General features: G+C 36.2%; 2 protein-coding genes and 1 pseudogene across 2 annotated transcripts; 2 read left to right on the top strand and 1 right to left on the bottom strand.

The window, feature by feature from the left end:
• The first annotated feature begins 19,886 nt into the window (after positions 1-19,886).
• Positions 19,887-25,677, top strand: LOC149241515 (putative amidase At4g34880). Its single transcript, XM_089373996.1, has 5 exons — positions 19,887-20,645; positions 20,874-21,088; positions 22,336-22,563; positions 22,681-22,873; positions 25,176-25,677. The coding sequence occupies exons 1-5, from the start codon at positions 20,073-20,075 to the stop codon at positions 25,527-25,529; spliced, it is 1,563 nt and encodes a 520-aa protein (XP_089230122.1). The 5' UTR covers positions 19,887-20,072; the 3' UTR covers positions 25,530-25,677.
• A 21,068-nt stretch (positions 25,678-46,745) lies between these two features.
• Positions 46,746-50,127, top strand: LOC149241516 (putative amidase At4g34880). The gene is made up of 4 exons (XM_089373997.1): positions 46,746-47,463; positions 47,678-47,892; positions 49,036-49,263; positions 49,381-50,127. Exons 1-4 carry the CDS (start codon positions 46,891-46,893, stop codon positions 49,577-49,579), a joined length of 1,215 nt encoding a protein of 404 aa, XP_089230123.1. The 5' UTR covers positions 46,746-46,890; the 3' UTR covers positions 49,580-50,127.
• An 8,982-nt stretch (positions 50,128-59,109) lies between these two features.
• LOC149241517 (mitochondrial carnitine/acylcarnitine carrier-like protein pseudogene) lies at positions 59,110-59,835 on the bottom strand (annotated as a pseudogene).
• Between the last annotated feature and the right edge of the window lie 9,051 nt (positions 59,836-68,886).

Consider the following 68,886-nt stretch of genomic DNA (forward strand, 5'->3'; position numbering starts at 1 on the left):
TCCACCTTTACCAGTAACACCTTTTTGTCTTCTATCATATCCCTCACAAAGTGATACTGAACATCAATGTGCTTTGTCTTTGAATGATATGCAAGGTTCTTTGCCAAGAAAATTGCACTTTGGTTGTCAGTCTATCCTTATAGCTTCCTGTACTAACCCCATACTTGAACACAATCTTTGCAACCAAACTGCTTCCTTGCTTGCATGAGTGGCTGCCATGTATTCTGCCTCTGTAGTTGATAGTGCTACTACAGATTGTTTCTTACTCATCCAACTGACTGCACCTCCAAATAGGTTAAACACATACCCACTTGTAGATCTTCTCTGATCTAGATCTCCAGCCCAGTCTGCATCAACAAAGCCATGAATATCCAACACTCTGTCCAATCCTAGTCTTCCTTGGTAGCACAAACCATTATCACTAGTGCCACACAAATACCTGAAAACCCGCTTCACTGTTGTCCAGTGCTCCTTCCCTAGTTTTGACATAAAATTGCTCAATACTCCCACTGCATGTGCAATGTCTGGTCTAGTACAGACCATTGCATACATCAGTCTACTGACTGCACTTGCATATGGAACACAGGACATGTCCTCTTCCTCTTCTTGGGTCTTGGGACACTGTTCAAAAGATAACCTCACACCTATAGGAATAGGAACCTTCACCGGTTAACTATCCTGCATATTAAACCTCTGTAGTATTGTCTCAACATACTTCCTCTGGTTTAACCAGAGCTTCCTCTTGTATGATCTCTTTTAATTTCCATGCCCAAAATATAGTTTGCAGTACCAAGGTCTTTCATGTCGAATTTGGAGGACAACTGGGTCTTCAAATCCTGGATAATTTCTTTGTCATTTCCAACTAGCAACATATCATCTACATAAAAGACCAAATAAATAAGATGGTCACCAATTAATTTAAAATACACACAATGATATGCTTTGCTTCTGGTGAAGCCAAGTCCCTGCATAAATGTATCAAATTTTTGATACGACATCCTTGGTGATTTTTTTAACCCATATAGTGACTTCTTTAACTTATATACCAGTTCTTTCTTACCCTTCACCGCAAAGCCTTCAGGTTGCTTCATGTAGATTTCCTCTTCCAAATCCCCATGAAGAAATGGTGTCTTCACATCCATCTATTCTACCTCAAAATCAAAAGCAGCAACAACAGATAAAAGTAATCTAATAGAAGTTACCTTGGCAATAAGAGAAAAAAATATCACCAAAATCAATTCCCGACACCTAGGAATAACCTTTTGCTATCAACTGAGCTTTATATTTCTCCACCTTTCCTTCTGCATTTGTCTTCTTCTTGAACACCCATTTGCTGCCAATGGGTTTCCTTCCAACTGGCAACTCCACCAGATCCCAAGCCACATTTTTGTGTAAAGATGCCATTTCATCAACCATGGCGTCTTTCCAGAGTTTTCCATCCTCTGAATCCACTGCTTCCTTCACAGTTCTGGGATCATCGTCAATAACAGATAAAGCAAAATTTGAACAGAAAGTAGATGGACTATACCTTTCTGGCTGCCTTATTTCTCGAACTGATCTTCTCACACCCGGATTTTGTGGCTCTTCATCTTCTGATTCCTCCTCTGTTGTAGAGTTTGATTCTTCCTCCTTAAGCTCAAACTCTATCTTCTCAGGTTCCTTTGGTTGGACTTCATGTTTAATAACATATTTTACCTCTCTGAACACCACATCTCAGTTGTACACAACCTTTCGTGTGACTGGGTTCCAAAGCTTATAACCCTTTAAACCATCCTTATACCCAATAAATATGCACTTTTTAGATTTACTATCCAACTTGGTTCGTTTCTCCTTTGGAACATGTACATATGCATCACATCCAAATACCCTCAGATGTGAAAGAGAGGGTTTCTTACCAGTCCATACCTCTTGTGGAGTCTTATCCTCCAACACTGATGAAGGTGACCTGTTGACCAGGTAACATGCAGTATCCATCGCCTATGCCCAGAATTCCTGTCCTAACCCGACACCACTAAGCATGCTTCTTGCCCTTTCCATCAATGTCTTATTCATTCTTTCTGCGACTCCATTTTGCTGAGGTGTATATGGAGTAGTCTTCTGTCGTGCTATACCACACTTCTTACAAAATTCTTCAAATTCCTTGTTGCAAAACTCTCCACCATTATATGTCCTCAGCACCTTTATCTTCTTCTTTTTCTGATTTTCCACGAGAGCCTTAAATTCTTTAAATCTGTCAAAGACTTCAGATTTCTTCTTAAGGAAATATCCATGTATTCCTTGAGAAATCATCTATAAATGATACATAGTACATAGACTTACCCAGTGATGGAACCTTCACAGGTCCAAACACATCACTATGCACAAGTTCTAATATCTGTTTCGCCCTCTTATTACCAGAGGGGAAACTCACCTGATTCTGCTTCCCATATACACAATTTTCACAGAAATCAAAATCCAAAGAGCTATTACTCATACCTTCTACCATACCTTTACCATGAAGTATTCGAAGGCCCTTCTCCCCACTATGTCCAAGCCTTTGATGCCACAACATGGTCTTCTCTCCAGAGACCACTAGATTTTCTGCTCCACTTTCAGGAACCACAAAATTGTTGCACCCATCAATAATAGTGCTACCTTGCAGCTTGTACAGAGCCTCATTTCGAATTCTCTGCATCAATACCAGTGCTCCCCGAACCATTTTGCAGGTATCCTTCTCCAACACTGTTTTTACACCTGCATCATCTAGCTTTCTTACAAAAATCAGATTTCTAGTCAATGCAGGAATATGCAGAACACCTGTAAGTGTTCTAACCCTTCCACCTTGTAGCTTCAACTTTACTTTTTTGTGACCAATGATTCTAGCCTTCCTATCATCCCCTAAGAAGACATGACCACCATCGTATTTCTCATACTTGTATAACCACTCTCTATGGGGAGTGAAGTGAAAGGATGCACCTGAGTCAATCAACCATGCCTCATGATCTACATGTGTACTTGAAGAAGCCAAGTACACATCCCCACCTTCATTTGAGGTGGTTTTCACCTCTGCAGAAGGAGCATCATTAGATCCCTTTCCTTTATCAGGAGCTTTAGATTTACAGTCCCTTTTGTAGTGCCCTTCCTTTCCACATTTCCAGCACACCACCTTTGTAGGTTTTCCTGGAGATTTAGATCTCCCTCTAGATTTAGATATCCCACTCGATGACTTATTTTTGTTTCTATTTTTGGACCGTCCTCATACAAACAAGGCATCACCATTTTGGCTCTCCATATTTTTCCGTCTCATCTCCTCCATCAGCAAGGATGAGACTATTTCATCAAACTGCAAGGCAGTTGCATTGCTACCTATTGTAATAACCAGACTATCCCACGAATCTGGCAGAGAACACAACAAACTGATGCACTTATCTTCATATGAAATTTTAATATCAACAGATGCTAACTGACTTACCACAGTATTAAATTCATTCAGATGCTCTGTCACCGAGTCTCCATCTTTCATCCTCAGGTTGTACAACTTTTTTCGCAGGAACAGTTTATTCTCCAGAGACTTAGATTGGTACAAAGTCCCTAACTTGTCCCACAAAGCCTTCACAGTAGTCTCCCTTAATACATTCAACAATACTGAATCTGAGACACACAATCGTATTGTGCTCTTTGCCTTCTGATCCAACTTCTTCCATTCTTCATCAAACACTCTCGTTGGTTTAGTACCCGGATCTACCGTGATCCACTGATCTTTATTCGCCAACAGATCCTCCATCTTGAGTTTCCACAACTCAAAACTCTGACCATTAAATTTCTTGATCTCTATATTTCCATTGCTCGCCATCTTCATTCACCACCAGAATCAATCTTGCAGATCTCCCACTGAATAGGGTCTACCACAGGCCCGAGCGAAACCCCTCAGCAACAAAGGCGTCCCCTTGAAGCCAAAACTTCTCTAATACCAACTGTAGGTTTTAACCCCATACAAAAATTACCTACATACGAATTCTAAAACACAGAAAATAAACAATGCGAGAGCATAACACATAAAACACATATACATAGAGATTTTCCCCTAGATCCCAAAACCGGGACTACTAGCTTGATTTTTCATTATTTTCCTTTCAATGTTACAATACATATTTATACATGCCCAAGCATCCAATACCATGGACTGAAAAGCCATCGCGTCCAAAACCATGGGCTGAAAATAATCGCGTCCAAAAAACATGTGTGAAAATCATGCACAAAACCATAGGTGGGTCCGCCCAACCTAACATAGGTTCCAAAACCAAAATTTTCCAAGGCGCTGCCCCAGACCCCATAAAGTGGGGTTACGAGTACACCTCAAACCCCCTGTGACCCCCCCCCCGCGCTACACAATCGGCGCAACGAAGGGGGGGTGGAGCCCCCCCTCTAACCCCTTGGTTAACTACGTGGGCTAGTCGTGGAAAGAATATAACACAACCCAACAAGCTCTACGTTGAATATTTACGCACACTCTATATGAAAAATGGCAGTCTATGCACTCAGAATCCTTGATCGTGTTATCTATCAATGAATGTGAGGTTGTAACGATTATGATCAATCCAAAATCAAATGGAATGTCTCACATAGTTGCACAAGAAATGTTAGCAAATTCACATAATAATTGGATAGAAAACGAATGTAATGAACTATCACACAATGATACACCTACGAACTAACAATGAAGCTTGTTCCTAGATTATGGTGGGCCCTACCAGAGTTGGGTAAGCTTTAAATGACTTGCAGTAAAAGAAAGATTTAAAACATTCAAATTAAGGACTCACAATAAACCATAACTCGAAACGTTTTGGCTCAAAGCATAGCCATGGTATTAACTGGAACAGAGTCTTCAATTACAAATAACGAAGTCTGAACATTAACTTGATAACTTAATAGCTTTCACCAATAACTAATTCTAATTCATTACAATATTGGCATTTATAGGCAATGATTCGCATTCAAAATGGCAATAAATCCATAGATGACAAACTCAACGAATTTACTAAATCAAGCTTGAGATCTGATTGCTTGAACGATTTCACTCTCCTTGGCATAATGGGTTCCATCAAATGCCAACATTAGCATAGTCTTGTTTCGATGAGGATCTGGAGAATCTTTGTTGTGGAAAACATTGAGCTCATGCTCAGTCAAAATCTTCAGTTGTGGTGTTCGAGCCTCTACAAGTACGAAGTCATGGAAAGAGTCTACTATGCCTCCATGATTTTGAGAACAGATCATAGACTGAGATGTTGAGTACAAAAATGACAAAGCAAGATTGTTGACAAGAATTCCCTCCATCTTTAGCTAACCTCTCCATATTGCTACAAATCTTCACACTTAACCCATAATGATTAGTCAGCTTATTAGGAATATAACTCAAACTTAACCAAAAATAGCAATATGGCACTAATGTAATGAATTTACTTCATGTCAGGATTTAGAATAATGATGGTGATGGAAAGGTAGGTGAAGGGGTACCTCCTTTGACAAAAGTGGGCAAAAATGGAGGTGATAAGTGATAAATTTGGGGACAAAAAGAGGCACCAACAATGAATAAGGTATATATGGCCTAATAGATGAAATTGCATCTAATGATATAAGGGAACAATGCTTCTTAATGATTCTCAGATAAGTATGAGACCCCTATGCTAAAATCTGTTATTTAAATCCGTAGATTACATATTTGTGACAGTTTTAACAAAATGCTTGTCATGACTAGTAGGGGTCTAGTCAAGTCCTTGTTCGAGTAGTTTCATTTGTATCATTTTTGTTGTTGTTATGTTTCATCTTAGAAGGTGTCCTTGAGTTTTAGGTAGTGACTCAGGCTTTAGGACTGAAAAAGTGGCTCAAGTCCTAGGGACGCAGGCACAACATTGGGTAGAAAATTCATTGGACATAGGCATAGCCATGTTGTGGGAGCATCCAAAGCTCATGGATGCATGCATGCCCATATCAAGGGAACTTCCAGGAGTTTAATTGTTCAAAAACTCAGTGGGACTCAGGGGCTGGTTACCTAAGAGGTTGAGATGGTTCCTGCGAGTCTTGTTGCTAATGTGGAAGGTATGTATGGTGTGTTTCTGTCAGTTCCACTTCCTTAAGGTGACTTAGGAGGGCGAATCATATCATAGTAACTTCTCATCACATGTTTATCCTGGTTGGCCGGTTACTTGGGTAGATGTGGGAGGAGGGTGTTACAGCTTATATAGGAATTTGTTAGATAAAAAGAGATAATGTAGAGGTTGCTCGAGCTTAAGAAAAGCATTTTAATATTCTCATATTTTATGACTAATTTAATAGATAATAGGGGGTTTTTAGTTGTGGCTTTCCCCAAGAAATCATTGTGTAATGTGTTGATTGAATTCTTTCTCTTGTATGCTTCATGATTTCTCAATCGATTAATTGTTTCCGCTGATGAGTAGAGTAGATTCAGTTCTTTCTTTTTAGTAAATTACATAAGAAGTTTGAATCTACAAGAAATTTCTACATGGTATTAGAGCATAAATCACACTAGAAGAGAAGAATATGAGTTTGTATTTGCAGGTGAAATAGAATTTTCAACATGATTCTTCAGAGCCAACAGGATGTTGTTCTATGGATTGAGACTTGAGTATGCTCTTGAGGGTAGCTCAAACTCGAGTATGCCCTTGAGGGTAACTCGAATTATATTGCTTGGAAGGAAAGGATGGAGGAAATGTTGGAAGACAACGGGCTGAATGAATTGATAAACAATGATATTCCTAAGCCTCCAACAATTGATGCTCAAGATCTAGTAGAGTGGAAGAAATGTGTGGAACCGGTGAGGAGGATCATACTAGAAGGAGTTCAAGATCATATTTTCTCGAATATCCATAGGAAGGATACACCATATGAAATATGACAAGCCTTGATAGGCTTGTTTCAGATCAATAGTGACCACAGGAAGTTTGTACTGAAGGAAAAGCTTTCGAAGCTCAAAATGGAGAAGGGCGACACAATACCACAATACTTGAGCAGGTTCACTCAATGTTGGGATGAGCTTGGGAGATTTGGTATTAAAGTTGCTGAAGATGATCTGTTTAGCCTAACACTTTTATGCCTTCCCAAGAGCTGACACAACTACCAGGATTCAATAAATGGGAGGGAGCATCTACCAAAGTGGGAGTAGTTGTGGTTCGACTTGGTGCAAGAAGAGATAAGGCTAAACACCAGAGATGGAACGTCATCCAAGCATGATGATGAGGAGAACTGTGCCTTGGATGGAAAGGAAAATAAAGGGAAAGGGAAGAAATACCTATCGAAAGGGGATTACAGTCAGGGCAGCAAGAAGAAGGACTTGTTGAAGATTAAATGTTTTCACTATCATGAGTTGGGATATTATGCCATGAAGTGTCCACACAAAAAGGCCGTCAAGAAGCCCTTGGGAGGAGCACTAGGTGAAGCTATAGCTTCACAATTCGAGTTGAATTTCACACTCAATGCATCCATGGTGACATCTATTATGGGTAATGTGTGGTATCTGGATAGAGGAGCCTCATTCCATATGACAGGCAACAAAGAATTTTTCAATGACTTGGAGGAGATGGACCTCAAGATGCACATCGAAATGGGAGATGATGGAAGGCCTAACACGAACGACATCGATACTATTACTTTTCAAAGGGAGTTTGGTTCTCCTCTCACATTAAAATATGTCATGATGTATGTTCTGGGTCTAAAGAAGAATTTAGTTTTAGTTGCTATGTTAGAAGACCATGGCTATGATGTGATATTTAGCAAAGGAAAGGCTTTCCTTCATCACATAGCCAGAGGACAAGTGAAGCGTATCGGGGTTTGGGTGAAGGACCTTTACAAATTAGATGTAGAATATTGTGCAACATTAAGCATGAAAGGAGAGAAGGTGCAGAGTTGAGATATTGGTGAATTATGGCACAGAAGATTGGGCCATTTTCACCATGGAGCTTTGAAGTTCATGCAACCAATTTCTATAGGACTTCCAAGGGTGTACTAGAGCAATGAGATACATGCAAAGGGTGTACATTTGGGAAGTACAACAAAGCCACCTTTCATGATAAGGACCGTCAAGCGCAAGATATCCTTGAAAGAGGTCACTCAAATGTGTGTGGATTGTTCTTGACAACATCCACGTCCAAGCACAAGTATTATGTGATATTTAAATCATTTTTTGAGAAAAGACACTATTAGGAAAGTGAAGGTTCTTAGGAGCGATAACATTGGAGAATATGTGTCGAATGAGTTCAATAAATTTTGTGCATCATAAGGCATTCAACGGGAATTAATAGCACCCCATAACCCATAACAAAATGGGGTTGTTGAAAGGAAGAACAAAAGTATTGTCGAAGTTGCACGAGTGATGTTGCATGATCATGACCTATCGTTGCACTTGTGGGATGAAGCATGTAACACAATGGTATATGTGTAGAACAGAAGTCCTCATCGGATTCTCGGGACGAGTACACCAGAAGAAGATTTTTCAGGGAAGAAACCAGATGTGTCATAATTCAAGATCTTTGGTTCATCAGTTTACTATCATATTACCAAGGATATAAGGAAAAATCTAGAGCCGACAACTGAGTTGGGCATATTTCTGGGGTATAGTGATACACCTCACAACTATTGGGTGTACCTGTCATCTCACAGGATTACAATTGTTCGTAGAGATGTGAAGTTCGATGAACAAAAGGCCATGAGATGTTTCCTTGAGAGGGAGCTTCAATTACATGCAGATGAAGATATTTTATCTCCAAAGGAAGAACTTTAGGATGATGTGGAGCAACCACAAGCAAAGGAGCAGAGAGTGGAAGCACCCGCTCATGCAGAGACATCCAGAGATGGAAGGAAGTGCACTAGAGAAGGTGACAGATTGATGCATGATGCTAGAGAGAATGTTGGAGCACCCACATCACAACGTAGGCAGAGGAGGTCACCAAGTCAGTACAATGGCTACATGGCTATGATGAGTGAGCGTGTTGAGACTAAGCCATCCTCATTTGAGGAAGCAATGCAACAACCAGTATGGGTTGATGCCATGGTAGAGCAATATGATTCCATTATTAGGAATAGTTCTTGGGAAGTTGTCCCAAGGCCAGAGGACAAGTCAGTAGCAGGTTCCAGGTGGATCTACAAGGTGAAGCATGTAGCATATGGGAGTGTCAAGAAACAGAAGGCCATATTTGTGGCCAAGGGATTCTCTCAGGTAGAGGGAATTAATTACAAGGATACCTTTTCTCTAGTAGCAAGGTACTCTTCAATCAAATCTATTCTAGCACTTTCAGTGCAGATGGGATGGAAGATACATCAGATGGGTGTGAAGAAAACCTTCCTGAATGGAATGATTGGGGAAGAGGTGTACATAGAGAAGCTGAAAGGTTTTGAGACCTTCAACATAGAGTCACATGTGTGCATACTCAAGCGAGCATTGTATGGATTGAAACAAGCACCACGTGCTTGGTACATTAAGATCGACAGTTATTTCACCAGGTTGGGCTTCACAAAAAGTGAAGTAGATGCAAACCTTTACCATATTGTGGTTGAAGGTAAATTATTTATTATAGTATTATATGTTGATGATTTAATTGTAACAGGTGATAAGAAGCTGGTCAAATCTTGCAAAGAGGATCTTGCAAGAGAATTCGAGATGAAGGACCTGGGACTCATGAATTATTACCTCAGTATGGAAGTATGGAAAGGAGATGGGGAGTTGTTTGTCTCTCAAGGAAAGTATGCCAACGAGATAATGAAGATGTTCCACATGCAAAGAAGAAAACCCATGGAGACTCCTATAGCAGGGAATTGGAAGAAGGAAGATGCTACTTCAAGTCAAGTAGTGGAGTCTACTATTTACAAGCAGTTTGTGGGTTCACTTATGTACTTGGTGAACACACAACTGTACATTTGTTTTGCAGTTAACCAGCTTAGTCAAGAAATAGCCATCCAACCAAACCTTATTGGAAGGAAGCTAAAAATGTGCTAAGATACCTTAGAGGCACCACTCATTTTGGTATTTGGTACAAACAAACAGAGGGAGTGAAACTTCAAGGCTTCACAAATGCAGATTGGGAGGGGAGTCCATTAGACATGAAGAGCACATCCAGGGGAATCTTTAGTATTGGGTCAACAACAGTTTCTTGGTATAACAGGAAGCAAAGATCAGTTGCACTCAGTTTAATAGAAGCAAAGTACATAGATACTAGTCAAGAAACTTATGAGGCTATCTAGATGAGGAAGATCCTTGTTAGGTTATTTGGTCAGCAGATGGATCCTACAATGATTTATTGTGAAAACCAAAGTTGTATGAAACTCTATGAGAATCCAGTATTCATGATCAGTCCAAGCATATCAATATCTGGTATCACCATCTACGAGATTGTGTGTAGAGAAGAATCATGTTGCTAGAGTACATTCCTATAGAGGAACATGAAGTAGATATCTTAACTAAGGAATTGTCAAGAGGTGAATTCGAGTTCCACAGAGGCAAGATTGGGGTGTCTGATAATCCATTTCTTGTTGAGAGGGAGTGTTGAAAATGCAACAAGAAAAATCCTGATTTAATTTTTCCTTGAATTAAATTAGGAGAAAAATTGTAATTCCACATCAGAAGACAACTTATATGAGTTAACTAATTTAATTTGACTTAATTGTTTAAGTTAATTTGAGTTGAGGGTCTAACTTGAGTCATGTAGGGTGGCTCCTACTTTATAGGATCCCTCGCTAAGTTTATTTTGAGTTGTAATTAATTAATTTAGTTTAACTGAGTTAAAGTTAGCTAAACTAGTTCCAATTGATGGAGGAACTAGTAGGAGGTCTAATAGTGGGTTGTTGCTTCATGTGTTCAACTAGCTAATTGATAATTATACCATAAATAACTCATGCATGTTAGATCTACGAGTTACCCAGTTGAGATTGGAGTTCAAGGGCAGTGTACTATCAGTTGTATAATCATCCAAATTGTACAGGTGGTGCATGCAGTCAGAGAAAGGCCTGTGATGGATTTAAAAATTCCAATTGAGGAATTTCCCTAATTAATAGGGACTAATTCCCAAGGAAATAGTGCAAGGAAATAGGGACTTGGGCAAGCAGAAAATTGGTTAAGTATTAGCCAAGGCTTGTCTAGGAAGATGTGAGATAGATAGAGATAATGCAGAGGTTTCTCGGGCTTGAGCAAAGCATTGTAATCTTCTCATATTTTCTAACTAATGCAATATATAGAAAGCATGGGTTTTTAGTTGTGTCTTTCCCCAAGAAATCATTGTGTACTATGTTGATTGAATTCTTTCTCTTGTATGCTTCATGATTTCTTGATTGATTAATTGTTTCCATTGATGAGTAGACAAGATTCAAGTATTTTGTCTTAGCAAGTTACATAAGCAGTTTGAATATACCAGGAATTTCTACAGAGACTGAAAAAAATATTGTACTCAGATCTATTATAGTTGCACAAACAAATATGCTCTCGTATACCACTCAAAAAAGATCAAAGCATCATATGTGCATGGAAAATGCTCATGAAATTGACAAAGTAAATCATTACACAAATAGAAAAGATAAAAAAAATCTACTTGAAATTGAAGATTTCCCTTCCAATATCAATAAGGATGATAACATAATGTTATAAAAAAATTGATGTACCCCATCATTTCTCATATTAAAAGAAAAACAACAATATCATAAATAATAATGTTGCTTCACATAGATAAATGAGTTGACCTATTTAAAATAATTCTCCAGTTTTTTGATTGAGTTTTTGGTGACCATTTCAAAACTACAATTAAATCCATCATTATTGAAATATCTATAATCAATAATTACTTTTTGGACTATTAATTTGGTGACCATTTCAAAACTACAACTGAATCCATCATTATTGAAATATCCATAATGAATAATTACTTTTTGGACTATTAACATATTTTGAATTCAACTAAGTGCTCCAATTTCCCATGTAAAGAATGCAAATATTAGATTTTACGATTTTATTAATTACCAAATTCCAACTAGAAAATATATTTGAATTGTGGGTTGATCTTAATTAGTAGGCCTCTTCAAACTCAAATATATATATATATATATATATAATAATAATAATAATAATAATAAATAAATAAATAAAATTATTGTACTCACATCTCTTACCTTTGCACAAACTGCACAAACAAATATGCTCTGGTAGACCACTCAGATGTCAAAGCATCATATGTGCTTGGAAAATGCTCATAGAATTGACAAAGTAAATCATTATACAAATAGAAAAGTTTAAAAAATCACTAAAATTGAAAATCACCCTTCCAATATCAATAAGGATGATAACATGTACAAAAATTGATGCCCCATAATATCCCATATTAAAAGAAAAAATAACAATATCATAAATAATAATGTTTTTTTTTTCTCCGTAAAACTGCACTAATTTATATTACAAAAAACAAAAATACATCCAAATTTACAAAAGGGCCGAAGCCTCGCATCTCTGAAGAGAATTTCTCATGATTGGCCATTCTAAGCACCAGGCAAAAAGGGACCAGTTTCTTTCCTCCGACATAACCAGCATGTAATCGACACAACAGGCTTTTGAGCCAACACAGCGAACATATGACTTGACACGATGGACCCATAACTTGACACAATTGACACGTAGACTAACATAGTTGACACGTAAACCTTCGCGGCGGACATTGACCCTATGACAAACAAACATACCAAGAAAACAGAAGGAGATGGACTGAGAGTAGCGTTCCTGGCCATGAGGACAGAGGCTTCTGAGCTAATCCTCATCAGTGAGGTAAGGCTCATCCGTCGCCAAGCCCTTGAGCTTCTTGTCATCCTCTGCATCTTGGCGCGACATTCTCAGAGCCGGCTCACTGGGTCCGGCCTCTTCTGCTTGCGTGGGTCGCCTCATATCCACTCTGGGAACCTGCATATCCACCCTTGGCACTGTCAGGTTGTCCCCATGCCTCCGGAGGTCGCTGCAATGCTCCACAGTGACTGAAACAATGAGCGTATTATTCTCCAGCGTGCAGGGGATGCGATATCTGACTGCAGGATGCTCCCTGTGACCGCAATCCAGGATTTCACCCCTATCTCGTTCAATGCTACGGCTGACTGTGCCGCTCAGGCTTCTGTTCTGCCCAGAAGGATTGTCCACAGAGGCGGAGGGTGAAGTAGCGGGCCTCTGAGTAGCAGGGCGACCCCTTGTTCCGCCGCGACGACTGCCCATCCTGAGTCTCTCAATTGGCATCCTGCAACTGCCTTCCTTAACCAAATTCCTCGAAGAAAGCTTACACCTTGCCAGAGTATGTTTTGTCGCTTCCAGAAGTTGCTGAAGCCGCTTGGAAGAATGCAGGAATACAGCATGGGTTCCGAACTTATGGATCGCCATTTCCCTTGTCCGAAGCTGCGCATTGAATGGCGCCTGAACCGGAATGGACATCCCAAGAAAAATCCCCTCCGCATTGAATGTCGCTTGAGCTGAACTGAGCCTCCCTATGGCTTCACCCGCCTTCGCAGTTAATACCTCGGCATGTTGATATATGGTGGCTTGTCCGGGCTGCCAGCTGCCCATGTGACAAGCCACCTGTCGTTCATGTGTTAAATACACCCGCATCCGGGGATCATAAATAATAATGTTATCTCACATAGATAAATGAATTAATCTATTAAAATAATTCTCCATTGTTTTGAACATCTCTTTATTGTTAGTTTGACAACGAATTAACAACTTTAGGTAAAATGTAAATAGACAGTTTTGTAACGAATAATTAGTTATGTAACGATAGTTGGTAATATAAAACTATCGAATGCCCATGAAATGTAACACGAAGAATCATTGTTGAATAACACATTCAGTTTCTAATTCAGTTTCTTATCTTGGTTATTCATCCTTGTGTTTCTTGTTTTCTTCATTATTTCACTTATTCGTCCTACAAGTGGTATCAGAGCTCCGAGGGCGTCTCCGAGGGTGTGAAAGGTTGTCTGTCTGTTGTGAATAAAGCAGCTGTCTGTATGTTGTGAATAAAGCGGATGTACCACCTGCGTGAAGGAGTTCTGTCTGTTGTGAATAAAGCGGCTATCTGTCTGTTGTGAATAAAGCGGTTGTACCACCTGCATGAAGGAGTTCTTTCAGTGCTGCGTGAGTGACATATTGCTGCTTACCTGCGTGAGGAATTTAACCACCTGGTGGCTGTCAAGCCCTGCGTGAAGGAGTTTTTTCAGTGCTGGATGAGTGACATATTGCTGTTTTCAGTGCTGCGTGACCTGCGTGAGGAGCTTTTTCAGTGCTGCGTGTTAATCTGGTGGCTGTAAAGTTTCTCCTGCGTCTGAAGACCAGAGTGTGGGCTGCTTTGCGTGCAAAGAAAACCCCTGAGTCTGCGTGAGGTATACGCTGACCTGTATTTGCCAGACTTTCGCTGACTACTCTGCGTGCTGTCAGGATTTCGATCAGCAAAAGAAATCCGGGTATTTTTTTTTTTTAAAAGGAATTTTTTTTTGTTTCAGAAATTGTTTTGAATACAGTGGTGAATGTGAGATAATGAAGAAAAGAAGACAATTTTTTTTAAAGGAAAGGAGAAAAGAAGTTTTTTTTTTTAAACGGTTTTTTCTTTGAATTGACAAAAACAAAGGTTTTTTCCCTGAAAAATATTCAGTTTTAAAAAAAAAATTGAAGTAGGGAGAGTTACAAAAATTGGGAAATCCTTGTTACAACAATTGGGAAATCCTTGGTTGGCATTTGAATTTTCTTTTTTTTTGGAAGAAGAAAATTGAATTTTTTTTTTTTAAACCCTAGACTGAAGATTGAAAGTCTTAGAAAATGGCCAAGATGTCGAATGCAAGATTCGAGGTGGAGAAATTCACCGGAAAGAGCAATTTTGCTCTTTGGAAACTGAAGGTTAAGGATCTGCTTTTGCAACAAGGGTTGCACAAGGCATTGGATGGGGTAACTAAGAAACCTGCAACCATGACTACTTCAGACTGAGAGGACTTGGATGCCCGAGCTCTCAATACCATCCGCTTATGCCTAGCGGATGAAGTTCTCTTCAACATTGTTGAAGAGACTACGACGTCAGGATTGTGGGAAAAACTTGAAAAACTCTATATGACAAAATCATTAACCAACATAATTTATCTGAAACGACAGTTATACAGTCTTTGAATGAAAGAAGGTTCAAATGTTGCAGAACATTTGAATGTTTTTAATACACTAATTTGTCAATTAACATATATGGAAGTCAAGATACAGGAAGAAGATAAAGCCATAACCTTGCTGTGTTCTCTGCCTGAATCATGGGATCACTTCGTAACTTCTATCAGCTTCAGCTCTGCTGATTCTTTGAAGTTTGAATCAGACGTGGGAGCTCTTCTGTCTGAAGAAGTACGAAGGAAATCCAGCACTGAAACAGCTGCATCAGAAGCCATGGTCGCTAGAGGACGCTCAAAGGAAAGAGGAGAAAAACCAAGGGGGTCTTCCAGGTCGAAATCAAAGGGCAAGAAGTGTAAGGCAAAATGTTGGAACTGCAGTAAAGTTGGACACTTGAAGAAGGACTGTTGGAAACGGAAGGAATCCGAAAACCCGAAGAACGAAGCGAATCAGGTCGATTCAAGTATGGTAGACGAAGTTTTATCTGCTGAAGAATTGTGTATGATAGATGAAACTTCACCTGAATGTAATGTCTCTCAGAGTTTTGATAGCTGGCTGTTAGACTCTGGTGCTTCACATCACATGTGCCCACATAGAAATTGGTTTACTTCGTATGAAAATGTAAATGGTAGTTCTGTGTTTATGGGTAACAATATGTCATGTCAGACTGTTGGGATGGGAGATATCAGAATTAAGATGTATGATAACACAGTTAGGACATTAACTAGTGTTAGACATGTACCTAATTTGAAGAAAAATTTAATCTCTTTGGGAGTGTTGGATTCAGATGGTTATAAGTTTACAGGTCAAGATGGCGTCTTGAAAGTCTTCAAAGGAGCCCTTATGGTTATGAAGGAAGAAAAGGTCGGAAATCTTTACAGGTTAAAAGGAAGTACTCAGGTCAGTGAAGCAGCAGTTGCGTCAGAAAAGGAAGAAGCAGGTACTAGTTTGTGGCATCAGCGTTTGGGTCATATGAGCGAGAAAGGTCTTCATATACTGATGAAACGTAAATCTCTTCCCGGTCTGAAATCCTTGAATTTAGATTTCTGTAAACATTGTGTGTATGGAAAATAGTGTAAATAAAGATTTAAAGTTGGAAATCATAATAGTAAAGATGTTTTAGACTACATTCATTCTGATCTGTGGGGGTCTTCCCCTGTTATGACATATGGAAGTGCATTGTATTTTTTAACGTTCATTGATGATTACTCTCGTAAAGTTTGGATCTATATGATAAAAAGGAAAGCTGATGTATTAAATGTCTTTAAACAATTTAAAGTAATGGTAGAGAAAAGAACAGGAAAATATATTAAATGTCTAAGAACTGACAATGGTGGTGAGTTCACTTCTGTTGAATTTGAACAATACTGTAAGGATGAGGGCATTGTTAGACACAAAACTGCTGTTTATACTCCTCAGCAAAATGGTGTTGCTGAGCGTATGAATCAGACTCTTATGGAAAGAGCCAGAAGCATGATCTCCAATGTTAGCTTGCAAAAGGAGTTGTGGGCAGAAGCAGTATCTACTGCTTGTTATTTAGTTAACAGATCACCTTCAGTAGCAATTGATTGTAAAATTCCTGAAGAAGTTTGGACAGGTCAGTCTTGTGACTATTCTCATTTGAGGATATTTGGTTGTGATGCTTATTCTCTTATTCCGAAAAATCAGCGTTCAAAATTAGATCCAAAGTCGAAATGTTATGTCTTTGTTGGGTATGACTATGCAGTGAAAGGATATAGGTTGTGGGATCCTACATTGCGGAAGATAGTCATTAGTAGAGATGTAACATTTGATGAATCTTCTTTGTTAAAATCAAATGTTGAAAGAATTGAACAGGAACAGGTATCGCCGAGTCAACGAGTTCAGTTGGAGGCTAGATCTTTCGGTGACAGTCGAAAGGAAGGATAGACTTCTAGAGACAAAGGTGTTGAAGACACAAAGGAAGCCGTTGATGCTTCTGAACCAGTTCAGCAACCAGTCACTCTAAGAAGGTCTACAAGGGAAAGGAAAACTCCCAAAAGGTATGAAGATTCTGCTTCATCTGTTGCTTTGGTTACTGAAGATGGGGAACCTTCTTGTTATCACGAAGCAGTAGATGATACAAATAGCAAGAAATGGAAAATGGCTATGGAAGAAGAAATGGACTCCTTAGCCAAGAACAATACCTGGGATCTTGTAGAGCTTCCTGAAGGGAGAAGTGTTGTTGGATGTAAATGGGTCTTCAAGCTGAAACGGAAAGTTGATGGTAGTATTGAAAGGTATAAGGCGCGGCTGGTAGCGAAAGGGTATTCTCAGGTTGAAGGTATAGACTTTCATGAGATTTTTTCTCCAGTTGGAAAACTTGTTTATATACATACTGTGTTGGCACTAACTGCGTTGCTTAATCTTGAGTTAGAACAATTAGATGTTAAAACAACTTTTCTACATGGTGATTTGAACGAAGATATATATATGGAACAACCAGAAGGTTTTGTACAAGGTCGCAGCAGAAGATTAGTTTGCAAGCTCAGGAAATCATTGTATGGTCTGAGGCAGTCTCCCAGACAATGGTACAAGAAGTTTGATTCCTTCATGGTGAGCCAGAACTTTATAAGAAGTGAGTATGATCATTGTGTGTACTTCAAAAGTTTCAATGGCATATTCATTATCTTAGCTTTGTATGTTGACGATATGCTTATTGCAAGCAAAAGCATGGAAGAGATCAACAGGTTAAAGGCTCAACTCTCTAAGACGTTTAGGATCTTGGAGCAGCAAAACATATCTTGGGCATGGAGATACACAGAGACAGGAAAAATGGTAAGCTTTGGTTGTCACAGCAGAAGTATGTGGAGAAGGTACTTGAAAAGTTCTCTATGAATAATGTGAAACCTGTTAATGTTCCTTTAGCTTCCCATTTTAAGCTTTCTTCGGTTTTGAGTCCTAGAGCTGATGAAGAAAAGCAGTATATGTCTCATGTACCATATGCAAACGCTGTAGGCAACTTAATGTATGCAATGGTATCTACAAGACCTGACATTTCACATGCAGTTGGAGTTGTCAGCAGGTTCATGGCAAATCCAGGTAAAGAACATTGGCAAGCAGTGAAATGGGTGCTTCGATATCTAAGAGGCACAAGTGACCATTGCATTGTCTTTAACGGTAGTGAAGGATTAGTCTGCGGATATGTAGATGTTGACTATGCAGGTGATTTGGACAAGAGAAGATCTACTACAGGTTATGTCTTTACTCTTGCAGGTGGAGCAATTAGTTGGATGTCAAAGCTTCAAGAAACAGTTGCATTGTCCACTACCGAAGCCGAATATATTGCTTCTTCAGATGCTAGTAAAGAAGCAATTTGGTTAAAGGGTCTGCTCGATGAAATTGGAAGAACGCAGGAGAAAGTGAATGTACTTTGTGACAGTCAAAGTGCTATTCACTTGGCTACAAACCCTGCCTATCACAGCAGAACCAAGCACATTGATGTAAGGTATCATTTTCTGAGACATGTGATCGATGGTAGAAAAGTAGCTCTTAAAAAGGTCCATACACGAGAAAATTGTGCAGACATATTCACAAAGCCAGTTACAGTAGAGAAGTTGCGGTGGTGTTTAGCTTCTCTTGGCTTGCAGGAAAGATGATGAATGGGAAAATTGTTGTCAAGGTGGAGTTTGTTAGTTTGACAACGAATTAACAACTTTAGGTAAAATGTAAATAGACAGTTTTGTAACGAATAATTAGTTATGTAACGATAGTTGGTAATATAAAACTATCGAATGCCCATGAAATGTAACACGGAGAATCATTGTTGAATATCACATTCAGTTTCTAATTAAGTTTCTTATCTTGGTTATTCATCCTTGTGTTTCTTGTTTTCTTCATTATTTCACTTATTCGTCCTACATTTATTTCATTGAGTTTTTGGTGACCATTTCAAAACTACAATTGGATCCATTATTATTTCATTTCATTGAATTTTTGGTGACCATTTGAAAACTACAATTGCATCCATTATTATTTCATTTCATTGAGTTTTCGAGGACCATTTAAAAACTACAATTGCATCCATTATTATTGAAATATCTACGATAAATAATTACTTTATGAGCTATTAAAGTATTTTAAATTGACCTATGTGCTCCAATTTGCAATCTAAAGAATGTCAACATTGTATTTTACCATTTTATTAATTACCAAATTTCAATAAAAAAAATATTTGAATTGTTTCTTAATCTTAATTAATATGTATTTTTAATTGAGACTGAAAATTTACATTACTCATATCTCTTACAGTTGCACAAACATATATGCATCATATGTGCTTGGAAAATGCTCATAAAATTGACAAAGTAAATCATTACACAAATAGAACATTTAAAAAGCCACCTATCAAATATAAAATTTCCATTAAAAAAAATAACGTTATTTATTTATTTATTAAATTTTTTAAAATTTAATTAAAAAAGTTATAATTTTAAAATATTAATTTTATATTTAAGCCCAGGAAATAGTTAAATTGATTAAGTTACAGTGGCCAATTAAAAAGCTACAGGATCAAGTCTCCTTAACCTTAATAAGTAAGAATAATAAGTCTCCTTAATACCTTAAGGAGTAAGCCTAATAAGTTTTCCATGTGGTGTGGGTGGATCATCTACCTTCATTCCTCGATTCCCCATAACATGTGGATGGTAGATTCCTCATAACATGTGGATGTTATTCGGGGAGGTAGGTAGTGCCAGATTGGTCCAGTCAACCAAAAAGAAATCATCAAAGTGTTTGAAAAAAGTAAAGAGAATCCTGTTGCGCATGTTCACAAAAGCTTCACGACCAAAGAGTTGACCCGACAAGAGATAAACAGATCACAAGTCCCTCTGCACATTCTTGGTCGCTAAGGTTGGATATCATTTTATGTTCTACTAAGCCAACTGGCTAGTGCAGTAATCAAAAGACCAGAATGAAATCTCACTACTCAGGATACTCATGGGCTGCCATGGCCATCCTAGCACCATGCTTTTCCTTAATAATATTTGCACACGAAACCCCATTTCATACCGTTCTTCATAACTCCTCTATGGAAGGGTTCAGCATAGAAGAAGCAACAATTCCAGAAATTCAGCAGGCATTCAAGGCAGGCAAGCTCACCTCAAGAGGACTCGTAGAGTTCTATCTCGATCGGATTAAGAAACTCAATCCACGACTTCATGCAGTTATCGAAGTCAATCCAGATGCACTTCTACTTGCAGACATGGCAGATACCCAGAGGCTGAAAACAGGTGGAACCATTGAATCAGCTCTCCATGGAATACCCGTGCTAATCAAGGACAATATTGCCTCCAAAGATGAGCTCAATACAACTGCTGGGTCATTTGCTCTATTGGGTTCCAAAGTTGCAAGGGATGCAGGTGTGGTGAACAAACTGAGGAAGTCTGGTGCAATAATTTTGGGTAAAGCAAGCTTGAGTGAGTGGGCAAACTTCAGGTCTTCCAATGCACCCAATGGTTGGAGTGCCAGAGGAGGCCAGGTCAAGGTCCGTGTGCTTCACTTTGTTCAATATCAATATTTTGAATTTCTCATGAGCCTTGTGCAATTATAGTCGTGTAAATTCTTTGAAAAACTAATGACAGTGAGTATCTTGAGGAATTCTCCAGTTTAGTTTTTCGGTTAAGACATTTTGTGTTTCAATTTGACTGTGCTATCATATCATATCGCTTACAGTGTGTAGAATTGGGTCTGATGATGGGTTTGAATTGTGCAGAATCCATATGTATTGACAGCTGATCCAAGCGGATCCAGTACAGGTTCGGCGGTGGCTGTGGCAGCGAATATGGCAGCTGTGACGCTAGGCACAGAGACTGATGGCTCAATTCTCTCTCCATCCAGTGTTAATGGAGTTGTTGGAATAAAACCCACAGTTGGACTCACCAGCAGGGCTGGAGTCATTCCCATCTCACACCACCAAGACACTGTGGGGTAACTGCAATTTTCTTGAACTACTCCTGCTCTTTAAAATTATCCTGAGCTTTTGGTTAGTTAGAACCCCCAAATTTTATTGGCTAGATTAGGAACTTACTCGGCGGACTTTTCAGGACTTGCTCTTTTAACCAGCTCAGGTAAAACCAAGACCAACTCAGTAAGAGATATATCTTGTTGAGGTTAACTATGGGAATCAGTAACTAGTTTGAGTGCTTAGAGTGATCTAGGCAATGCCCCGGCAGTAAGAGTCCTTAAGAGTGTTCTAGGCTAGGACCCAGCAGCAAGAATTATCTTAGGAAATTACTTCATTGGTAAGGAATGACCTTTTATGGTAAGAACTTTCAAGACCTTAGCTGACTGAGAAGGGTCTTGAGTTTTTAAAAAGGATTCGTCCTGATCTTACCAGAGCCTTGAATGCAGAGACAAGGCTGTCCTTCAACTGACTACAACCGAGATAAGGTTGAGTGCAGATATGTTTTTGGCTACTTTGTTTCTAGTTTTACTTTTATCAATATAATTGAACTTCAATTTTTTTTATACATAACACTTCATTTTCAGAATCTCAAATCTTTGAGTACACAACACTTCATTTTCATTTTCAGAGCAATTGCTAATTAAACTACTGCTTACTGTGAATGAATATGTATTGCCTCTTGATTCATAACAAACCTTACTGGCTTGGCGTTTCAGGACCAACTCTTTAGTTCAGGTAACACTAGGACCAACACAGTAAGAAATAGAACTGCCATGTTACCTGATAGAGAACAGTTGATATTTCGATCTGGACCAAGTTTGCAAGAGCTTTTAGGACATCACCTGACTGAGAAGGGTTCATCACTTATTTGAGTTATCACGAAAGGAAGGTCTTGATAAGTCATACCTTCCATGGTTTTGGTCTTTGCCTGGTCTCCGAATGCTGAAGCGACGTTATCCCTCATCTGAGGGTAGTTGGATAACCTCTAACAGTTTTTTCTCGGACATATAAATGAATGTGTTTTGAAGAACTGTCTAATATTTAACATTTTTTTCTTACCTTCCATGGTTTTGGTCTTTGCCTGGTCTCCGAATGCTGAAGTGACGTTATCCCTCATCTGAGGGTAGTTCGATAACTTTTAACAGTGTTTTCTCGGACATATAAATGAATGTGTTTTGAAGAACTGTCTAACCTTTAACACTTTTTCCTTTGTTTTCTCTTGGATTTGGAGATGAATGTGTGTTGACCCCAATGCGCTGTTACATAACAGACCCATTTGCAGAACTGTAACGGACGCAGTTTACCTGCTAGATGAAATTGTTGGTTATGATCCACGAGACCACAGAGCCTCGAACAGTGCAGCTCCGTTTATCCCAAAGGGAGGCTATAAGCAGTTTCTCAAGCCTGATGGGTTGCGTGGCAAAAGACTCGGCATTATTCGAGGCAATATTGGATCCAGTGAAGCGGTATCCTTTGAGAAGCATCTAGCCACGTTAAGGTCATATCAGAATGAACTGTAATCTTTTCAGTTTACCAAAGATAAATAGACAGTAGCACTACATCTGATTTATGAAAAAATATATGTTGTAACAGACTGCTGTTTTCTGGTTTGCAGGCATAAAGGGGCAACATTGGTGGCAAATAACGGTATCAATGCCATCTTCAACGCGGATTATGGGAATGACATGCTAACAGTTTTGTTGTACGATTTTAAACAGGATTTGAATATGTACCTTTCAGAACTACTCGAGTCTCCTGTCCGCACACTCGCTGATGCCATCGCCTTCAACAACCAACATCCGGAGGAGGTATAATCTGTCTGATCTAATCGCATTAGCTGCAGATCCACTAAAATCCATGCTGTAATCTACCTTGAGTCCGTCCAGATCTGATTTTACAGTTTAACTATCCCACGTGGTGCAGGCTTATTAGTTCCTCTTATGTCAACTATCTCCGGTAGTGCCTATTATTAGCTCTTAACGCCATACCTTAGTTCTTCCTCTGAAAAATTGAGGGCATCCAACGCCATGCCTTAGTTCTCCCTCTGGAAATTTGAGGGCGTCCAAGTTCTGGATGCCATAAATTTGCCAATTTGGCATTTTTGGCTTTATTTGTTTCTGGCATGCTTGCTTATTCATATGGTATATGCATTGTTCAACCTAGTACCATTTCCATGCTTGCTTATTCATATGGTATATGCATTGTTCAACCTAGTACCATTTCCAGGGTGAATGGTTTCATTCAGGTTTCTTGATGGACTCAATTTTCTAGGATGATTCTTCCCTCCCCGCATCAATGCATTGTTTATCATTTTTGCCTTAGATAAAGAAACATCCTCATCCTCTGTACCCCTCTTATTTGTTCTTCCCCTGTTTTTTTCGTTTATAGTTTTATCATTTTTGCCTTACATAAGAAACATCCTCTATACTGCTATTTGTTTTTCCTTCTTTTCCTTCTAAATATACAAGTGATGTCATCATATTTTGAAAATATACCTTTTATTTGTTCTTTTTCTTTTTTTCCTCTAAATATAGAAATGACCTCATCATATTTTGATTTTATTTTCAGTTTTCTAATTACATTTTTGGCTTTATGCTTTTGTCAATTGATAAATCTTGTTTGTTGCTAGATTTTTTCTTTCTTTTTCTTGGGGAAACACAATTGGTAGAATTTGCATTTCCTTAACCTGATAGAAGGACTTTTATATAATCCAATGGTAAAATTATAACTATTCACGTCTGTCTTTTGAGTTCTCCATTTCTGAATAAAATAGATTATTTTGGTTTCATTGTCTTGGTCTTCATTTTATCGGGTCTATAAAAGGGTAAGGGTTATTTTGCTTTTTCTTTTGACTTACAATTGATGGCCTTGGACCATATTTGTTTTTATATCAACCATTCTCAATTTGAATTTTTCACACTTGGTGTAGCCTTGTATTCTTTCAACCTATAATATTGTTTCTAGTGGTTAAAGAGTTCCTCTCAGGACCATGGATATCTTCCATCTTTGGTTGGTGCTCTTAGTGATTTGCCTAATTGGTTAACTTTGATGTCTAGTCTACTTCACAATTAAAAGTTGCAAGCTATGACTTATGACTTGTCTAAATCTTTCTAAAACTCTTATTGTAGTTTCATTACCTATTCACATACCTACAAAATAAAGGGGACCTTTTAATGGACTCACCTACAATTCTAGGGTGAAAACCCATGGCTTGACTAATGAGGAAATTTATTCCCTTATTTATGGGTTGGTAGTGTTATGCCCAAGAATCCCTTGTGTTTAAATATATTTCTTCTCTTGCATATTTAAACTTGTGAGAACTTTTAAATCTATATCCTTTGTGTAATTCTAATTGTTTTACATTGTATTTAGGTTTTAGTTTTCTTTACCTATTCTCTTCACCCAAGCTTGGTTTTCTTTCTTATATCTTCTTGGTTGTATTTGGGTCTCTCCTCTTTATTTTTGGTCTTGAAAATGTTACACCTTATAGTGACCATATAGTCATCTTCTCTCACCTTGGTTGAGTTCCTTCTTTAAAAGAAGGCTTAAATTATAACCTATAAAGTCGGAATCACATCTTCCTATGAGACCATAAGATAATTTCACATTTTAGATCATATCTTTTTTTTTTTTTTAATTGTTTCATTGTATCATATGTACATGTTAAAATTGTGGAACCATTCATTATTTTGTGTAAGAGGATAGCAATTTTTAAGTATGCAAAGAGGTCTAGCTCATAAAGTTTTAATTGTTTTTTGTTTCTTTTCCCTTTTCCAGTCTAATTAACCATTGTATATTATAATCTAATTAAGGGTTTTCACATTTCTAGAAAGTTAATTCACACCTCTACTCCTCTCTTACATATAAAATTGATAATAAATCTTAATGCTATTGGTTTCTTTTTTAGGTGGGAATATAAAAACTATTGTTTATCTTTTATTTTGAATTTTCATACTTATAGTTTAAGGAGGCTAGGCTAGGTTTTTTTTTTTTTTGGTTTCTTCTAATTCTATTTTTTCTTGTGATATGGATGCAAAAGTATAAAGTAATTATAAATATCTTTAAATTACAAATATACTTTTAAAACTAACAATTTCCTTTTTTTACCAGGAAAAAATTCTTGAATATGGGCAATATCTGTTCCTTGAGGCACAAAAAACATTGAACTTCAATGCAAAGGGATATAAGAAATCTCTGAAAAATGTTTACTCAATAACCAAAAATGGAATTGATAAAGTGTTAAAAGACTATAAATTAGATGCACTTGTAACACTTGATGGAAGCATCATGGGTATTTTAGCCATTGCAGGGTATCCTGGTATCACTGTACCTGCTGGATATAATAAATTAGGTGTTCCATTTGGCTTATATTTTGGAGGGGTGAGGGGTTCAGAGGGAACTCTTATTGAGATTTCTTATGCTTTTGAACATGCAACCAAGATAAGGAAGATTCCCCATGTGTAGAATATAAAATAAGATGATATCTATGTAAGCATAATCCTACTAGAGGTGTGCATAAGCATAATCTTGATTACAATCATTCAGGATATTTACAACTCAATGCATTATGAACTAATGTGGAATTTGGGATTGAACTACAATAATCAAGCTTTAAGATTTTGAATTATTCTTTTGAAAAAATAGTGTTGCTAAAGATCATTTATTATTATAATGTTGATTAATTTAGATATTTCTTTTTATTATTAAATTGTATGATAAAAATAATAGATTGTCTTTCATATATACATAATTTTAGTAGTTAATCATCCTTGACTTATTGTGATACTCTAAGTGAATGTTATGACATTACTATTTTATTAATAAGATTCATATAATTATAAAGTTTATTAGAATTTAGTAAGCTTTAAGATTTGGAATTGTTTTGTTGAAAAAACATTGATGTTAAAGATCAATTATTATTATAATGCTAGTAAATCTAGATATTTCTTGTTATTATTAAATTGTAACGATAAGAATAACAATTATTTTTCATATATACATAATTTTTGTAGATAATAATCTTTAATTTATTTTGAGGAAGTTTACCTAAATGTTATGAGGCTAATATTTTATTAATAAAATTAATATAATTATGAAGTATGTTAGAATTTTATTTTATTATTAATTTATATTTTAAGTAAAAGCGATTATAACAAGTATTATTTATTTATTTAATAGAAATGGGTAGTTTATATTAATCTAGCTAGAAAACAAGCCAACGCCCTCACATTCAAAGATTGTTCTTTTTTAGCAACATTCCAAAATTGTTTAGAGAATATCCATATCTACCTTGCCTTTTCTTAACTATGATTATTATTGCATTTAGCTTATAAATTCTCCAAAATATTCTTTTGTATACAACAAACTTACAAAACATTCATAACTAAACAGAAATGATACTTGTTGCTGTATTTCCTTCCATCTTGTTTGTCTTGGACAACTTCCATCTAGAGACGGAGCATCACTACCATGACAAGATCCATTTAAGCCTGCAGGGATACCTATTCACCGTGAGGAGAGACTTCAAGGATCCCAAATACATCTTTAAGAACACCTAAAGTGGCAACTTCTGTTGATATTTCCATATTGTCCACTTTGAAGTGTAGATTCTCTATCTTATTAGCCAAATTATCCATAGACAATTGAAGGTGTTCTACATCCCCGGATTCTTCAATTTGACGAGAAACCAATTATAACAAGTAATTATTATTAATATTATATATTTCAATTCTCTTTTCAATAATATAATTTTAACTCATAACATACCATGTAATGGTATTTGCAACCACATTTATATTTGCATTGTTTTGGTTACAAATTGGCATTTTGTACTTGGTCATCTATAGCATAGATGTTTTCTTAAAAAAGATCTTGTAAATTCATTTCATACAATTAATTAGTTAGATTTCATAATACTTATTTTATAATCAATCAAACCATCTTTGCACTTTTCATTTATTATTATAAATTGGGGTCTTGTAGTTTGTCATCCATCTTTGCACTTTTCATTTATTATTACAAATGGGTGTCTTATACTTTGTCATCCATGACATAGATATTAAAATTTATTTGATATTGTTTATTAGTTGTATTTTATGCATTTGGGGAACATCCATTCTTCCTCATTCTAAGTGTTTTGTTTTGTTATTTTATTTTATTTTAATTGTTTGTTATTTGTTTTTAGTTATTTTGTATATTAATTTTATTATATTATTGGATTTTTTATATATATAGAAAAAAACATGCAATTTTATTCATCATGAAAGAAAGAACAAAATTACATTTTGCATATGCAGAAACATTTTGGAAAGAATGCCTCACGATATTGAGCTAAAAGAAAAAAGCTGAAATAAGTTTACAATAAGAGATATAGGAAGCTAAGCGTTATAATAATCACTCAACGTCTTTTTTTTGCACTTTTTTTTTGTACTTTCTTCCATCCTTAAAAGTTTGTTTCAGCAAACACTATTGTTAGTTCACCTCTTGTTTATTTTGGTGTGGTTTTTCTATCTAAGTTTGAACTCTCAGATACATGTGCTCTTTTTTTGCCCCCCATTCCATGATTTGCTTGGAACTCATCACAATCGGTGCCTTTTGAAATAAGAGAAAAGGTATCGGTATGTGCCACCACATCCACTACTTCTTGGTTATCATGTTGAGCCTGAGCATTCACTGTTTCTTGGAATGATTAGCTCTCCATGATATCTTCTTATTCTTCATGAGGTGAAGGCTTGATACTCCTTTTGGCCCATGGGTTTGTCTCTTTTTATTTTCTGGATTCTTTTAGCCTAAGGACATGTGTGTTGAAAATGTCCTATTTGGAAACATATAAGGCATATGAATGTTGTATCTCATAGTTTAATACTTGAGACCATTGAAAGTTTTTATGTTTCAATATAATGTGGTTTGGTAGACTTTTGCTAAGGCCTACTTCAACAAAAATCCTAGCAAAAGTAAACAAGCCCTTCTTTGTTCTTTCAAAGTCCATCGTTTTTAATTTACCCAGAGTATTTAGTATATCCTCTAGGACCTTATGGTGCAAGAAAGGAAGAGGAAGGTTTGGAATTCTCACCTAAACTGGCATTCTAAAGACCACCATATTTGTTGAATCAAATTTTGAAAACCACCACACAATAAAGAGCCCAAATCTACTCTAAAACTATGGCCCTTCATTAAGAACAAACCCCAAGGACAATGAAGAAAGATTTTTAACATAAATAAATATCACATTTGGGTGTCCAACGAGAAAAAACCCATTGGTGTAAAACTTTAGATTTTAGCCAGAAGTCATTAAACCTACATATGATCTTGGAATGGAGGGCAGAGAATAGAGAATTTACCTTTGGAATATTAACTTCCATCTCTATAACTTGTTCCATTTGTTCAACAATGTGGGATTTTGGATTGTTTTGAATCTATTCTACTAAGATGGAACTTCTTTTTCACTGCATCCTTGAAAGAGACAAATGTTCCATAAGATATCTTGAAACCTGCAGCTCCTCCACTCAACCTCATATTCATCCACTCGGCCTCATATTCAAGACAATGGTTGAGTTACTCTTAATGCCATAGTTTTTGTTTTTGTTTTGTTTGTTTTTTATTATCTCGGAAGAATCACGAAGAATCTTCCCTTCCTATAACAACTATGGAATATTGCAGGTATAGCCCATTTTTCCCACACGCTTGTCTTAAAAGAGAGAACAAAGTCAGAGCATGGGCGCCCATTTTTGCATGGGAAATGAAAATTCCATCGGCTCTAGCATCATGGAAATAGGGGATGAAAGAGAAAACATGATAGAAAAGTTTGGGGGCTCGATAAGCGATCGAGTTGAACATACACACTGTGACGATCTATCTGTGGCGGCCACAAACCAACTATAGACCAACCAACGTAGGCAAAGGATGGATACTTTGATGGACAACAGACTTGGACTTTGTGCTTGGAACAGAGGTAGACATGTGCAAGACTTGCAAAAAATTGCCTTCCATAGCTCATAGAGGACGAAAACAAGCCACAACATAAGAAAGGTTATTCTGCCTCATACATGATCAAATGCATCCAACTATCGTTACTTAAGAGAAATTTGGGAGTTGAATCCCCAGACAGTGGTGCAAACTTATTGCCAGGATCAAGCCCATGGCCTGCGATGACAGATGGGCGAGGACCACAACAGGAGAAAACCATAAATTCAAGCACAGACTCCATGTTATCGATGAACTTTTTGAATATTCTTGATCGGTAGTCTAACTAATAGATGAAAATCTTGTTGGAAATTTATTGTTCTATGCTTTTATTATTAAGATCTTAGTAAAATATATATGTTTTTATTTTTTTAATGGTTTTCTATTTTATTGTGATAATGTCATGATAATTTATTGTTTTATAGTTTTATTACATCAGAAATTTAGTAAAATAAATAAGTTTTTATTATATTGTTTTTATATTTTTAAAGTGATATTTATTTTATTATGACATATTAGTGAGTATAATTTCTGTTGTAAGGTTTATTATTTCTATACATAATAGTGTTTACCATTATTATTTTTATTAAATAAAATATATTAAAGATATGGATAATTTTTTTTTTTCCATTTTTTTTTAATGGTGAGTTACAACATTGCTACAAACAAGTTAATTAAAACATGTCAACATGTCTAAAATTGCCACAGAAAAGCCAATTAAAACATGTCAACACATGTCAATATGTCTTTGGAGATTGCTACAAACAAGTGAGTTACAACATATCTCTAGAGACTTGAATCCATGCAAGCCGGGGAGACAGAGTGTTCACCAAATTACTCGAGCTAAGACCTTTTGACAAATAAAATAAAAAGCTTTAATAAATGAAATAAAACATATTATTCTTCATACATGCTTTAAAAATATTTATTTTTTATTACACTTTTGCTCATAACCAAAATGTACACACATTTTGTAATTTCCATCTTTATATAGGACAAATATTGTAATAAAGCCAAACAAATAAGTGATGGATTGAATAATTCCTCACTTTTAACTAATAATGCACTATGGATTATAATATTTGGAAATATTAGTTCAAAGGTGACCTTGATTTATATATGGAAAGTTGGTTTTTTGGTAGGCCTTTTGGGTCAAGAAAAACATTCTTGTTACTATATAATCTTACTATCAGCAAAGTGTGGATTTTTTTCATCATTGGGTGAGGTTCAAATCCTATGATGGCTTTTCTTAGAGCCATGGGGTCACCTTGAGGTAGTGGTCCAAAATGTGGTTGCACCTAGAGAGATTATATTAAATGGTATTATGACCCATGCACATATAAGATGACCAAAACCCACCCCATTGTTCTTCAATTTTTTAATTGGATCATAGGCCAAGATGATGAAATAATGGTCAAGTTAGTCCATGAAAACATTCATTTTTTGACTTGAAAATGAAACTATTCACATTCTAGGAACAATAATCCTTAGGAATGATCTCCATCCGACTGGTAGATAAACTTGAATAATGGTAGGTTATGGTATTCACTAAAAATGAAAGATAACTTAGGTGAGTGTTCACTAGAAATGTGAAAGGGAGTGCATTGTCCACCATCTCTAGATAGAAAACTTACCTTCCAAGGTAAGGTAAAATGTTGACAAAACAACATGGATTTCTTACCTCATGATGGACACAAACGTTTTTTTCCCTAGGGTTTGTGAAAAACTATCTTTTGCACACCGTTATCTCCATCATTAATGCTAAAATAAGTGTGGTTTGTAGTTTCAAGTTTGTAATACTTTGGGGAAGAGAACTGTAATTTGATCTCACATGACTTCCTTAGGGATTTGAAGTGTTGTTATTACTCCCTTAGAGATTTGAAGTGCCATAGTGTGACCATAGTGGAAAACCGTCAAATTATATTTGGAAATAGATGGATTTGCAACATGGATCATTGGTTCATTTTCTCAAGGAGTGTGAGGAGCCTCTCGTATTGTAAGCAATTCCAAACATAAGTATAAAACTAGTAGAGGATGCCATTGAAAGGCACAAATATGTAAAATTTGCTCAGAAACATTTGTTGAATTTGATTAAAAAAAAATTCATTCTCACTAGGGATGAAATAATTGAAGAAAAACATGTCATTCTAAGTAAGAAATAACATGTCCTAGCAAAAAGTGTTATTTTCCAAAAAAAATGAGTTTTGAACAATTAAAATTTAGAAATCCAAGCCTAGTTTCAAATAAAAGCCACGAGTATGCTTGGATTGTGGTTGATATGGGAAGAGGCAGAAAATGAAGATCATAATGATAAAATTTTATAGGCATGTGGGTGTACTATACCAAAAATTTTGAGTTGGAGTGCTAGGGTTTCTTTGCATATCTATTTTTATCATCTAAGCTCCAGTTGGTTGATTTCTTTGAGGCATTTTTGTTTTCTATGGGTTTATTTATGTCAAGGTCTCTAGGGTGAGGGGCATTTGGAGCCCAAACTCTTTATATCTACGAAAAACTTGGATAATTGGGATGTAGTGAATATACCTAATAAAGTTGTGCCCCCACAGGAGTCCTATCCTACATGTGGAGTCTAGTTGGTAAGTAGAGGGCCCCTTAGGCTCCTCCTCAGTAACCATGTCAAAAAAGGATGGTGATGTTATTGTGAGCATAGGAAGGAGTAATGGGGATGTCAGTGGGATAAAGATGTGGGATCCAATAGAACTATCCAATGATAATTATAGAAGAGTGGGTTAGATGTTGTAACATAGCCCTATTCTATCCTTATTATTTTAAATGTAGTAGTGATGGCCACACTAGCATGATGAGAGACACGACTAATCAAAACCCTAATTAGTAAGTGATTTAATTAATTAAAAATTAATTTAATTAACACAATTGAAGGTTGGACTACCTTACAAATCCTTGGTCTAAGGTAAGATTGTTGGCTTTGCTTATTTTCCAAAAAATTCATAAGCTTATCCAACCATAATTAATTTAGGAATTGTCCAAAGCTAGGAGAAGTCACTTATCCTATCAAAAGCTTTTAATAAAATGTGGCTGGTCGATTTGAAATTTGGAAGAATAGCTGAATTATTATGACATAAATAGATAAAGCAAAGTCCATAAAACCATCGATTGTTTGTGCTTTGAAGAGGCAAAGTGACTGGGCATGTGGCCTGAAGAGACAAGATGTGGTGGAAAAGGCACTGAGGATTCTAGGGTGGTTCCCTCTTGGTCGTGCCAAGGACACAGAGCACAACCTTGATGAGTCACTAAGTTCGCACTCTTTTTGTTCACTAAACCATCCATTTTGCTCGATTTATCCTTTTGTTTCCAATCTATGATCATTATATACATCCTTTACTGTTCATATATTCACAATTATATATACACGCTTGTTAATTTCCTTATTTCTTTGCTTTGGTTAGAATTAAGGGTTGTTAAAGAAGTATTAAGATGTAGGTGTTATGTGAGATAGTGAATATATACATATGTTTATGCTTAGCATTTGGTGTCCATATAATCAATGGTGGACTGATCATAGTGTTAAAAGATTCTCTTGAGCTCTCAGGTTGGCTATCAATAACCATATCTATCTTGGTAAAATATCAAGGAAGTGATTCTAATCATAGGATTGAAGACCCACCATTTCAATCAAGAGTCGAAGACCTTTGCTAGAGGTTGAGGACTTTCGAAGGTATTATTATTTTAATCGACATCAAGAGTTTTTTATTGGGATCGAAGACCTTTGTCACTGTTATTTTGCAGCCATATATAAAAAAATTGATCTCACTTATTTTGCAGCCACAAGGATCACTATCATAGAAACAACTGGACAGGTCAAGGATGTGCAATGGCACTAGGGATCAAGGTCCAATGTGCCAAATTGCACGAACACATATCCATTTTTTTTTTGGTAGGTAAGCACTCACGGGAGATTTGAACCAGTGACCTATCGCAAGGAGTGCCTTAACAATGCACCCATTCAATGTCAATCCAAAGCCCCGTAGGCACGAACACATATCCATTTCAATAACATGGTTTTTCTTAAAATTATTAGGTAGTTTCTCCTTTGCACATGTGGTATTTCCTCACATTCGACTAGCCCTTAGCATTTTGGGAGCAGTCATACCTACAATTGCATTAGCACGAATCAAAACGTGCACATTGGCTCAACGTATAGATTGTGGAACCATAGAAAGAATTTATATTGATCATGCCATTGGTGTTGGGTGTGTGTTAAGGGTCAACGCATCATATGTGCTTGGAAAATGCTCATAGTTTGACAAAGTAAATCATTACATAAATAGAACAACTTAAAAAAGCTACTTAAATTAATTGTCCTTCCAATATCAATAAGGATGGTGACATAAAGTTATACAAATATTGATACCCCATCATATCTCATATTAAAAGAAAAAACAACAATATCATAAATATAATGTTGCCTCACATGATAAATGATGCAGGAGCATCTGGTTAACAGGGTGGAGATAGAAGGAAGATTGGCATGGTTTCTGAGAAGGACAGAGAACACAGCTCGCAGAACATTTTCAAAGGTATGCAAACGAAACTGTAAGGCGATTCAAGATTTTCTTTCCACATAAATTCACGGAATAAATATAATTATTAACAGTCCATCTCAGCATTACAAATTATTGTTCAACGTAGCTTCAAACCCTACCCAGTTCACAAGCCTAGGGTTTGACAGGGTCATGAACAAAAGCCGCAGCAAGAAACTACCCACTACAGTACCCAACAAACAAACCAACAGTCCATACAAGAATCCAATCTAGTACAGCCAAAGTAAAGAACAATTCTACCCGTAAGATATTCAGAATGGCCGGAAGCCCAATGCATTCGACCCAACGAACGGCTCCACCTGCATAGGGACGAAAAGAGGAAGGGTTAGTTACCATCCCTTGAAGAAAAGCGAGAAGCTGAGAAATTGAAAGGGAATTACTGAGAGAGTGAACGAGAAATATTACCTGAAGGTGAGCCGCAACTGCAGAGCAAACCCCTCAAACGGACGAACCCTGCTCACAGAGGAGCCGAGCTATTAGTATCTAAACAAGCAGCGGAAAAGAAGTCTGGCAGAGAACGGGAGCTTACCAATTAAATTAGCAGAGAGCGAACAGAGCAAGCCGCGCAACCCATCGAACTTGGAGGCTAACGAACCGGGACTGTAACCAAAGTTCCATTAACTTACAGTGCTCGAATAACCATGGACTCTTGAGAGAAACGAACAGACAATACCGTGACAAACATCAACGCCAGGAAAAAAACGCCAAACGACAGAGGAAACATACATATAAACAGTACAGTAGCCCGAACTTACCAAAGCGACACCAGACAGTCGAAACATACAAGCCCGGACCTGGAACAACAGAACCGCAACCAAACGCTTGCTACACAGTTGACCGAGCAGGCAGGGTTCGCATTTTGTTTTCACCGCAGACATTACAACAGTCACAAAGAAAATCGCCAGAGACTACAGAGCTAAACAACTAGGTAACAATGAAAATCCAAAGGGCGCGAACAGGGTAAAACCCAAGCCGAGTAACTTTCCAGGATCTCGAGGAGGGACAGTTGTCCGCCCGATAGACCACCACAGTACATGCCGTAACCCAAGGTGATTGTAAATCAATCCGAATTTATTACCAAATCAATTGTAATACTGTCCAGTTCATAAGAGTGTTACACATCCGCTTTGGAGTGGCGGGACCACGTGGGCTGGCCCCATCAAGTGGTATCAGAGCAGCATTTTGAGGAAGTAGAGGAAGATGGAAGTACAAAGACGAGGACGTGGGAGAGGTGCACGCAGAGGAGCAGATGAAGGATTGAGAGAACAACTGAGAATCCTTACAGCTCGCTTGGAAGCAGTAGAGGCGGGTAGGCGACGAGACTTAGAACTTGGGGATGACAGTGAAGATGAGGCAGCGACTGTTACAGATGGGTAAGAGGAAGAAGCCCCAGAGTTGAGGCTATTGCGATCAGTTCTGCTAGCCAGCAGCAAGCCCAAACCGGAGATCCCTAACTATGATGGTAGTCTGTCCACAGATGTCTTGCTGGATTGGGTGAGTGAATTAGACAAATATTTTGAAAATGAGGAGATCAGTGAGGACAAAAGAGTTAGATTCGCTGCGACCAAGCTAAAAGGACACGCTGCCCTATGGTGGGATAGTGTCCAAGCGGACAGAAGGCGAATGAACAAACTGCCGATAAGAAAATGGCCAAGGATGGTGGCAAAACTGAAGGGTAGATTTTTGTCTAAAGACTACCAGGTTGAACTTTATCGACGAGTACATAATTTAAGGCAGAAAGGTATGACTGTACAAGAGTACACAGAAGAGTTTTATCGTGTAAATTTACGTGCTGGTTATACAGAGGATACTCCCGAAAAAATAGCGAGGTACGTGAATGGCTTAAGGATGGAAATATTGGACGAGATCAGCATTCTCTCTCCCCGAAGTGTTGAAGAAGCCTTTCAAAGTGCTGTAAAGGCGGAGGAAAAAATCAACAGGAAACAGAACAACAGGAGAGGGAGAGGAAATGGCAGAGGACGAGGACAGTCCTACGGCAGAGGGAGAACTGCCGCAAACAGCGAAGAAGGCAGCAGTTCCAGAGCTTCAGGGACAACAGAGAAGGGAGAAAGCACCAGAGGAGGTCGGCCATACCAGCGGGGACGAGGAAATGGCCGCGGAAGAGGGACCAATGTCCAGTGCTACAGGTGCCATAAGTGGGGGCACAGATCCTTCGAATGCCCGGAAGCTGAGCATGCTGGCCAGAGGGGAACATTTGTTGCGCAACCTGAGGAAGCTGAAGCACAACCCCGGGAGGTAGAAAACATGGCAGAAACAGGGGAAGCTTTAATTTTAAACAAAGTGTTGTTGAAACCAGCCAAGGAAGTGGCTGAACAGACCCAGTGAAAGGCGTTGTTCCGAACAGTATGAAAATCACTTGGGAAGTGCTGTAAATTAATAATAGACAGCGGAAGTACAGACAATTTGGTTGCCACCGAAATGGTGGAAAAGCTGGGACTGAAGCGGCTTAAACACCCCACACCTTACAAGGTGTCGTGGCTACAGAAAGGCCACCAGTTATTAGTTGATGAACAGTGTGAGGTTGAATTTCGCATTGGCAAATATCACGACACGGTGGTTTGTGATATTATGCCAATGGACGCGTGCCATATACTGCTTGGAAGACCGTGGCAGTATGATCGGAAGGTGACACACGATGGGAAGACAAATTGTTATAAATTTGTGAAAGATGGGATCAAACATACGCTTGTACCCATCAAGGAAGAGGATGCAGTGGAACCGAGTGGAACAAAGGCACTGTTAATTGGAGGGAAACAGTTTGTGAAGCAGATTGAGGAAAATGAGGTCAATTATGCAATTGTGAGGAGGACAAAACCGATGTTGCTGAACACAGAAAAATCAGAACTGCCTATAGAAATTCAGGAGCTGTTGAAAGAATTCCAAGACATTGTGGTTGATGATTTACCTGATAAATTGCCTCCCAAGAGGAGTATCAGCCATCACATTGACTTTATACCGGGAGCAAGCTTGCCAAACAAGGCAGCGTACAGGATGAGCCCGAAAGACAATGAAGAAATTCGCAAACAAGTGCAGGAGTTGCTGGATAAGGGATTGATCAGAGAAAGTTTGAGCCCTTGTGCAGTACCAACAGTACTTGCACCTAAGAAGGGTGGAGAATGGCGAATGTGTACAGATTCGCGGGCTATTAATAAAATCACGATTCGATACAGATTTCCCTTACCCAGGATGGACGACATGATGGACTGTCTTAGTGGGGCAGCTTATTTTACAAAAATAGATCTGAAGAGTGGTTATCATCAGATCAGGATTAGGGAAGGAGATGAGTGGAAGACAACGTTTAAAACCAATGAGGGACTGTACGAATGGCTGGTCATGCCATTTGGATTAAGCAATGCTCCTAGTACCTTCATGAGATTGATGAACGAGATGTTAAAGGAATTTATTGGCAAGTTCGTGATAGTTTATCTTGATGATATCTTGATTTTCAGCAGAACGAAGGGAGAACATCTTCAGCATGTTCGAAAGGTGTTAGAGAAGTTACAGCAGAACAAACTGCTGATAAACTTGAAGAAATGCACTTTCCTGCAGAAGGATCTGGTCTATTTGGGGTTTGTGGTTGCAGAAAATGAATTGAAGATGGACCCAGAAAAGATTGCAGCAATTATAAATTGGCCGTCACCAAAGAGCTTATTTGAGGTACGTAGTTTTCACGGACTGGCAAGTTTTTATCGGAAATTTATTAGAAATTTCAGTGAAATCTGCGCACCAATGTTAGAGACCATCAAAAAGGCAAGTCAACCTTTTTGCTGGACCAAGGCGGCAGAAGACAGTTTTCAGCTTTTGAAGCGGAAGATCACGGAGAGGCCAATCTTGAGACTGCCCGATTTTAATAAACTTTTTCAGGTTCGATGTGACGCAAGTGGAACAACTATTGGCGCTGTGCTCAGTCAGGAAGACAGACCAGTGGCATTTTTTAGTGAAAAACTAAATGAGAGTCGGCAGAAATATTCCTCATATGACAAGGAATTTTATGCAGTGGTCCAAGCTTTAAAACATTGGAGACACTACCTACTGGGCAATGAATTCGTTTTGTTTTCTGATAATTCGGCATTACAATATGTAATGCAGCAGCACAAGTTAAACCATAAGCACGCCAAGTGGGTAGAATACTTGCAGAGTTTTACTTTTGTGTTAAAACACATAAGTGGGCAAGCCAACAAAGTGGCGGATGCTTTGAGCAGAAGAGCCTTGCTCTTACAGGAAAGTAGCATTCAGGTGATGGGATTCGAACATCTGAAAGATTTGTATCAGACGGACACAGATTTCAAGGAAGCTTTCGAAGCCTGCCAAAATCCCGTATTGAGGAACGCAAGCCCATGGTTAGACTATAATTTACAGGAAGGATTATTGTTCCGAGGTGGGCAGTTATGTATCCCGGACTGTTCAATGAGGGAGAATATAGTACGGGAGAAGCATAGTGGTGGATTAGCGGGACATTTTGGTATCAACAAAACTTTGGAGCAACTCGGACATTTTTATTATTGGCCTAAAATGAGCAGGGATGTACAAAGATTTGTAAGCAGGTGTAAAGTCTGCCAACTGTCAAAGGGACACAGTCAGAATACTGGACTTTACACACCACTACCCGTTCCAAGCAGGCCATGGGACTCGGTCAGCATTGACTTTGTTCTCGGACTGCCTAGAACACAGCGGGGGTATGATTCGGTAATGGTGGTGGTAGATAGATTTTCAAAAATGGCTCATTTTATTCCTTGCCGGAAAACTAGTGACGCCACGTACGTGGCACACCTGTTTTTCACGGAAGTTGTTAGATTACATGGCCTACCCAGAACTATCATTTCAGACAGGGACGTAAAGTTCACAGGGCACTTTTGGCGCACCCTGTGGAAAAAGTTGGGCACGCAATTGAATTTCAGCTCTGCGTATCATCCGCAGACTGATGGACAAACGGAGGTGGTGAACAGGAGCTTGGGGAATTTATTACGGAGTTTGACTGGAGAAAATTCACGATTATGGGATCGAGCTCTTGCCCAGGCAGAATTCGCTTATAACGATTCACCCAATCGTAGCACCGGATTTAGCCCATTCCAGATTTGGTATGGCATGCATCCTCGAGGAATACATGAACTGCAAGATTTGGGAAAACTGGAACGGAGAAGCGCAAATGGGGAAGATTTTGCAGAAGCAATGAGCGAACTTCATGAAAAAGTCAAACTAAGGTTGCAGGACAGCGTACAAAAATACAAGCAGCAAGCAGACTCAAAACGACGAGAGGTGCATTTTAATGTTGGAGACGAGGTCCTTGCGCATCTGCGCCAGGAACGGTTTCCTAAGGGCACATATAATAAGTTAAAATATAAGAAAATTGGTCCATGCAAGATCCTGCGAAAATTTTCAGCCAACGCTTACGAGATTCAGCTGCCACCGGACATAGGCATATCACCTATTTTTAACGTGGCGGATCTGTTCCCATATAATGCCCAAGCAGAGGATGATAGTGCGGTACAACCAGAGCGGGACACCCAATTTGGAGGCAGTTATTGGAAGAAACAGTTACCTTCGGCCCGGATCCATGAGATTGAAGGGATCCTCAGCACCCAGGTAGCCAAGAAGACGCGGAGGAAGGAATATCTGCGTTACCTCGTCAAGTGGAGAGACCGTCCAGTGGAGGACAGCTCATGGCTCGACGCGGCACAAATACAAAAGGCTGGTTATTCGGTGGAGGAACTCATGGAACAGAGCCATGAAATTCTTTTACCCCGGGAGCCTGATGCAGGAGCATCTGGTTAACAGGGTGGAGATAGAAGGAAGGTTGGCATGGTTTCTGAGAAGGACAGAGAACACAGCTCGCAGAACGGACAACATGTCTGTTTCTTTTTTTTAATTATTTTTATTATCTGTTGTTTTTGTTTTCTGTTTAAAAATGCCTAGAATACTGTAACGAGTTCTAATTAGGAACAGTAGCATTAGTTAGAATCATTAGTTGCTGGACAGTTATATACTGTTGTAAATACAAACAAAGGGAAACAAGCTAGTCATGAATAAATTTCAAATATGAAATAACTGATGTAACTGACAACAGAACAACTGACAGCAGTTATCCAACTGCTTGAGAACAATGATATAAAAATGGAGGAAAACAAGCCCATAGGGGTTCGGAAGTAAAAAAGAGAAAAAAGAACAGAAAGAAATATATTCATCTTGTTTTCAGTGCACAAACAGTCCCTACGTGCGTCCTCAAAATAAAAAAACTGTACAATTCAATGCTGTGTTTATATTCTATTTTTTATGTTGCAAAACCTATTATATATTCTTGACAGACTTCGAACCGAGCGAAAGGACAAATAACCAAACGAGAGGTGACACCAACCGGCACCGGTCACGCAGTTACAGTGCTCCAGACAAATACATTTTCAAAGGTATGCAAACGAAACTGTAAGGCGATTCAAGATTTTCTTTCCACATAAATTCACGGAATAAATATAATTATTAACAGTCCATCTCAGCATTACAAATTATTGTTCAACATAGCTTCAAACCCTACCCAGTTCACAAGCTTAGGGTTTGACAGGGTCATGAACAAAAGCCGCAGCAAGAAACTACCCACTACAGTACCCAACAAACAAACCAACAGTCCATACAAGAATCCAATCTATTACAGCCAAAGTAAAGAACAATTCTACCCGTAAGATATTCAGAATGGCCGGAAGCCCAATGCATTCGACCCAACGAATGGCTCCACCTGCATAGGGACGAAAAGAGGAAGGGTTAGTTACCATCCCTTGAAGAAAAGTGAGAAGCTGAGAAATTGAAAGGGAATTACTGAGAGAGTGAATGAGAAATATTACCTGAAGGTGAGCCGCAACTGCAGAGCAAACCCCTCAAACGGACGAACCCTGCTCACAGAGGAGCCGAGTTATTAGTATCTAAACAAGTAGCGGAAAAGAAGTCTGGCAGAGAATGGGAGCTTACCCATTAAATTAGCAGAGAGCGAACAGAGCAAGCCGCGCAACCCATTGAACTTGGAGGCTAACGAACCGGGACTGTAACCAAAGTTCCATTAACTTACAGTGCTCGAATAACCATGGACTCTTGAGAGAAACGAACAGACAATACCGTGACAAACATCAACACCAGGAAAAAAACGCCAAACGACAGAGGAAACATACATATAAACAGTACAGTAGCCTGAACTTACCAAAGCGACACCAGACAGTCGAAACATACAAGCCCGGACCTGGAACAACAGAACCGCAACCAAACGCTTGCTACACAGTTGACCGAGCAGGCAGGGTTCGCATTTTGTTTTCACCGCAGACATTACAACAGTCACAAAGAAAATCGCCAGAGACTGCAGAGCTAAACAACTAGGTAACAATGACAATCCAAAGGGCGCGAACAGGTTAAAACCCAAGCCGAGTAACTTTCCAGGATCTCGAGGAGGGACAGTTGCCCGCCCGATAGACCACCACAGTACATGCCGTAACCCAAGGTGATTGTAAATCAATCCGAATTTATTTCCAAATCAATTGTAATACTGTTCGGTTCATAAGAGTGTTACACGTCCGCTTTGGAGTGGCGGGACCACGTGGGCTGGCCCCATCAATAAATGTGTTGACTTATTTAAAAAAATTCTCTCATGTTCTAAACACCTTCTCATTGAGTTTTTGGTGACCATTTCAAAATTACAATTTCATCTATTATTATTGAAATGTTTATAATGAATAATTAGTTTATCGACTATTAACATATTTTCAATTGATCTAAATGCTCTAATTTATAGTTTAAAGAATGCCAATATTAGATTTTATTATTTTATTAATTACCAAATTCTAATAAAAAAATATTTAAATTGTTATTTAATCTTATTCTAAAAATATATATATTACACATGGTTTCCAAAAATACAAACATTTTATTTTCCACAGTTAAAAATATATGATTCTGGTAAATAAATTCACAGTCAATGTTTCAATTATTTTAATCAAATTCACCAAATTTCACTTCACACTAAATTATAACAAAATTTTCATAAATATAGCTAAAATATTGATGTAGAAGAAAATATGGATTTACATAGTGTTTTGCAGTGATACAAATAATCCCTCTTCCCTAATAAAATAAATCAAGATTTTGATATTTATAAATTGTAATTCAAGTTTTTCTCTCTTTTCATCCAAAATCTTTGTAGAACCCCTTCAGAATGTGTTAGTGAAAAGTTTTTCTGCAGTAAACACAAACGAAAACACCTCATCTGAAGGCATGTGTTTGAACATATCTGGAAATCGTTTTGGTGTAACTACATAAAAGTAACCATTGTTAATTGAATTGTAACAAAAATATTAAAGATAAAATTTTCACTTTCTAAAGTTCATTATAATTAATGATTTTGAGTTTGAGTTTAAAGGAAATAATGTTACTTGGTTTTTTAATTAAATTTTTTTAAATTTAATTAAAATTGTTATAATTTTAAAATATTAGCTTTATATTTAACTATAACGTATAGTTTAGTTGATTGACTTTTAGTTGCTAAGTATCTTGATAATTGTGAAAAGTTAGGGCGTCAGTTATTTTTGACACTAGATCATATAAGTCAAATCTCCTTGACCCTACCATTAGATCCCTTTTGATCGAAGTTGATATATATATATATATATATATATATATATATACACTTTATAAAATATAAGTATTTTTATTTTAAAGTGCCTTGCAGGTGGATTAAGTGGAGGATATATATATATATATATATATACACACACACTTTATAAAATATAAGTATTTTTATTTTAAAATGCATTGCAGGTGGATTAAGTGGAGGATCACTATCTCCATGATGAAATTGTTCAAAGTGGGGATGGTTTGTTTTTCAATGTCAAGCAAGTATAAATCATGTGGTATGGGTGGTTTGTTGGCTTATTTTCTATTAAATTTGAATCTCATGCCATAAGAAAAGCATTGAATTGCCAAAGGCAAAAAAAAACGGGGAGGTATGAAATTGTTCAAAGTGAGGATGGTTTGTTGTTCCATGTCAAGCAAGTATAAATCATGGAGTGTGGATGGTCTATTAGCTTTTTTTATACTAAATTCAAATCTCATGCTACAAGAAAAAGACTAAATTGCAAAAGGCAAAAAAATCAGTGAGGTTAGTAGTTCCATAGACTATTTTAGTCCGGTGACAAATAAAATATCTGTCATTCATTCCTAACATGTTTATTTAATCATCTATCTTGATTCCTTGATTCGATTCCCCATAACATGTGGATGGTAGATTCCTCATCCCCGTGATATTTATGGAGGTAGGTAATACCAAATTGGTCCAATTAACCAAAAAGAAATCATCAAAGCGTCAATAAATGTGCTCTAACTTTGAAAAAGTAAATATGGAGGTAGGTAGCAACGTTCAAAATTGAACCCTTCCTAGCCCTTCCTTAGGCTCCTGGCCCTTCCTAGAATGGCTAAAAAAAGTACACTTCGAAAAAAAAATTAAAATATCAAAATCACTCGTCAATTACAAAGGTTAGATTAAATTTTTATATTTCAAAAGAAGGGAAATATTTTTAATAACCTATCAATACTTTTTTAAGTTTACGATAATTTCGAGTATGTACTAGTGCATAAATCACTATGACTAGTGATAGTTTCGTAGAAGAGACCAGTCAAAGTCCAAATGACATCATGCAATTTAATAGTTATGTCATGATTTGGGGACGTTTCCCTTAAGCCCCCAACTTACACCAACATGATGCAACTTGCAAAAATAAGACATGCAGCAGTCATGGTACTATTACACCTAGCACAGGGCGGTAGAGCACATTGAATAACCATTCAACAACTATGCATGTGCTCTCTCTCCTCCGTGATTATCCTTGGGTGCTCTTTCCCTGCCTTCATTTTTTCTATTTTCATTTGAATTGCAACCCATCATCCATAGAAGGAAATTTATCATTCAACGCTAGACTATAAGGTATTTTTCATTATCCTCCTCATATCTTCATTAACATTTGGTTTTTCATTCTATGGATTCTTTAATGCAACACTCCTTGAAGTAATGATAGCCTTCGTGGTCACACAATTTATCTTGGGCACCATAGAATCCACACCCCAGGAAATCAACATTGTGGCTAGATACCTTGAATGCAACTGCTTGCCATCCTTCCATTCCAAGCATGGGTGGTCGAGTTGCTTTCTACATTGTTAATGGTGCAAATTTTTATTGTCATAATTATATGAATCAACCAACTATGAAAATAATATTTATCTTATATTGAGGGTATTGGACTCCACAACTATAACGCTCTCATTCAAACTCTTGCTTATTTTTCTTCGTTGCTTAAATCCATACAGATTTCTTGTCCAAGTACCATTTTTCATGAAGTGTTTGTTCTCTATCATAAAGCTACAAGTTTTCTTGAATGTTACAAAACATAATTCAACAAATCAGTGAATAACCTATCAAGAAATCTATAGCCAAATCCTATGGCATCTTGCTAAGGTTGAATTTTTTCTATCTCAATCTTGCCAATGGATTTTTTATTTATGTATTTACTTATTCTATTTTTTTATATTTATTTAATAGTGTAAATATTGAAAAATGTGTCCTATTGGTTGTCCTAAGAAGGATAAAATGAAATTGTCAATTGTTGAATCATTTGGTCTTACACAATATTCAAAATCAAGTTGATGCTCATATACATGAATATGATAAATCAAATAGTGTAGAGCTTGTTGAAATATAAAACCCATCAAAGAAACACAAAATAATATTCAAATTTAAATGGAATACAAGGTTTCCATGGGATTATGTTTTAAAACATTTAATGGTAATGAAATGATAAAATGTTCTTGAAGTGTTAAATTTAAAAGTGAGACTCCATTTTCAAAAGAGGGAACTACCACTCTTCAAGTTAGTGGTATAAGTGGCCATGCAAAATCAAAAGCTCAATTTTTTTTTACAACTTTTGGAGGGAAAATACCATTGAAGCAATATTCCAATCACTAAACATGTAGAACTAATGGTAAATGCTGGGAAGGAGAGAATTATATCAATGATTAAAAACATGTATTTTGTTGCTATACATGATTTATCTTTAGAAATGTATAAGTCAATATGTGACTTGAATTGGTATAAATGCACTAAACACGTGCTTCTAACATATGAATTTTCCGCATACACAAATACCACACCTAGAAAATATTTTCTTCAAGTTGCTAAAGAGGTGTATTAGAACAATCTAAAAGAGAAGATTTTGCATAGGTCATTTTACTCAATTTCAGTTGATGAAAGCACTAATCAAATTATGGAACACCAATTGATTGTTTATATTACATATTTGACGAATGGAGGAAGAGGTCAATGTTTAACAATGTTTACTTCAAATAAAGGATAGAATAGCTCAATGTATGTATGATCTAGTGAGAACTCTTTTAGCATAAATGGATTTATATTTGATGAAGTTTGTTGGTTTTCGTTCAGAGGGTACATCTTCCATGAGGGGTATTTATGAAGGTTTATCTCCTAATCTTTGTATGCTCCTGATTTATGAGTTATCCATTGCATAGCTCATAGGGAAGCATTAAAAAGCAATGAGGCTTCATCTCATTTTCTAGAGTTGCAATATATTAACAAATTTGAAACAAAGTTTATTCATGGCTTGGAAAATCAACTAAAGGACATGGAAAATTGAGAGAGCTAATGTATACATTTCAAATCACTAAGTTAGTGGTCTTACATATTTATAAAATTAGGTGGATCTCAAGAGGAAAGGTCATGGAAAGACTTGTTAAACTCATGCATTATTTGTTAGGATTGGGAGTTAGGGGAGAAAAAAATGTATGAGTTGGCAACAATATTTCAAGTGAAAGTTTGCATCCATATACTTGCAGACATGCTTGTTGAATTAAATAATTTGAATCGAAAGTTTGAAGAAGATCATGTTGTTATTACATATATTGACACTACTTTAAATGTTTCTATTAACATGTTTCATAAACGATTTTTGGAAAGCATTTTTGGTGTAGATGCAGTGCATATGTCTTCTTTTTTCGTTAAATCATAAAGAGGAACCCTTGAATTTGTAGATAGTACAGCTGCAAAGGTATGGTACATTTACATCCATTGAGGTTTGAAAGTTTTCCAACAATGAAAATATTCGAGGCTACCATATGATTGTATTTTTTTGGGAAAATGTTTTATTGTAAAGGTGATTAAATATTTAGATAGGAGATTCATAGATTTACATGTATTTAATGTGGCTAAGTTTTTCACTTCTCAACATTATTATGAAGAAGTGAATGATATAGATTGTCCAACAAAAATATAGTTGAAATGTTTATGTGAAATTTTTTAGCGTTGGGGAATCATCTATTGTGGATACTGCTAGATGTTTGGGTGAAATGAATGAATTTATTTGTGCTATTTGTAAATCATACCCTAAAAATCATATGTATGGCATGAGATCTATGTGGAGATGAACATGAATGGTTTGAAGACTTTCCATATTTGATGCAATTATGGCAAGCTATTCTTGTTATCCCAACAACCACATGAGTGTGTGAAAGAGGCTTCTGAAAATTACAGAGGATAAAAAATGATGATAGATAAAGACTTTCATTGGAGACTCTAGATATGTTAATGTTTCTATCTCTAAGCGCACATCATGCTCTAAATGAGGTAGATTGGAATGCTACTTATAATGTATGAAAATAAATGAAAACTAGAAATCCATTTCTATTGGGAAAATATATTTATATTTTCAAATATGTAAGTCCAAATACTTTTAAAGATCATCGAATGAATAGAAGAAACATATGTTTACCTTTTTTTAATGGAATTTGAGAATATTTGACACTATTTCATTATGGAATTTTTTTGAGTTCATTTAATATATACTTTTCAGTAGAAGTGATTTTTTTTATAACTTTTTATCCTTGAAGGGTTAGATAAATATATGCCCTTCCAAATAAAATTAAGAGCAAAACTTCAAATTTAATCACTGAAAGGTAGTATCAAATTGGTTCAAATTTAATCACTGAAAGGTAGTACCAAATTGGTTCAGTTAACAAGAAGAAATCATCAAAGTGTCAGTAAATGTGCTCTAGCTTTTGAAAAAGTAAATAGAGTCCTGTTGCGCATGTTAACAAAAGCTTCACGACAAAGAGTTGACACAACAGGAGATAAACAGATAACAAGTCCCTTTGCACATTCTTGGTCGCTAAGGTTGGATATCATTTTATGTTCTACTAATCCAACTGGCTAGTGCAGTAATCAAAAGGCCAGAATGAAATCTCGCTACTCAGGATACTCATGGGCTGCCATGGCCATCCTAGCACCATGCTTTTCCTTAATAATATTTGCACACGAAACCCCATTTCATACCGTTCTTCATAACTCCTCTATGGAAGGGTTCAGCATAGAAGAAGCAACAATTCCAGAAATTCAGCAGGCATTCAAGGCAGGCAAGCTCACCTCAAGAGGACTCGTGGAGTTCTATCTCGATCGAATTAAGAAACTCAATCCACGACTTCATGCTGTTATCGAAGTCAATCCAGATGCACTTCTACTTGCAGACATGGCAGATACCCAGAGGCTGAAAGCAGGTCAAACCATTGAATCAGCTCTCCATGGAATCCCTGTGTTAATCAAGGACAACATTGCCTCCAATGATAAGCTCAATACAACTGCTGGATCATTTGCTCTATTGGGTTCCAAGGTTGCAAGGGATGCCGGTGTGGTGAACAAACTGAGAAAGTCTGGTGCAATAATTTTGGGTAAAGCAAGCTTGAGTGAGTGGGCAAACTTCAGGTCTTCCAATGCACCCAATGGTTGGAGTGCCAGAGGAGGCCAGGTCAAGGTCCGTGTGCTTCACTTTGTTTAATATCAATATTTTGAATTTCTCATGAGCCTTGTGCAATTATAGGAATATGTAAATTCTTTGAAAAACTAATGACAGTGACTATCTCGAGGAATTCTCCAGTTTAGTTTTTCGGTTAAAACTTTTTTGTGTTTCATATCATGTAGCTCATAGTGGGCAGATTTGGGTCTGATGATGGGTTTGAATTGAGCAGAATCCATATGTATTGACAACTAATCCAAGCGGATCCAACACAGGTTCGGCGGTGGCTGTGGCAGCAAATGTGGCAGCGGTGACGCTAGGCACAGAGACTACCGGCTCAATTCTCTCTCCATCTAATGTTAATGGAGTTGTTGGAATAAAACCCACAGTTGGACTCACCAGCAGGGCTGGAGTCATTCCCATCTCACACCACCAAGACACTGTGGGGTAACTGCAATTTTCTTGAACTATTCATGCTCTTTAAAAGTATGCTGAGCTTTTGGTTAGTTAGAAACCCCAAATTTTATTGGCTAGATTGGGACCTTACTCGGTGGAAATTTCAGGACTTGCTCTTTTAACCAGCTCAGGTAAAACCAATACCAACTCAGTAAGAGATATATCTTGTTGAGGTTAACTATGGGAATCAGTAACTAGTTTTAGGCTTGAGTGCTTAGAGTGCTCTAGGCTCTGCCCCGGCAGTAAGAGTACTTAAGAGTGTTCTAGGCTAGGACCCTGCAGTAAGAGTTATCTTAGGAAACTACTTCATTGGTAAGGAATGACCTTTTATGGTAAGAACTTTCAAGACCTTTGCTGACTGAGAAGGGTCTTGAGTTTTTAGAAAGTATTCCTCCTGATCTTACCAGAGCCTTGAATGCAGAGATAAGGTTGTCCTTCAACTGAGTACAACCGAGATAAGGTTGAGTGCAGATATGTTTTGGCTACTTTGTTTCCAGTTTTACTTTTATCACTATAATTTTTAAGTGCGTAGGTATGTCTTTTCTTTAGATATGGGTAAGTCGTGGAATTGAACTTCAAATTCTTTTTATGCGTAACACTTCCTTTTCAGAACCTCAAATCTTTTAATACACAACACTTCATTTTCAGAGGACTTGCTAATTAAACTACTGCTTACTGTGAATGAATATGTATTGCCTGTTGATTCATAACAAACCTTACTGGCTTGGCGTTTCAGGACCAACTCTTTAGTTCAGGTAACACTGGACCAACACAGTAAGAAATAGAACTGCCATGTTACCTGATAGAGAACGGTTGATATTTCGATCTGGACCAAGTTTGCAAGAGCTTTTAGGACATCACCTGACTGAGAAGGGTTCATACTTATTTGAGCTATCAAGAAAGCAAGGTCTTGATAAGTTATACCTTCCATGGTTTTGGTCTTTGCCTGGTCTCTGAATGCTGAAGTGAGGTTATCCCTCATCTGAGGGTAGTTCGATAGCCTTTAACAGTTTTTTCTTGGACATATAAATGAATGTGTTTTGGAGAACTGTCTAACCTTTAATATTTTTTCTTTGTTTTCTCTTGGATTTGGAGATGAATGTGTGTTGACCCCAATGTGCTGTTACATAACAGACCCATTTGCAGATCTGTAACGGACGCAGTTTACCTGCTAGATGAAATTGTTGGTTATGATCCACGAGACCACAGAGCCTCGAAGAGTGCGGCTCTGTTTATCCCAAAGGGAGGCTATAAGCAGTTCCTCAAGCCTGATGGGTTGCGTGGCAAAAGACTCGGCATTATTCGAGGCAATATTGGATCCAGTGAAGCAGTATCCTTTGAGAAGCATCTAGCCACTTTAAGGTCATATCAGAATGAACTGTAATCTTTTCAGTTTACCAAAGATAAATAGACAGTAGTATTACATCTGATTTATGAAAAAATATATGTTGTAAGAGACTGCTGTTTTCTGGTTTGCAGGCAGAAAGGGGCAACATTGGTGGCAAAGAGCGGTATCAGTACCATCTGCAACGCGGATTATCGGAATGACATGCAAACAGTTTTGTTGTACAATTTTAAACAGGATTTGAATATGTACCTTTCAGAACTGCTCGAGTCTCCTGTCGGCACACTCGCTGATGCCATCGCCTTCAACAGCCAACATCCGGAGAAGGTATAATCTGTCTGATCTAATCGCATTAGCTGCAGATCCACTAAAATCCATGCTGTAGTCTACCTTGAGTCCATCCAGATCTGATTTTACAGTTTAACCATCCCAGGTGGTGCAGGCTTATTAGTTCCTCTTATGTCAACTATCTTCGGTAGTGCCTATTATTAGTTCTTACGCCATACCTTAGTTCTTCCTCTGAAAAATTGAGGGCATCCAACGCCATGCCTTAGTTCTCCCTCTGAAAATTTGAGGGTATCCAAGTTCTGGATGCCATAAATTTGCCATTTTGGCTTTTTTTGTTTCTGGCATGCTTGCTTATTCATATGGTATATGCATTGTTCAACCATTTCCACGGTGAATGGTTTCATTCAGGTTTCTTGATGGACTCAATTTTCTAGGATGATGATTCCCTCCCTGCATCAATGCATTGTTTATCATTTTTGCCTTACATAAGAAACATCCTCTGTACCCGTCTTATTTGTTCTTCCCCTGTTTTTTTCGTTTATAGTTTATCATTTTTGCCTTACATGAGAAACATCCTCTATACTCTTATTTGTTTTTCCTTTTTTTTTTTCTTCTAAATATATAAGTGATGTAGTCGTATTTTGAAAATACACCTCTTAAATGTTTTTCCTTTTTTTTCATCTAAATATAGAAGTGAAGTCATCATATTTTGATTTTATTTTCAGTTTTCTAATTACATTTTTGGTTTTATGTTATTGTGAATTGATAAATCTTGTTCATTGTTAAATCTTTTCTTTCTTTTTCTCGGGAAAAACACAGTTGGTAGAATTTGCATTTCCTTAATCTGATAGGACTTTTATATAATTCAGCTGTAAAATTATAACTAGCATTTGCACCTTATGTTGCAAAGGAAACGCCTTAAGGCATAGAGTGGTGAATAATAGCATAGAGTGGTGAAGAATAGGGACATGTATAGAGTGGGGAAGAATATCATAGAGTGGGGAATAATAGGGACATGGGAATGGACATTGTTGAAAGTAAGGGTGGATGATAATGAGTTACAATTGCAATAGTTAGTTATGTGTATTCTAGAAATGGATATTTTGTAAATAATAATTGTTTGTGAAAGACTAGCGACATGTGAATGGACATTGTTGAAAAAAAGGGTGGATGATAATGAGTTAGAGTTGAAAGTATTAGTTATGTGTATTTTGAATATGGATATTTTGTAAATAATAGTAGTGTGTGGAAAAATAGCAACATGTGAATGGACATTGTTGAAAGCTAGGGTGGATGATAATGAGTTATACCTGAAATGATTAGTTATGTGTATTCGAATATGCCTATTTGGTAAATAATAGTAATGTCATGTAGAGGTTATCCATTATCCATGTAGTTGTTTATGTTTATGTGAACATGTTTTTGTACATTATTTTAAAGGTTCTTTTTTTTTGCCTGACAAGATTTAATTTTTCCATATCCTACCTATTTATGGTGTTATTAGAAAATACTATTATATTGTAATGGAAGAGGTGAAAGAAACAATACGACATTGTGAACAACATCATGGTCGTCGTTTCATATTTGAAAATGCATGAAAAATTGTTGGAGCCATCATGATTAAAATGTTATAGAATGTTTAAGGTTTAGGGGTTTAAAATGTTACAAAACACTTGCTAAATTGTAATAAAATGCTTAGGGTTTAGGGTTTATAGCAATCTAGTAAATTCTTTAAATAAACACTTCAAAAAAAAGTTACAAACGCTTGTTAAAATGTTATAAAATACTTAGGGTTAAAATGACGCAAGCATAAAAGTTCAATGCAGTGTTGCAAACCTCCTAGTCTGGTTGAACTCATTTTGTCAATTTGAGATTCTTATATAACATATAGTCTTTAAGGAAGCAACCAAGAAAACTTTAGTACAGTCCCATAAGCCTCCTGCTTTAGCTGACATTCCATTCATTTACATTCCAAGGAAAATTGTAAAGTTATAACTAAAATTGTAAGTTGGTTTGGATGGCCTAAGACCCGACATATCAAATCAACAAATGTAATTACTAAAATTCAGGTTATAAAGTCCCAAAGCCGTTGGCATTGCTCCAATATGAAAATTATTGATCTTAGTGAAACCACATATTTATGATACAAAGAAAGTGTAGATACAATATGATCTTTGGATGATAAGCCTTCACCTAAAGGCTAAAGTGTCAACACATCCTTAGCCTCAGATATCTCTAAATAGAATGGACACAATAAGCTTTAGAACATGACATTCACTAAACTCGTACTTTGAAACCAATTTCAAAGTATTCTCAGTTATTAACTTGCATATCTACAAGCATACAGTGCAACAGGGTAAGTATAAACAGGGCAGGCCACAACAGAAAAGGTCTGAAGCTGATGCAACTTCTCCTGGTTACAGAGCCTCTCTTCACTTTGTCCGTTGTATGATAAGTACATCTAGAAAAGCTGGAAGTCGAATAGTTCTGCTGGCACATCCTGGCACCCCAAGATGATGCTTGACCCACATCTCTAACATTAGCTCTCTGCTTTAAATTGTATAGCTGGTCTTCCCATCTTGATCTCCATTCTTCTTTTGCAAGTTCCTTCCAGAGGACAAGTAAAATAGTCAAAACAAAATAGCAAGCATTGTATGTGTCAGCCACACATTTATCATGCTAAAGCAACCCCTGGTTAGCACATTATACGAGTCATGGATCACAACACAATACCAAACGACACCCACGTCATGACATGCATAAAAAAGAGGTGAATGAAGTTTTCCAGTCATTGTTTATAATACAAACCTAACATAAGATAGTTCCAGATTTTGAGATCCAAAGATACACAAATTCAACATCAAACTAAGCCTCACCAGACAAATATTTCAAATGCAATCCAGCATACCATTACATCTCCTCGAAGAACTATTTAATCATAATCCACATACGAAACCATTAACAACTCACAACCAGTGCAACATAAATGTTTGCCAAATCATGGAAATACATGTAAACAAAGAAAACTACTATGCTAGGCATACTAAGCAACCTGGAGTGCTTTGATTTTTGTTCACCTTAAAATTGTTAGCAGTTTGACGAAGTGTATTCAAAACAATAGAATGAATATGTTTGGACAATACAAATTGTGTCTATTTCCATACAGATCAAACTCTATGAAATTGACACAAGCAATCACAAATGCTTTGCTAAACAGAATGCAGTCTTCACCAATTAAAAACCAATGTAGCTATAGACCCCAAAATTGGCTCCCCTGAAATAGAGATTTCCACTAAAGATCATTATGAAGGGCTGCAGGCCCACAAAAAAACCATCTACAACACTAATATGATTTCACTTACTGACAATCCAAGCCTGATATAATTACAAACTAAGAATTTGTTATCATATTAAAACCTATCACACATGTGAGATCTATAGTTCCTTGAATTCAAATGATCAAGCACGCTCACCATCTTCAGTGTACAAGGGCCTCTTCCTATATGTCGGATGATAAGGAAAAACAAGGCAATATCAAAATTGTTGTTTCTTCGTGGAATAAATTTCCCAATTGGAAAATGTCGATCAACTCTAGGAAAATCAATCTATTTTTCACCCACTGCCATATGGAATCAATAATCAAATCCCCCATCTTTTCAACCTTCTCTATGAAATTAGATGCATCTTGAAAAATATAGCTAATATTTGCATCATCAACATTATACATCCCAATTTTTTTATACTAAAAAAGGTCTCGATATTGTGCTTCTGATTGACTAAATTGATTAGCACAAAAGCATAGAACATGAGTGACATCCAGAAACTGTAATGTAGTTATAGACCTTGAAGCCAAAGATCCACCAATAAAAAATATTCTGTAACATGTGATGGCCGCTCTGAGCCGACAGCCTAAGAGAGCAAAGCCTTCTTTTCCAAAATGTGTTCACTATCAAGCTTTGAAATCTTGTTCAAATATTTCAATTTAACTGTCATGGATATACTGTGACATGAATCACTATTTCCTTTTGGATATTTTCCATGATAGTTGTCCTGGAAAAATAGTGACATTTCTAAGTTATCCTTATAAGGTGATTTTGAGAATGGATACTGAGAAAGCCCTGTAAACCTATACCACTAGTATATGCAAGATCTTGTGGTTTTGTGTTTTCCCCATTTTCAAGCATTCTTTACCTACAACATTTAATTGGAAAGAAAATAATTGAAATGATGAGTGCAAGTGACCTAATTTAGTGGCCCTGGAATCTTCTTTCTCGTCATCCCATAGAAGATATTTTCTTAGAAATTTATTTATCAAAACATCCAATTTATGGCGAAGTTCGAATATGAATGGTTGCAACTTCATCATTTCTCTTGATCCTCCACGAAAGCTAGCTTGAACTCATGCACAAATTTGTTTTGGTCAATCTCTCCATAGATAAATTGATCCATTGATCCAATTGTTGTTTCTAAAATGTAACAACCAAGATTTTCCCCTGATATCTCATGTAACAAATTTGAAGCAATTTCTGGACTATTTAGAAAAAGTTCGACTAGTCTTGGATGCTGTGAAATATCAAACGATATTTTTCCAGTGGAAGGATGTCCTGGAACCCCTGATTAAATTGCCACAATATGAAAATCACTATCATGTGTATTTTTGTCTTCAATGGTAAGGAAAATTCCTTCAAAAGTAGTCTCAGTCGCATTGTAGAATGCATCCACACGAACCTTATCATATCATGCCTTTAAAGCATTGATCCATCTCCAGTCTGAAATACAATTGATATTCCAAGGACAAAAATTCCAGAGCATTTACCATAGAATATTAACTTTGGTTCCTTGTGTTCCAAACTTTTATTTGAATTTATTTAAGGATTTTTCCTTTCTTGAATCATGGAGTCTCTCTCCATGTCCTTTTGGATGCCCATTCACGATAATATCAATTGACTCATCTTGAGGTGAACCAAACTCGCCACAGGAGATAGCCTGAAGATTTGTTGCATTTGATCCATTAATTACTGTCTCTTGGGTAGAATGAAGGTATTTTCCAGTAATTTCATGTTAACTGCTGCCTAATAGCCCCGTACATTTTCTTTAAAGTAAAAGAAAAAATGAAGTCCCATCAATGACAAAAAGTCGACAACAGTCTTTTGTAACATAGTGTGACATGCTGCTAGACGATGCTTAACAATATCAATTCCAATCAGTGTCCCAGACCTCCTCAAAATTTCAGCGAGCATACAGATTTCAACACCCGTGCCATCAAATCTAGGAAGTGCCCTATCTGTGATTTCATCAGGTCCCATGAATAACCTGACAAAATCGTGACAGTGTGTCCCTCAAAGAGGTATTCCAAATCATTTCCCAACATCAACATTGTTGATTGCATCAAATCCTTCTAGGTAACAATATTTTGATGCATTGATCACTCCAACAGGGCCTTGAACATGGTGGAGTCCAGAAAAAAAGCTTAGAATTCCGAAGCAACACACCTATGCCTTACAGCATATGTAGAAACCAATGATGCATAATTGATCAAATTCACAAATGGTGTTTCCAATAATTGTAAAACTGCAATTGAGCCATCGACTCTCCGAAGGGGTATCTTAGGGAAAACAATGGAACTCTATAGTATTGCATATATCTCAATGTCTAAACAATTAGGTTCTCATGGATAACTAAAGAATTTGTCCTCACATGTGGGAAAGAATGTGCGTACGAGATCAATTTCCTCCTCTTTAAATTTGAAAATTGCAACGAGACGTATATGCTCTTCTAATCCAACAAAGACAATGTACTCCCCACCTAGGCACACTCCATTGGGGTGGGCTTTGAATATCTAGTCGAAAGCCCGACAAATCTCTAGTTGTCTTCCAACATATATAATAATCAGCTTTCTGAGGTGACTTGATTCTGGTATGATTTCAACAATTGTTTTGTTGATAAGTGACTGAAGGCGTGGGATGCATGACTTAATTACAGTTTCAAGATTCTTCCATTTCAAGTCATTTTGAAAAACAACCTTGTTGATAGTGTGTAATATGTTGCAATTGATTATATCCCATAGTTTGACAATATGTCCAATTGGAGCAAGATGTAGAGTGTATTTATTTCTTCTGCCATAAGCTCTTTGGAAAGATGTCTCATGGTGGAAAAGAGAACCCATTTACCCACTTCTTCACCATCCTCTTCACTGGTAATCTTTGTTATGTCAAATAATTCTTCCAAAATCTCACAGATATTTCCAACACTTTTGTCATGTTTTAGATCAATTGCACCTTGGTCTATTCTTTTTTCACTCGTATATTTTCTTCTTATACTCAACTTGATTGTAGGAAATGGTGTTCATGCATCTGTAGAGACACTTTGTAGAGAATCAGACACAAGCCCTGCATGATTGTTTTTCAAAGCAATGCTAACATGTTCATTTTGCTGACTAATTTCTTTTTTCCATAACTTACTCATTGGATGGAATGGATTAGAACATTAATCAAGTCTTTTTAGAGATTATCCTTCTCACTCATCTACAAGGAGAAAAAGTGTGTGGAAAATATCCTATCTAAGGATGGACGTTGTGGATTATTGCGTATGATTAATTACTCTGCTTTTGATAATGAAACATTTCAAAGATCAGAAGTATAAAAATCTAAAGGATCTTCATAGACAATTTCTATAAACAACTGTTTGATATTGTTGATACTTAAAAAGATTATTTTCTCTTTTTGTGAAGAAAACTTTTAGATATTTTAAATAGGATCAACCAAGGTAAGATAGATTAGGAAGATCGATAAAGATGGAAAGGTAGATCTTTTGAATTTATATATTATTTATATGTAATGATGAAATAAGATATAATTTTGAGGGGCATAATAAAGGGATCAAAGATGTATGGGGATGACATAAAAAATATTGAATATGTAACTAATTTTTGATAATGAAAATATGTGGGTTTTTTCTTATTGGAAAAAAAAAAAGATGCACTCAGCAGCTCTAAAACCTATGAATCAGCAATGTAGTTCACAAATCAACCCTATAAATTCAATAAACAACACATTGCACTAATGGGGTGTTGGATTCTAGGTGTGGTTTCAGCAAAACAAATTTATCAGTAGTCATATAGGCCACATTTATCTCTCGTCTTGTGTTCTTGTGGAGACTACTAGTAATATTGAGTGAAGAGGATTAAGAATCACTGGAAAGAAAAAAATTGAAATGATGAGTGCATGTGACCTAATTTAGTGGCCCTAGAATCTTCTTTCTTGTCATCCCCTGGAAGATATTTTCTTAGAAATGTATTTATTAAAACATCCAATTTATGGTGAAGTTTGAATATGAATCGTTGCAACTTCATCATTTCTCTTAATCCTCCACGAAAGCTGGCTTGAACTCATGCACAAATTTGTTTTGGTCAATATCTCTAGAGATAAATCGATCCATTGATCCAATTGTTGTTTTTGAAATGTAACAACCAAGCTTTTCCCATGATATCTCATGTAACACATCTGAAGCAATTTTTGGACTATTTAGAAAAAGCTCGACTAGTCTTGGATGTTGTGAAATATCAAACGATATTTTTCTAGTGGAAGGATGTCTTGGAACCCCTCATTAAATTGCCACAATATGAAAATCACTATCATGTGTATTTCTGTCTTCAATGGTAAGGAAAATTCCTTCAAAAGTAGTCTCAATCGCATTGTAGAATGCATCCACACGAACCTTATCATGTCATGCCTTTAAAGCCTTGATCCATCTCCAGTTTGAAATACAATTGATATTCCAAGGACAAAAATTCCAAAGCATTTACCATAGAATATTAACTTTGGTTCCTTGTGTTCCAAACTTTTATTTGAATTTATTTAAGGATTTTTCCTTTTTCACCCTCCTAGATAGTAAATTGGATTTTTTTTTAATTAGATAATAATGGTTGAGAATTGGATTTTTTTTAATTAATTAATTAAATAAATAAATAATATATATATATATATATATATATATATATATTCTTGTTAGACAACTAATTTTTTTTCCATATTGAATTTAATTTGAATTTGACCTAAAACTCACTTTGACTTCATAATTATGAAATAAAACAAAGTGTCTCGTTCAAACCCAAACTCCTACCTACCTATAAAATAAAGCATAATGTCTTCTCCATCTAGCATGCACTATCGTGGGAGTCCAATGGTCATCACAGTTACTTAATTTACTTAATTTTGTAAAGGTCTTATTTTCAAGTAGTTGAATATGAAAATTTAAGGTAGCACTATGTTTTAAAGTTTTGATAATTAAACAAAATTGTAATATCATTAAATTTCTTCATAAATATATGAGATATATGACTTCGGAATAATTGGTGAAATTTTGAACAAATATTAAAAATAAGAAAATGAAGTTGTTTATATAAAGCATTTAGACTATCCAATTTTATCTATTTTTTATATAGTTTTATTAAAAATAAATAAAAAAACATTACACACTTTTCACAACCCAACTTCAATTAAAGAAGTGAGCCTCTAAGTGTATCCTATATTTATGAATATTTTATTTTTGTTATTTTATTCAATTAAAGAAGTGAGCCTCTAAGTGTATCCTATATTCATGAATATTTTATTTTTGTTATTTTATTTTATTTTATTTTTATTTTTTAATAAAAAGAAATTATTGCATTACAATTTTGACATCCCAGTATTAGAGTACATAACTTATAAAGAAATGATGGTGTATGCATTTGCATTTTCCATTAAATTGTCCAATTACAAGCTATAATATCTAGCCACACGGTAAAGTGATCTATTCTAACTTGTAGCCACACAGGAAAGTGAACTATTCTAACTTGTAGCTACGTGGGAAAGTGAACTATTCTAACTTGTAAAGAAGAAATGATGTCGCATGTGTTTGCATTTTCCATTAAATTGTCCAATTACAAGCTACTATATCAAACCACTTGGGAAAATGAACTTGCAAATATATAATAGATTATACTAATTCAAAGAGAAAAGCGAGCGATCTTATGGATACATACTTGATTAACCAGATGCACTTCACTCTCAGAATTCCTCGCTTCTGAGAAGAAGGCCCCTCATGCTTTTTATTTTCGATTCAATCATGTATAAACCGAATAGAGGTATGACTGTAAATTGTTCAGAGGCACCAAAGAGAACATTGAACGTCTAGCTATTATGCCTGATGAGAGAGGAAGATGGAAACCCGTTAGAAATTTATGCAGTAGAATAAAATCAAAGACAACAGAGCTCACCCAAACCAAGAATGGAGAATAAAAAATGAGCCCTAAACAACTTTCAAATAACGAACATGCCATTTCCCAATTTGCTTTGTTTCTTTTGAACTCCTGTAACTAGACACAAGTTGATTTGAAGTTCCCATCATCCCAAGCTCAACCTGGTAATCTCATAAGCAAGGAAGCAGACGACATTGACAGGAACACTTCTGGCCATGGCTTTGACCAAGCCTTTTCGACAAGCCTTTAAGCCCTTCTAAAGCAACAAGTTTCTTGATGACATTAATTGTACCAACATACTTTGGATGGTGAAATTCATCAATCTGAATGACACTCTTCAACTCTTCAAAGCATCAATTGGATATACAAGTGTCCAGCTAGAAGCGCCAGAAATCCCACCAGAAACAAGCAGGGTACCCATGCCCAATTGAGATGCATCATGTCGGCGTGCCATGAACGGCTTCATAACCTTATACGTGCCATATGCAATTCCATTTACAGATACATCCCTAAATAAAGTAGGATAAAGCCCTTAAACAATTCTCTGGGTCCTTCGGATCTTAAGACATGCTTAGCTACATCAACTAGGCCATTGTGTTTAATAGAAGCTGTCACTCTTGTTACCCCTAAAGTTGCAACTGAAGTAGTAGCCAAAGCACTCTGAGCTTGCAATCTACATCTGATAAGCTTAGTTGGGTAAGTCAAGAAAGATAAGCAATCCCTACCCCTTCTCCACACACCACCTGCTGCCCTACAGTGGCAAACCAGGCTCAACCCTAAATAGGGCTTCCATCTGACCTCTTGCACTAAACACAACTGCATTGCAAGCTGTGACAATGGACAAAGGGGCTCACATTCCTTTGTACATCCCTGTGAGGCCTTCTTTGGCAATGTTCTGCTTGACAACATCCATTGCACCGACATAGCGAAGATGTTGGCCAGGAAGAAGCAATGATTGACTCTGGGGCTTCACCTCAATTGTGTCAAAGGGATGCCCAGATATCAGTTGTGTTGTTCCCCCAACAGTGCTAGAAATTAGATCCTTTGCTACAACGATTACCATAATTGGAAGCGACTAATCCTAAAACCTAATATCTACAACACACGGCTTTACTTTATGTGGAACTCTATCTGACATTTAATATCAATAAAATCCATCCTTTTATTTAGTTTTCAATAAACGAAAGTATTCTAAATGCAGAAAGCTTCCTTAAAATGTGTGTTCAAGGTCACTCAAATTGTACATAGAACCTTAAAATGGGTGTTCAAGTCCACTCAAATTGTACAAAGAAGGCGGATGAATTGCTCACCTGATCAACATGCCTTGTCCAACAGTAAAAACAACTTAATGTAACCTAGCGGAAAACCTACAAGCAGAACCCTGCATGAGATGGACCAAGATTCAATAACTTAGAAGCAACAGAACCTGGAAGTCAGTTGTTGGTTGGGGCGCTCATCCTCGATAGCATTTGCGGCAGATAAATTTGAGCTTAGAAGGAGTTGAGTACCCACCTGTACAAATATCAAATCCATTAAAAACCCATATTAAGCTTAGAGGAATTAGAGGTTAGAAAATCGGAAAGGGCATTGAATTATGCCAGAGGATAACTTTCTCACCTGTGGTGGCTTGGAAACACAAGGTTTGACCTGCCATAACAGGCAAAATATTAGTTACCGTAAGTAGGCACAATGGCCCTCTATACATGTATAGAAATGGAAAGAAAAACCATTAGAAAGAACAAATATATATATATATATATATATATATATATATATATATATATATATATATATATATATATATATATATATATACTTGCTCCTTAGTATTATTTTCGAATGCAGATAAGACAATACTTCTTTGGACATTTGGAACAATAGACCACTCTGTCTTTGTCATTTCATTTACAGTGATGGAAATTTGTATTCACAGTGTTCTGTGATGTTGCCTTCATTTTATTCCCCTATGCTGGAATATTGTGATGTTGCCTTCATTTTATTCTCCTATGCTGGAATATACTATCCACCCCCATCTGCATTTTTCTGACAAAATTCTTGGTATTCTTAACCTTGAAAACATCAGGAGTTGGGGTAATATTTAACCCCTCGTTGCTTAAATTCAGTGGCACAGGTCGTTTAGGCTCTGTGTTCGAAACCGATGCATTCTACTCCAAAAAGCCATTGGTTTCTTCCTTATTATGATCCTCGTCAATTAACATCATCTTCATTACCCGCATTCATTAATTTCAAAACCCCAAATTCTGCCCCAATTTCTTCCTGCTCCTCTTTGACGTTGCATTTCTGCCCTCTCTTCTTCACACCACCATCAATGACCTCATGTAACACAGTCCGGGGCTTCCTTTCCCGCTTCTTACCTTGGCCTCTGGTGCTCGCAGTGGCCTTGGACTCTTGTTGCTACTGCATTTGATGTTTCTCGCATTCCGACATTGGTACATTAGTGGGTTTAAGCACTGCAATTCCACAGGCCACAGCGCGGGGCTTCCTGCCCCGCTTTCTGCCTTGGCATCTGGAGCTCCCAGTGGCCTTGGGTTGCTGCTGCAGCAATTTTCTCGCAATCCCCAGTCCTCGGCATGCCCCGCTTCCTACCTTGGCCTCTGATGCTCGCAGTGGCCTTGGACTGTTGTTGTTGCTGAAATTGATGTCTCTGGCATTCCGACATTGGTGGTTTGAAGCTCTGCAAAACCACAGCCCTGGGCCTGCTCCCATTGACCTTAGGCCGCTAGCGCCACATTGCTCTGAGCTCCTTTCACTGCAATTCTCTCCTTGTGAGCATTCTAGTGTCGTCATTGTTCATCCATGAAGAATTCAAACAGACTTTACCTGGAACTCCTGCGTAAAAAGCGCACAGATGTGGAGCGGAGAACATTGTTCATTGCCATAAACTCCACTAAGAATTCAAATGGACTCTACCTGTAACTCCTCTGTAAAAAGCGCACAGATGTCGAGCGGAGTTTTTTTAAGGGTATTTTAACGTTTTAAAACATTTTTTATTAAATTCGACGGCTGATTTTTGTTCAATCGTCTAACAAAAGATCTAACGGCTACGATTAGAACAGAAGGGCATTTGGAGGAGTTCATTTCAGATGGAAACGCCTTACGGCGTATATATATATATAAAATAAGTTTTTATTTAATATAATAATAAAAATTTTATAAAATGAAAAATATTAAACATAAATTTTAAGAATGATTTATCAACTCCTTCGCACTATGTCCCTCGGTTTTGTGCATATGACTAATAATTCGAGTTGTATTCAAATATATTTGCATCCACATTCAAATATATTCAATATTATATATTATATATTCAACTTACATAATATGTCCCTCGGTTTTGTGCAAATGACTGATAATTCAAATATATTTGCATCCACATTCAAATATATTCAGTATTATATATTTTGTATTCTGCTTACATTTTTTTTTTTGTTATTTTTAGAGTAAATTTATTTATATTTTATCTATTTTATAAATCAGAAAATTATAGTTTTATGTTATAAATTTACAAAAAAGACACTAAATTCATTTTAGGATTAAAACATACAATTTAAATAAAAGCCCATCACTATCTCATGAAAAAAATGATATCACCAAATTACAAAGGGAAAAAAAAAACAAAATGTTTCTGCGTACATCTTCTATCTATCAAAACATCAATTACCTACCAATATGGAAAGGTCAAACACACAATTCACGTTTTTACTCAGACAGACCCTGACATCTTGTAGATGAGGGTTGGTGCGGGCCTCTTAAGCAACGAAAAGACTGTCCCACAAAGTGAAAGTTCCACCAAATGTATTGTAATGATGTACTCAACGACAATGAACATCTCATCTTTTTGGGTTTCCTGTGAACTAATGTACTTGATGATGTTCAATGAAACCAACCACTCAAATCAATAGAAATTACAAGTATATCAAGGTAAAATCGTTTATTAATCTCACCTATCGAGCTCCATAGACAACTTGTAGTTGGCCTTTCAGACGGATGACATGGATTTACCATGGTGTACTGGTAGTCTGGTAAAGGTGCCCTCTAAGCAACATAGTACTGCAATGATGTAATATTAATCTCCAACTCAGTTTGTGGATGTTATCTCTGGAGCTAATCAAGTTATCAATAACAACTCATCTTTTTGGATCCCATCAACTAATATAATTGATGAGATCTAACAAAGCCAACACCTCATCAATAGAAATTACAAATTTGCCTGGGAGGGTCACAGGCAAAATTATTTACTAATTTCGCCTCTCGATTTCTATATACAACTTGTACATGGCCTCTGTGGCCTCTCATAGGTGCTAGCAAAATGGTGCACGGGTTGGATTAATCCATGGTGTATTGCTAAATGCTTGTAAATGATTAAGAGAGGTTAAAAGTACTCAGGGGTTGATATTTCACATTTGCATAAACAAGCCCATACTCTGAAAGAATACTCAATATTTATTACAAGTACACTACAATGAAGTCATACCAATTTTAGAGATTTTAATTCATATTGATTCATTTACAACAATTATTGAAGATAAATCTCATCTTGGTTGCAACTTTTCATTCTTCTCCAAGGGCTTCACTCTGAAGTTACAAAAGGAAAAAGTATTTAGATTATTCTGAATAGCACATCATTTATAATGCCATCTAATAGGAGTTAGAAAAGGGAAAAAAATTCTTAGATTCTAGCGAATAGCACATCACTTAAAGTACATACATGGCAAACATTTCCTAGCCTTTTGATTACTGCTTGTTATTTTGAATGCCCTTTAGTTCAAAAAGATATCATCCATGCTAAAAATGGTGGCCATATTTTGCACGCAATGAACAATTTCATCTGTAGTGCAAATAAGGGAGCTCTCTTCCTTATTAGATCCCCAACATCCTGTCCCCAAGTGTTGTTAGTTAAAACCCAGATATGCTTAAATCTCACTGCAAAAAGAATTTGTTGATTCAGCTCCTCGAGGATTGAATTTGAAGACTTCAATAACCTCCAACTATCATTTCGCTCTTCATAGATCAATCATGAATATTTCCCCTCCATTAGAAAAGCTGCATTTGAATTTTACTCCAATTGGTAGGAGATATTGGTTTGATTTTCACTTTTTGGACCGTGAGTATTATTATTGATTTTTGGAGTTAATAGGTTAACTTCTTCCCAATGGCAAAGCCTTTTCCATAAAAAGGAATACCCTGACCTTTAAACTTCATCTCTGATTCTCCACAGCATGCTGGACAAATTATGTTGCAATGATCTGCTTAAAATTATTTTGTGACCATGGATTAGTTCCAGCTTTTTATGTTATAGCGGGTGCAACCCATTTCGTGCAAGGAAAGCATGCACCTGCTTGTTGACTTCAATCCAACTGCATCCAACTGTTGGTTTAATCCCCCTATCTTTCATGGTTTTTCTCAGCTTTTCAATACCATCCCACCGGCCCACTGAAGCATAGATATTTGAGAGCACAACATAAGTTGCTGCATTTTTCCAATCCAACTCAAAAAGGTGTTCTGCAGCGTATTCTCCTAACTCTGTATTTTTATGTATGATATAGGCACCAAGCAAACACCTCCAGACTGTAGCATCAGGGGTTATTGGCATTTTGCTTATCAAGTCTTTAACCTCTTCCAGGTGACTTTTATATAATCCAGCCGTAAAATTATAACTATTCAAGTCTGTCTTTTGAGTTCCTTATTTATGAATAAAATTGATTATTTTGGTTTCATTGTCTTAGTCTTCATTTTATTGATATTGGGTCTATAAAAGGGTAAGGGTTCTTTTGCTTTTACTTTTGACTTACAATTGATGGCCTTGGACCATATTTGTTTTTATATCAACCATTCTTTATTTGAATTTTTCACACTTGGTGTAGCCTTGTATTCTTTCAACCTATAATAATGTTTCTAGTGGTTAAAGAGTTCCTATGGGGACCATGGATATCTTCCATCTTTGGTTGGTGCTCTTAGTGATTTGCCTAATTAGTTAACTTTGATGTCTAGTCTGCTTCACAATTAAAAGTTGCAAGCTATGACTTATGACTTGTCTAAATCTTTCTAAAACTCTTATTGTAGTTTCATTACCTATTCACATACCTACAAAATAAAGGGGACGTTTTAATGAACTTACCTATAATTCTAGGGTGAAAACCCATGGCTTGACTAAATGAGGAAATTTATTCCCTTATTTTATGGGTTGGTAGTGTTATGCCCAAGAATTCCTTGTGTTTAAATATATTTCTTCTCTTGCATATTTAAACTTGTGAGAACTTTTAGATCTATATTCTTTGTGTAATTCTAATTGTTTTACATTGTATTTAGGTTTTAGTTTTCTTTACATATTCTCTTCACCCAAGCTTGGTTTTCTTTTTTAACCACCATTCTCTCTCAACTAGGTGTTTTTATATCTTCTTGGTTGTATTTTGGTCTCTCCTCTTTATTTTTGGTCTTGAAAATATTACACCTTATAGTGACCGTGTAGTCATCTTCTCTCACCTTGGTTGAGTTCCTTCCTTAAAAGAAGACTTAAATTATAACCTATAAAGTAGGAATCACATCTTCCTATGAGACCATAAGATAATCTCACATTTTAGATCATATCTTTCTTTTTTTAATTGTTTCAATGTATCATATGTACATGTTAAAATTGTGGAATCATTCATTATTTTGTGTAAGAGGATAGTGATTTTTAAGTATGCAAAGAGATCTAGCTCATAAAGTTTGTTGTTTCTTTTCACTTTTCCAGTCTAATTAACAATTGTATATTATAATATAATTAAGGGTTTTCACATTTCTAGAAAGTTAATTTACACCTCTACTCCTCTCTTACATATGAAATTGATAATAAATCTTAATGCTTTGTTGGTTTCTTTTTTAGGTGGGAATATAAAAACTATATTTTATCTTTTATTTTGAATTTTCATACTTATAGTTTGAGGATACTAGGTAGGATCATGAAGCGAATAAATTCTAAATAAATTAATTTATTAAGTTTATACCTAGTTTATTTAGACATGCACCATAAATTATGACCATGTGATAGTAATTTAGTTTAATTAGACATACATATTCCATCAAAACAATATAATCATGACCCCTATAATCATAGTGAAATTAAATTTAATTAACAATCTTAAATTCATTATGTTTCCATGCCTTGTAGCTCTCTCATTTTCTCATATTTTCCTAAAACCAAGTGACAAGTCCACCCCTACTAAATATAATATTTATTGATGAACTACAATTGTGTCATAATAAATTGGCTTGCATACTAAGGCATGTCTTACTTGGTCTTCCCCTAGAGTTTGTTAGCCTTGTTAGCAAGGTAGTTGTCCCACTCCCTTCTAGATTGAGTATTCCAAAGTACTCATCCTACACTCTTATTTAGTACATTTTGAGGTAGTTACTATGAAGTACATTTTAATGAAATAAAAATAAATGAAATTTTTGTGGTGAAAGAAATTAAGATATTACTTCTTATTTGTAGATAGAAATAAGTTACCTGAATTATCTAATGTGATAGCTAGATGAGAATGGTTTGAATTTTTTTGGGGGGATGATTATTGTATACATTATAATTATTGAAGTTTTATCCAAAGAAATGAGAAAAAATTAAAACCATTTTCTCAAAGGGAAAACTACCAACTAAAAATGAAATTAAACTTTTATAAAACGAAAGTGCATGCAATACAACATGTTTTATTAATGTCTTGTAAAATATAGATATTCCTTTAAGTAGAAGGCATGAAGAGTGCAAAACAATAAGTAATTCCTAAAATAATTTGTCAATTAAAAAGTGAAATTGATGAAACTAAAAACATGTACAATAAAATAATAATTAGTGCTTTAAGAAATATAAATATTTCTTAAAATATAAATAATGAAAATTGGAAGATTAACAATTAATGATTCTTATGATAAAAAAGTGGAAAATCAACAATAAATGAATTCTTAAAATAAAAACTTAATTGTTGTAGCTTTGATTAATATCTTTGCACGGTGTCCATGTAATTATGATCTATCTATCTTCAATTAACAATTTTAATACTCACTATAACATGGTGCATTTGTTAAGTATAAGTGTGTGTGTGTGTGTATATATATATATATATATATATAAGTAAGATTTTTTTATGTCTTTTTTTTTTAATTTAATATAATTATATTTTTTCTTGTGATATGGATGTAAAAGTATAAAGTAATTTCAAATATCTTTAAATTACAAATATACTTTTTAAAACTAACAATTTCTTTTTTTTATCAGGAAAAAATTCAGTAATATGGGCAAGATGAGTTCCTCGAGGCACAAAAAACATTGAACTTCAATGCAAAAGGATATAAGAAATCTCTGAAAAATGTTTACTCAATAACCAAAAATGGAATTGATGAAGTGTTAAAAGACTATAAATTAGATGCACTTGTAACACTTGATGATAGCATCATTGGTATTTTAACCATTGCAGGATATCCTAGTATCACTGTACTGTAGGATACAATAAGTTAGGTGTTCCATTTGGCTTATATTTTGGAGGGGTGAAGGGTTCAAAGGAAACTCTTGTTGAGATTTCTTATGCTTTTGAACATGCAACCAAGATAAGGAAGATTCCCCATGTGTAGAATATAAAATAAGATGATATCTATGTAAGCTCATACAATGCATAAGCATAATCCTACTAGAGGTGTGCATAAGCATAATCTTGATTACAATCATTCAGGATATTTACAACTCAATGCATTATGAACTAATGCGGAATTTGGGATTGAACTACAATAATCAAACATTAAGATTTGGAATTATTCTCTTGAAAAAACATTGTTGCTAAAGATAATTTATTATTATAATGTTAATTAATTTAGATATTTCTTTTTATTATTAAGTTGTATGATAAAAATAACAAATTGTCTTTCATATATAGATAATTTTAGTAGTTAATCATCCTTAACTTATTGTGATACTCTAAGTGAATGTTATGACATTAATATTTTATTAATAAGATTAATATAATTATAAAGTATATTAGAATTTAATAAGTGCTAAGATTTGGAATTGTTTCCTTGAAATAACATTGATGTTAAAGATCATTATTATCATAATGCTAGTTAATTTAGATATTTCTTGTTATTATTAAATTGTAATGATAAGAATAACAACTATCTTTCACATATACAAAATTTCCGTAGATAATAATCTTTAACTTATTTTGAGGAAGTTTACCTAAATGTTATGAGGCTAATATTTTATTAATAAAATTAATATAATTGTGAAGTATGTTAGAATTTGATTTTAATATTAATTTATATTTTAAGTAAAAGTGATTATAACAAGTAATTGTTTTTTTAGAAATGGGTAGTTTATATTAATCTAACTAGAAAACAGGCCAACACCTTCACATTCAAAGATTGTTCTTCTTTAGCAACATTCCAAAATTGTTTAGAGAATATCCTATGTCTACCCGACCTTTTCTTAACTATGATTCTTACTGCATTTATCTTATAAATTCTCCAAAATATTCCTTTGTATACAATAAACTTACAAAACATTCATAACTAAACAGAAATGCTACTCGTCGTCGTATTCGCTTCCATCTTGTTCGTCTTGGACAACTTCCATCTTGAGAGGGAGTGTCCATTTCAGCTTGCAGGGCTACCTATTCACCGTGAGGAGAGACTTCAAGGATCCCAAATACATCTTTAAGAACACCCAAAGTGGCAACTTCCATTGATATTTCCATATTGTCCACTTTGAAGTGTAGATTCTCTATCTTAGTAGCCAAATTATCCATAGACAATTGAAGGTGTTCTACATCCCCGGATTCTTCAATTTGACGAGAAACCAATTATAACAAGTAATTATTATTAATATTATATATTTCAATTCTCTTTTCAATAATATAATTTTAACTCATAACATACCATGTAATGGTATTTGCAACCACATTTATATTTGCATTTTTTTGGTTACAAATTGGCATTTTGTACTTGGTCATCTATAGCATAGATGTTTTCTTAAAAAAGATCTTGTAAATTCATTTCATACAATTAATTAGTTAGATTTCATAATGCTTATTTTCTAATCAATCAAACCATCTTTGCACTTTTCATTTAT

The sequence above is a fragment of the Pinus tabuliformis genome, chromosome 8 (assembly GCF_031772625.1).
Source record: "Pinus tabuliformis cultivar Carrire ecotype Pingquan chromosome 8, CPIR1, whole genome shotgun sequence".
Taxonomy (NCBI): Eukaryota; Viridiplantae; Streptophyta; class Pinopsida; order Pinales; family Pinaceae; genus Pinus; species Pinus tabuliformis.

What these genes read in the sequence shown, in the direction of transcription:
- LOC149241515 (XM_089373996.1), top strand. Translation starts at nt 20,073, where the DNA reads ATGAAATCTCACTACTCAGGATACTCATGGGCTGCCATGGCCATCCTA. An exon ending in AAGCATCTAGCCACGTTAAG is followed by an intron (nt 22,564 to 22,680) that starts GTCATATCAGAA and finishes TCTGGTTTGCAG; the next exon opens with GCATAAAGGGGCAACATTGG. An exon ending in ACAACCAACATCCGGAGGAG is followed by an intron (nt 22,874 to 25,175) that starts GTATAATCTGTC and finishes TTTTTTTACCAG; the next exon opens with GAAAAAATTCTTGAATATGG.
- LOC149241516 (XM_089373997.1), top strand. Translation starts at nt 46,891, where the DNA reads ATGAAATCTCGCTACTCAGGATACTCATGGGCTGCCATGGCCATCCTA. An exon ending in CCAGAGGAGGCCAGGTCAAG is followed by an intron (nt 47,464 to 47,677) that starts GTCCGTGTGCTT and finishes TGAATTGAGCAG; the next exon opens with AATCCATATGTATTGACAAC. An exon ending in AAGCATCTAGCCACTTTAAG is followed by an intron (nt 49,264 to 49,380) that starts GTCATATCAGAA and finishes TCTGGTTTGCAG; the next exon opens with GCAGAAAGGGGCAACATTGG.